Here is a 67,802-nt window from a genome sequence, read left to right on the forward strand (position 1 = left end):
CTTTTTTCTCCCAATCTCTCAGGTTTTGTAAGGTTTCCAATGTCTTCAGATCTTTTCTGTGTGATGTATGGGCGCGAGTGCAAGTACGGAGCTCCTTACTTCTCCGCCATCTTGCCCTCTCTCCTGTTCTTCTGGAATCTTTAAACCCAGTGACTATAAGTGATCCTATGTGGCAGAATGAGTTTGTCACTGACAGCTCCAGTTGTTTTTAATCCACGGATGCCAGGAATAAGTCCCCAGCCTTTGTTTTGACTTCTTTGTTTTGTGTTGTCGGTGTTGCTTTCTGAGGTGATCGTGGAACAGCCCCTCCTGAACAAAAAGCTGTAGTAAATGTTTGAGACCAGAAAACCAGGTGTTATTCAGTTTCCAGGCAGGACCTCGTCTGAAACCGAAGACATGCTTTGATAGAAAGATAAAGAGGTAGTTGACAAATAAATAAAAACCTGATGAACATAAAAGGCGAACCACCTTCTTTAAATAAACACAACATATATCTCGGTCTCCCAACCAAATTCCAAGTACCTGGCCAAAATTTGGAATCAGTGTGGTGGGGTGTGTGTGCACGCACGCGCATGCGAGTGCACGCATGCATGCCTGTGTATACACGCTTGCCTGTACAGTGCACTAGAACTCACCCTGACAGTTCCTCTTCCAACCACGCTGTCAGGCTCTCAATAGTTCCCTCCATTCAAAGGAAGAACCCCTCAAAACCAAGGAAGACATTGTCTTCTGGTGCCGCTTCCAAGGATTTAATACCAGGTGAGATCTTACAAACCTACGTAGTGCAAAATTCTAGATGTGAAAATCGAAAGTCAAAAACGTGAAGTGCCTACTTCCATCCCACGTGGCCAGAAAGAGGTAGGGCAATCTTTCCTAAGTCAAGGAGGATGCTGAACCAGATCCTCCTAGCCATGTGGCCCATGCGGAGAGATGGTGCACCCCTAATATTCCAAGAATCAGATTCTATTTTATGTCCTGGTGTGACACATGTGCTAGGCCCACAGTGTGACAAGGCAGCAGACGTGAAAGCCCAGCAGGGGCACGTGTTACAGAGTCTAATTACTCATCTACATCTCCACTGTTAACCTCCTGGCCCAATCAGTTAATTGTTGCTACTTGTTTATTCATCTGTAAAAAGAGGGAATAATATCACCGACTCGCTTCAAAGAGTCTAGAGATGGAATAATGAAGAGTGAGAATGGCGTAGTAATTGAACTATAAGCGAATAAATCATTATTTGACAATTGGGGATAACAAAAATATGTGCCATTTGGCTTATAATAACTCTGTTCTTAGCTTTAAAACCCTGACCTTCAAACCAAACAATATTGCATTTTAACACTAGAAAATATTAAATTTTTTGTTTTGTTTCTTATTAATAATATTTTGAGCACATACTTCTTATCTTTAACGCACATATACTAAGGAAATGCCTATTGAATTCCTAGTGGCTTACAGTAACACCATGCGAGGAGACCCTCTCAACCTCCCCATTAAGTAAATCCCCTTCAGATGATATGAACAAGATATTTCAGTAAATGTCTCCCCAAAATTACAGACCTGGGATAGCTTTGCAAACTCTGTGGTCTGAAGGTGTCTGATATGTATTCTCTCTGATATTTACATTACTTCCTCACAAGGTCACTGCCTCAAGCTACAGTGATAGTCTCGATCTCAGGGTTATAGTTCACTTGTAGATTTCCTATGACTCTACCAAATGCTAAAGTAGCATTTGAATGGTCCATTAGTATGAACAAATTCTTCAAAACATAACTTATGGTTTTAATTTCGGTAAATATATGTTAGCACCCACTGTATACCAGGCATCCTGTTAGGTAGATTGACTTTCAATTCATGAGACATCCCTAAATGAGAGAGGTTTTTAAAATAAGGGAACCATAATGTCTTTTCTATTTACACCACTATTATTATTCGATTATTCACATATTGTAATCTCCTCGAATGGATCATTAGCCACCTACAGTTTTACATTTGCTCTCGGGGAAAAATTTTATTAAAATGGATATTTTATAAATTGAAGTTAGTAGGAAAGTTGTAGGTCCTAAGTGGTTGAACTTATAGAATCCTGGCATAATTAGATATGAATAAAAGATTTGGTGGGTTACATTTTGATTTCTGACAGAAACCATGATACTGCTTTAAGAAAATATTGGCCAAAACCATGTCAAAGAGTGGCATGAGGGAAACTGACCCAGCTCAAGGACAATTTGGGGCATTGTGTCCAAAAGCCACTCCCCCCCCCCACCCACACACACACAAAAAAACAGGGCAGCATTATACTTCTATTCAATTGATCCATTCACAGGAGTCTATTTATCGCTGGGAGCATGTGGAACAGAATCAGCTACCTCTCCTGGAAATGTCACTCATAGTCCCAGAGGTGAGGGCTGGAATCAGGCTCTGAGCCCTAGGCAGGAAAAGGAAGACAAAATCGCCGCTCATGGATCATATCAAATGAGCAAGAGCTGAAGAGTAGGGGCAATGGTGAGCATTGGCTGATGGCCATCAGAGTGTCCAGAGCTTACCCTAATAACAGTAAGTGGGTTTTTGAGGCATCATGTGATAAGATTCCAGATCCTAATTATTTTTTTAGCAGAGTTCCTCTTTAGGCTCATCATGCAGTTCCTGGCCTACTTTTGCGGGATGTAGTACCAATGACAACTTATTTATTACAGCCTATGCATTCCTATTCTAGTCTGCTTTGTTTGTGGACTGCTCAGAGGCCCATATGAAAACTTGGGCAGTATTCTATACTGTATTTCTATCTCAAACTTTTTGTACTAATTCTGAGAATTTAAAAAAATTTTTTAACATTTATTCATTTTATTGAGAGACAGAGAGGGACAGTATGAGTGGGGGAAGGACACAGAGAGAGGGAGACACAGAATTCAAAGCAGGCTCCAGGCTCTGCACTGTCAGCACAGAGCCCGACGCAGGGCTTGAACTCACAAATAGTTAGACCATGCCTTGAGCCGAAGTCAGACGCTTAACCGACTGAGCCACCCCGGCGCCCCAGCACTGCTAATTCTCATCAGTTTTGTGCCCATAAAAAGGCAAGGAATTTCTTTCTCCAGTTCCCTCCTCTCTGAAATCCACCCTTCTCTCTGTAAATTGGTAGGGGAGGAAAGCAGCTTGGGGTAAGAATCTAGGAGGTCAGGTTTCCCCCCACCCCCAGTCTCTGCTGAGACCACCCTGGCTGTCAAGTGCTATTCCCAGGGGAAATTGGAAATCCAGGCTTTCCAGTCAGTCTCTTCCAGCACCGCAGGGGATATGTTCCCTTCCATCATGTTTGACGGTAGTAAGGTGGGCTTTGTCAAAAACATCGCCACCCTGCTGGACCACCCATTTTCTGGTTCTGTAGCTAGAGAGAGCAGCCTTTTGGGAGATTTTTTTGGCTTGTGTCTTTTGGGACTTCCAAATCCGGGCCTTCTCCAGCACCTGGCCTGGGATGTATGGGAGAAAAAAAAAAAAGTGTGGGGAACTCATCCCACATTGTTAAAGTCCCAAGGTCCTAGTTAGTAGGCCCTCTTCATTCCCCCTTTCAGAGTCTTCTTAGGCTTGTCTGTTGTATTATGTCCAAGGATGTTATAATTATACTTAACCAGAGATAGAGCAAGAAATGAGTCTTCTCTGTCTTATCCAAGACCAGCTGTCTCAGTTCAATAACATTATTTGTTATAATCATTAGCAAAACTGATTCTTGCCTGTGGCTGTACTCCTGGGAACCTGAACTAATGTAAGTTCAGACCAAGACCATTTGGCTGGCAGAATCTTAGGAATGTTACTGACTCCATGGGGGAAGCATACTGTCTTTGATGGCTAAAAGTTTTCTCAATTCCAAAGACAGTCATCTCCAAAATTCCTTCCCACTATTCCACTTGGCCACAAGGGACCTGCAACAGCATCCAAAATTTGGGAGCATGTCTGTTTCAAAGGGTGTTTTTCATGGAAAGAACAAAATACAGGCATTGTAATAACGTGTGCTGTTCAAAGTAGTCCTGCTTTGGAAAACAAAGATGGGAAGAAACACATCAGAATTGAACATCTCTGTCTCTTTCTGAGACTGATTATGATTAATATCAGGTTTCTGCGTGAATAATGGTAGTACAGCTTAATAGATAATAACACAGTAAAACCCACCATAATTCTCTAAGTGAGGCCCACAAAAGTCAAGGTCACACTGTAGTACCATGAATGAAATGACAAGGGTGTGCCTACTCTGAGAAACTGCCAATCTTGTATTCAAAATTTGCAAAATGAGCCTCATCACCCACTGCAGGGATTTCACCACAGCTACCACTTAATCTAACGCTGATCTCATGTCAAGATTTACACAATGGGCTTTACCCTCAATGGAAGATTTCATTATTTTCCTTCTGTAAATGAAGAAATTAGGATCCAAGGGAGTTAAGAAATTTTCCCAACATCAAAAGACTCAATATGGCAATGTAAGGAAAGGGAAGGAGAGAAACTGGTTTCCAAATACTTGCCTTTTGTCAGTATTCTACCTTTCCCTCAGGAACCGTAGTCTGAGGCCTAATTCCGGCTGCATGTCCTGGTGAGATTAGTTTGTAATATAGTCTCTGAGTTGGCTCATCCCGGATGAGTCTGATCCCATGAGTGGAAGTGATTCCAGCTTGGAGGATAAGGGAGAGAATGGGGCTTGGCAGACTCAGCAGCAGAAAAAGACCCTGGAATATTCTTCGTTGTGTGTAATGACTGCCATGAACTAGCTTACCTGAAATTCATCACGGCTTAATTTTTTTTTGAACAAACTAATGTTTATTAAAGTATGTGTGAGGCATTCTCAGAGAGGTAGGGCCCCACAACCCTCTTATAGATCTCAATGGAATCAAACAACTCTTGGTCATAAGGTAGGATAATGTTGTTAGGTCCTGGAATTCAATAAAATGTTTTTAACTTAATTTGGCATAGTTGCCTCTTATCCTGGCTCCCTTTCACACGGTGAGGCAAAACACAACAACTGGCTATAATCTGAATAAAGGCAGGCAAGCTGTTAGCACAGGGAGAAACACCGTGCTTTGGCAGGCTGTCTGCTCATGGCATAAGGAAAGTCTGTGGCAAGGAGTAGGCTGCCTGGTAGCAACAGAGCAATATAGAAGGAGCTGAGATTGGCACATCCAGTCACTGAAATCAGTGTGTTTGGATACAACAAGCAAGACCAGAGTCCAGAGACATGACTTGGGTCATTCTCTCAAGCCTCAAGACCCAAGCGTCTGTCGTGTGTGAGGTACCGAAATACTGTGCTTAGCACTGGGGATATGGTGATGACGAAGACTCTTTCACCAATCAAGCCAGTAGAAACTTTCCTTCCCTCAGTCTCTGGTAGTACCCTAAGAAGTCGTCATAGAGAATTTAGAATTTATCATGGTCAACTACATAGAGCAAGTATTTGTGTCCTTTTGCTGCTCTTCAGAGCTATAGGTTTATTGAAGGCAGGGATGGTCTACCATTTATCTTTGTTCCACCAACAAGGCACCAAAAATAATATTTTGTTCACAGTGAAAATAAAGTAAGTACTTGTTGAATTAAACTGTAGACACCAACGTGGTGTGATCATCATCTCTCTTCTGAGTCACTTGCAAACCAGCTCCTAACTGGTTGCTGGACTTGAATTCTTGGCCCATTCAATTCACACCCTTCATGGGGCCAGAGTTCTGCATAAAAGGCAAAAAACTATCATGGCTATTTTTGCCTTACATCCTTCAGTGGACTTACAATAAAATCAAAACTCTTTCACATGATCTATGAAGCCTTGTATTTTCCAATTCTTTCTTTATCTCCAACCACACTCCATGACTCTGTCCCCATTGCTGTCAAAGGTGCAGCCATTCATGTATGTATATGCCTGGGGTGTACATGTTTGTGTGCCTGTGCCTGTGATTTCTTCCTAGTTCCTTCAATTGTCCACCCACTTGCCACCTTCATACACCCTGTTTCTTGTATGAAATGCTTTTTCTATTTTCCCCTTCCACTCTTCCTTCTGGTCTCATCTCAAATGGCCTTTCCATTGACCTCTCCTAATATAAATTATGTCCCTTGTTCTCTCCATTGAACCCAGTCCTTTTGTTCATGGCACTTGGTGCTTTCGTAATTAGAGATTTACCTCTGTGTGTCCTTTTATTTGATGTCTCTCCAGCTCATCAAGATTTGTAATTGATACATGTCATTTTCAAAGACTATATCTTGACTGAATGAATGAATGATATTCTTCATTATCTGTTATTGAAAGACTAATCTTATTTCCACACTGCCTCATTACTAAAACCCAGATACACTTCTCTCCACCTTTTGCAAAGTGCATGCACTATACAGAATTGTAATGAAGAGCAACAATGCTTCTTGCCGCTGCTGTTCTGCATATCACTGCCATAATCCTCCTCCCAGGAGATTCTAAGTCAGAGGTGGGCAAACATTCTATAAAAGGCCAAATGCTATTTTTGACTTTGCTAGCCATTTGGTCTCTGTTGCAGCCACTCAACTCTGCTGTTGCAGGGGGAGATGAGCCATAGACAATATGTTAATAAATGAGCGTAACTGTGTTCCAATAACCTTTATTTCCAAAACAGGAGGCAAACTGATTTGGGCCCGCAAGCTGTAGCTTGCCAACCCCTGTGCTAAGTGATCAGAGTCACTGCTTTAGATAACACCTCTCTATTGCCTGGGTTATTCAAAAGCCTCCTAACTGGCACTTAACTTTTTTCACTTGCACCCCTTCCTTCTGTTCTTATCCCAGAAACCTAGGTGATCTTCTCAATGGTCCCCCATCTTGCTCCACATAAAAGCCAGTGTTTGCGCTGTGATCTACAAGGCTCTGTGTGTCCCTCACCATGATCCCTCTGAGTTTATCAATAATCAATCCTCCCTTCTTTCAGTCCACTCCGGCCACAATGGCCTTAAGCTGTTATCTTTGAACAAATCAGGCAGTTTCCTGCCTCAGTACCTTTGTACGCAAGGTTTCCTCTGCTTCAAATAGTCTTCTCCTGAAGGTAATACAGCCAGCCATCTTCACTTCTCTCTGGACATCTTTCAAAAGTCATGTTTATGGTAAGGTTTTTCTTAGCCACCCTATCTAAAATCTCCCACCCACCACACCTATGACCAACTCCTCTTTCCTGCTTAAGTTTTTCCTGATTCACCAATATATAGCATGTTATGTATAGTGCTTATTTGTTTTATTTACTACTTGTCTTCTTCACTAGAATATAAACCCCATGAGAACAGGGACTTCCTCTGCCTTGATCACTCTTATATCCTTAACGCCTGCAATAGTGCTTAATACATAGTATACCCTCAATGAATATGTACTGAATGAAACAATGAATGAATAAGCAAGCCCTCTTTCCTGATAGGTACCTCTGCGCCGAACCAAAACACCATCACAAGTAATTTTCTCTTTTCCTTTTGAATGTGTTGAAGAAAACTTGTCAACTTTCTAGCTGAAAAAGTTTGCATATATTGTGTTCATCTGCACTCAAATTAAGAATGCTTCATAGCTCATTTCAGCCCCTTCCTCTGAACTGTCTCTCTCTACTGGCTGGATGGGACTAGAGGAAGGGAAATTAGGTTGCAAAACTCAAAAAGCAGATGTATGTGATTTTTTTTTTCAATTAAATGCGTGCACAGAAATTGGCTATGGATGTGTTGCTTCAATTCTGTGGGTATTTGTGAATGCGCTGACCAGCCCCTTCTCCCGTGGATCATAAAACTGTCAGATAAACGCTTCTTAGAGCTCCAAGAAAACAATCCATTTCTGTAATTTTAAACAGAAAACACTATGTGAATATATGTTTCCTTTGTACTTTGGAACAAAGGAAAACACTGAGTTTTTTTAAGTTTCGAAAGTGTTTGTGGGTTACTTATGAGCATATGAAATTGGCTCAAGTTAAGACATATTTGACAATTACCCCATCAAAAGGCACAAAGATTAGAATTTGGATTTTTTTTAAATGTTTTATTTATTTCTAGGAGAGAGAGAGAGAGAGACAGCGCGAGCAGGGGAGGGTCAGAGAGAGAGGGAGTCACAGACTGAAACAGGCTCCAGGCTCTGAGCTGTCAGCACAGAGCCCGACGCGGGGCTCGAACCCAGGAACCGCAAGATCATGACCCAAGCGAAAGTCGGACGCTTAACCGACTAAGCCACCCAGGTGCCCCAGAATTCGGATTTATTTATATGTGATTAAAAGGAAATCAAAGCAGTTGACATTTTTTAAAATTGGCTGCCTTGTTTAAAATGGAAGGGAAAATGATTGCTAATTAATATTCAGGCTGAAATCATGAATGTCTCCCATTTCTTTGTCAGCCCATATTCTCATCATTTTCTGAGTTCTAAAATCATTTCCTTCATTTCAATTTTCCCATGTATGTGTTTCCCTGAGCTCCAATAGTTTCACCTCTAAATAATATACAGTGCCTTGAACACAATAGGTAAAAAGTAAATGCCTGTTTGCCTGGATTAAAGCATCTTGAATTCTGATTTAAGTATTTCTTAAATATATGCCTTCTCTCAATGAGACTTTAAACCCCTCAAAATAAAAAAGTATCTGAACCTACTTTCCTCTCTAATCACTCACTACCCAGAACATACAAGCTACTAAGTGATGTAAAGAACAAAAGCAAAAGAAATATAGAAGAAAAATTAAACTTCGTAAAAACTTACAGCCCAGTGACAAGTACCTGAAACAGGCAGATTCACTTCCTCAAGGAGTGTAGCTGCCTCCATGTTAATGCTCTGCTGGAGGCAAAAGGCAACCTCAGCTTGACTTAGCCCAGTCTCCAGGATCCTGAATATCTGTAAAAACTCCTCCCTTATCTCTACCCCCAAGACATATGTTAGCAACCATCCTCCAAACATATGACCCACTGATACACGTCTGAAGGGTCTCAAGACGAAGGTTTTACCAGACAGTATTAAATGACCTTTTCCTAACAACAGCTAGCCCCTCAAGGTCCTGGAAATCTTGTTTTCAAATTCCTTAGAGACTTACGCTATCCCTAACGCCATCCCAACTTGAGTTCCATTCTTACTGCCCATGGGTTCTGTCCTCATGCTTTAATAAAACCATTGAATATGTCACAAGAATTCTTTCTTGGCTGTTAGCTCCCGAACCCCATCATTTATCATCACTAAATACTTGTTAAACTTGATTTATTAAAAAGAAACATTGAGGTGCAGCAGATATTTAGGGATTAAAGGATAATAATTTTACAGCATTTAACATTAAGCATTTCAGTAAAAACGTACTGTCACAAGGAGAGCCAGAAGATGTTAATTCATCAATAATCAGACTGATTGTTGTGTTACTGATTTTGTTGTCATTGTTTTTAAAATCTTTAATTGCCCAGTGTCTTCACAGTAGTCAAGTCAGAAATATGAGCGAAGCTAAGGAAATGACACTTAATCTAACTGTAGTTCCTGACCTGCTCATATTATTATTATTATTATTATTATTACTTTTTAAAGTTTATTTATTTTGAGAGAAAGAGAGAGCAGGGGAGGGGCAGAGAGGGGAAGAGAAAGAATCCCAAACAGGCTCCACGCCTTCAGCACAGAGCCCAACACGGGGCTCGAACTCACAAACCGTGAGATTGTGACACGAGCCAAAACCAAGAAATGCTTAACTGAGCCACCTAGGCACCCCTCGTATTATTTTTAAGGCATCAGTGAGTTATCACCACTGAGTTTACATGAGTTCAGAAATGTAGTTGTAAGAAAAGACAGGAAGGAAGAAACAAAGGAAGGAAAGTGTCGAGGGAAGGAAGGAGGTGGGGGGATCCTCTGCTAGGAAGGAGGAAAATAAAAGCACAATTTCAAATCTTAACACGAAGATTCCTTTCAGAGAGTCTAAAAGGTAGGAAACAATATAATGTTAATAAATATGCAGAGTGATCTGTGAAATACTGAGATTTTATTCTCATCTAAGAACCTAGCTCTCTGCTTCTCAGAGGGTAAGTCTGATCCAGACATTTCTTTCTTCTGGGTGCTTAATGCTAACACATCTGTAATACACACCATTTCCATCTCTATCTCCCACCTGACTCCTCTCGTGGGAAAACTAAATTGGTTTAAATTATGTGGGAGCCTTATAAATACTGTTTGGTGATTAGAATAAATTGGTTCAAATCACATAGGTACTTTCGTACACACTGACTGATGAGGAAGTTTCGATATGCTTTAATTTATCAACAAAATGAAGGTGGTTACCCTGGCAAGATTTGAGAGGTAGGAGCAATTTTTCCATTTAAGAAATTGAAAGGGAAGAGAAAAGGGTACATTTCCCAAATCATTCCCCTGAGGCCAGTATTACCCTGATTCTAATGCCAGATATCACAAGGAAAGAACACTAACAGACCAGTGTCTCTTGTGATCATAAATGCAAAAATTCTCAACAAAATATTAGCAAATAAGACCCAACAACATATAGAAAGGATTGTACACCATGACTAAATGGAACTTATCCCATAAATGCAAGGGTGGTTTAACATCTAAAAACCAATTAATGTAAAATACCGTATCAATAGAATAGAAGTCAAAAACTACATGATCATCTCAATACACACAGAAAAGGCATTTGACAAACTCTGATACCCATTTATCATGAAAACACTCAACAAACTAAGAATAGAAAGAAACTTTCCCTAACATGATGAAAAGCATTTATGAAAAATCCAAAACTAACAGCATACTTAATGGTGACTGCTTTTCGCCTAAGATCAGGAACAAGACAAGAAAGTTTGCTCTCACCAATTCTATTCAACTTTGTGCTGGAAGTTACAGCTAGAATAATTAGGCAAGAAAAGGAAATAACGGTCATTCATATTGAAAGGATGAAGCAAAACTATCTCTATTTGGAGATAACATGATGTTATCATAGAAAATTCTAAAGAATCCACCAAAAAATGGCTGGGACTAATAATTGAGTTCAGCAAAATTGCAGGATACAAGATCAATATATAAAAATCACTTCTATTTCCATATACTACCAGTAAACGATCCAAAAAGTAAATCAAGAAAACAGTGCCATTTACAATAACATTAAAAAGAATAAAATAATTAGGAATTGAAGTGCAAAATTGTACTCTGAAAACTATACAACACTGTTGAAAACAAACTTCAAGAGACCTAAATAAATAGAAAGACATCCTATGTTCATAAATCAGGAAAATGACTATAACACAGCAGTAATGAAGACACAGAGTACTGGCATAAGGATAGACAAACCAATCAGTGGAATAGAATTGAGACTCAAGAGATAATTCTTATGTTTATGGTGGTTTGACTTTTGGCAGGTGCCCAGATAATCCAGTGGGGCAAGAACGGTCTTTCCAACCAATGGTACCAGAACAACTGGATATCCACATGAAAAATAGTGAAGTTGGACTTCTTCCTTACACTATCAGTAAAATTTAACTCAAATGGATCAGACATAAATGAAAGAGCTAAAGCTATAAATCTCTTAGAAGAAAACATAGGAGTAACTTCTGATGCCCTTGATTAAGCAGTCTTCTTAAATGATCTCAAAAGCAACAGAAAGAAGATAAATTGGGCTTTCTCAAAATTAAAAACTGTTGTGCTTCAAAAGACATCATGAAGAAAGTAAAAAGACATCGGACAGGATGGAAGAAAATATTCCCGAATCTCATATCTGATCTGACTTATATTCAGAATGTGCAAAGAACTATTATAACTTAATAATAAAAAGACAAACAACCCACTAAAATGTAAGCAAAGAATTTGAATAGATATTTATCCTAAGAAGATAAACAAATAGCCAAGAAGCATGAAATATGCTTGACATCGTTAGTCATTAGAGAAAGGCGAGGCAAAACCACAAAGAGCACATCATGTGTATTAGGATGGCCAAATAAATCAGTCAGACAGTAACAACACATTAACAAACGTTAATGAGGTTGTAAGGGATTGGAACCATTCATACATTGCTGGTGAAGATGTAAAGTGGTGCCTCTGCTTTGGAAAACAATCTGATAATTCCTGACAGGCTAAATGTAGAATTATCATATGATTCAGCAATGCTACTCGTAGGTATACATCCAAGAGAAATGAAAACATGTATCCACACTAAAACTTGTACACAAATGTTCATAGCACCATTACTCATATTAACAGATGGTCATCAACTGATGAACAGATAAATAAAATGTTGTTTAGCCATATAGTGGGAAAAAATTTGTCCATGAGAGGGAATGAAGTACTGATACATGCTACAATATGAATGAACCTTGAAAACATTATGCTAAGTAACAGAACCCAATTGCAAAAGACTAAATTATTGTATTATTTCATTTACATGAAATAGACAAATTTATAGAGACAGAAAGTGGATGAGCAGTTGCCGGGACTGGGAGTTCAGAGGGAGGAGACGGGGAATGAAGAGTGAGCACTAATGGGTATGGGGTTTCTTCTAGAGTGATGAAACATTTTCAAATTCATTGTGGTGATGGTTGCTCAACTCTTTGATATACTAAACATCATTAAATTATAGATTTTAAATAGGTGACTTGTACATCATGTATCTCAATAAGGTTGTTAAAAACAAAAGGAAGTGTTCACCTTCATTTCTTTTTTTTTCCCCATTTAATTTGGAACACCCTTTAGAACGTGCAAAGTAATTTCAGCAAATGTTTGATCCCAGACTAATTTTCTGTACCCGTTGGGATGGATTTGAATTCAGAAATCTTTAGTAGCTGTACATCCCCATGCCTACATTTACGGAGCTCAATAGATTACAGTGGTTTCCACAGCCATTTCACAAATACCATCCCATTTGGTGGCAGCCAGGCAAAGTAATTCATCAAATTTGTCAAAAATATTTCCTAAGTACCTGTAATGATCATAGTACAGTGAAAGCTTGGTGCTTAGGAGCAAAGAGACGTCAGCTATTGCTTCAGGAAGTTGGTAAAATGTGTAAGCTGATGAGAACAATAGAGGAGCAATAAAAAGTATTTAACTCTGTATTACACGGGAGAAACTCTGTGATAATCCCAGGATTTGTGTCATATATTGTATTATATAGCCCTGCTATAAAGAGGAAAGGCTCTTCTAGACCTGTGTCTACCACGATGTTTTGCCTTAGAATTTAATCTCTTGGCTCTTGTAGGAGCAAAAATTCTTCCACTTATGGATACTTCTGTCTTCTCCTGAAGAAAAATAAATCTAAGAGGAAATCTTTCCATTTACTTATTCAAACCCTTCACTGGATTTTCCTCCAAGAAAAAGAGTTACCTCTCTGATTGAAGAAATAGGGAGAATCTGATGTCCAATGGCCCCAATACCAGTAGGGACCTAAAAAGGAAACTTGTTTCTGTTCCCCTTCTTTCTTCTCTTCTTTCCTTTCATCCTTTCCTTGTTCCCATTCCTCTTTATTTTCCCCCTCAGTGGCATGCCCTCCTTCCTCTTGCAAGGGATGCATGTTTTCCTTAAGTGACTTTGCTTGTAACTGGAAGGATGTATCCATCGGCTTGAAAGGTAGAAGCCTCTGGTATCCTCCCCATTTAGCTTTACATAAGCAAGCTGATGAATTCATTGCTGTTTTGTGCTGGTCTTTGTTGTTTACTCTGTTTTAAACAGCCGTTGAAAAGAAATGTGAGTGGTAGCAAGTGCACATTAAACTGACCCTGAATCTCGAGCACTACTGTTGACATGTTCTGCTAAATGTAGAGTTAACCCCATGCTTCCCCATGCTTTCATTCTTATTCAATGAGGAAAATTGAATTCCTTAGACATATGTTTTACAGTTTTGCCTAATTACTGAATAGAGGAAATAATTGAATAACACAGGGTCAGGTCAAATAATGGGAATAGTATTATTTACACAGATATTTAAAAATTAATATTAGCCAAAGAGATTCTGTAACTTACTGAAAATTTTAGCTACAGGGAAATGATGGTTTAAAATGCAATGTAGGGGTGACTGGGTGACTCTGTTGGTTAAGAATCTGACTTTTGATTTCAGCTCAGGTCATTATCTCATGGTTTGTGGGATCAAGCCTCACATCAGTCTCTGCACTGACAGCACAGAGCCTGCTTGAGATTCTCTCTGTCTCGATCTCTCTCTCTGACCCTCCCCCACTCATTGAGTTTCCTGACTTTCTGTCAAAATAAATAAATAGCCATTAAAAAAGGAACCTATACTTAATTCACAATTGTCCTGCATTTAGTCCATGATTCTTTTTTTTTTTTTAACATTTATTTATTTTTGAGAGACAGAGAGTGAGCAGGGGAAGGGCAGAGAGAGAAAGAGACACAGAATCTGAAGCAGGCTCCAGGCTCTGAGCTGTCAGCACAGAGCCCAACACGGGGCTCGAACTCACTAACCATGAGATCATGACCTGAGCTGAAGTCAGCCGCTTAACCAACTGAACCACCCAGGCACCCAGTCCATGATTCTGAAAAGAAAAAAAAATTTTTAAATAAAAATGCAATTTAAAATATAAAATGCCATTTTGGAGGGATGAAATAACAAATAAAAAAGAAAACTGCAGTCTTGATATGAGTGTTTATGATATGCCTACTATATAACTAAGACCAGACTAGTAAAAGAAAGATATATTCTGTTACTGATCATGTCATGGATAATGTGTGGAAATCAGTCATTTCAATCAACCTTGCCCACTGTTGGGTTCCATGCAGTGGAGAATATATACCCTAGGAATGAAAGAAGAGTCAAATTTTTATCCTTATAAATAGAGGGATGGTATTTTCCAAAGTTCCCTGTAGAGCTGGAATGGAGACTTTATATGATACCAGAGGCTAATTTGGGGATCTCTACCTAACAAATCCTAAACCTAGATTTCCTGCTCCTTCCTATAAGGAGAATTGGGTCTTTAAGGCATTCCCCATTAAGATTTCCTTAGCTACCAGTTACATGGAAGACTATGGTTTTCCTCACAAATCCAGTTGCTGTCAGAAGAGTGTGCTGAAGACCAACGTTAAGAGATGGCCTTCTATTAGAACAACAGGGCCAGGAGTGCTTCCACATGGAAAGAGAAACTGAAGGCACACCCCCACCCCCCCTTATTGATTCATTAATATAAGTAGTGCAGGGTAGAGAAATTGGGTTCAGCTTATTTCTTGTTTTAGAGGAACCGCAGCCAACCTATTGATACAGTGTTATCAGGCTCCAGCCATCAGATCAGCTATTCCCAGTACTTGAAAGAATGATTAAAGAGTAAAAGGAAGAACTGGAATATACTAGTCAGCACTATCCCAGTGATATTGGATAGAAGCCACCTACTCATGGGAACATGAAAAGCAGGGAATGAGAAAGTTGAGGGCAAGTCCTGACCTCCCTTCTTCACTCATTAATACAAGTAGACTCTCCAGGACTGTCCAGTTAGCATGGATGGGAGCCACCTCTTCATGGAAGCATGAGGAATAAGTATCCCCTCCCCCAACACACTAGAACGCCAGAAATTTTGGAAGATCAGAGGTACCCATTCAGTCCCCAGTTTCATAATAAATATTTACGAAGTGCCAAGTGGTGCCTTGCGAAATGGCTATATAAGAATCAAAGCAGGACACAGTCACTATTCTCAATACATGGTTTGCTCACACTGGGGTGAGAGGCTAAAGATTTAGATTCTGGTCCTGACTACCCAAATAACTTTGTAAATGCTGTATATCATGGATTCTCCTGAAACTCTATTTCCTCATTATTAAGTGAGAAAATAATAAGATTCATATACAGTGATATTCCTCAGATTCCCCTCTGTGCACATCTGCTCATCAATGACTCCTTCCTTTGTACCCAGCCTATTCTGTCAACACACATCTGTTTTCAGAAAGGATATGACAAACTCATTCAGCCAAAAGAATGATGAACCACTATGTTTACAAGGTAAATCTTCCCAGAAGTATTTCTATTTTCAGGGAAGACTAACTCCTTAAGTTGAATACAGAAATAATTTCTACTTGTAGATTTTCACGTAGTTTAACTTCTTTTCCTAGTATAAATCTAAAGTGTCGGGCAACTCCACTGACAAATCAGGCCAGCCATGCCGCATGGTGAGCTAGTATGGAAAATCTATGTCTTTTTGGTTTTGTTTTGTTTTCACATGTATTAGTTTATTTACTGATCTTGTAAACCTATCCAAAAAGTATTCCTAGGATACTCTGTCTCATGAGACAGAAATAGATCTTGCCTTTGAGCACTTCCATAGTTGGTGAAAATAGGCTTTGTACAATGATGCCTTGACCACATCTGTTACAAAAAATTACCCTTGCCATCAACTTACTAGAATGTCATCACCCACTACAGTACAGAAGATGGAATGCATGTAGCAATTGATAACATGTAAATACCCATCCCTCTGCTGTGTTCCCTAACTGTAACTAAGAGATGGTCACAGGACTTATCATCCATCACTTCCTGTAATGCCTCAACCTGCCTTTGAACTTAGCATGTTTAGCTACAAAAACTTTAACAACACAAGACTCAAAAAATATTCTTTTAGTATTTGCTGCATTCATGACACTGCTAGGTACCAAGTTACAAACAAAACTGAAGATGTGGTCCTTGATTTCAAAGCACTTTTACTGCTATATAGTTCTTCAGATTGAATCCTCTGCAGACATCATCAGAGGAACAGTTAAAGTAATGGGATGATTGGCCCGGAGAAGATGGAAGGTGCCATGTTATCATCTCCAATATTTGAATTATTGGGTATGTGGCAGAATAACTGGCATATATTCCAAAGTATGTAATTAGCAGATTTTGGAAATTTGGGGATGACTAATATTGACTCTAAATATGGAAGAACTTTCCAAATTTCAAAAAGTATCTGGACAGGATGTTCACTTCTTGGGCTTGTAGAAAGAGTACGTTTATCAAGGTAAAGCTAAGTGTGACTTGAATATGGTAGGTTCTTCATTAATATCTGCTGATTAGTTGATCAATTTCTTTGAGAGCTGTGCTATTTTACTGAAGATTCCCTACCAGTGTTAATAGAGTCTACCCCTTGAGAAATCTAAGAAGGTGTCACAGAGATAGTACACTTTGCAAGCTGCTAATATTCTTTTATCAGCTCTTTATTTAATATTTCTGGGCCCTGAATTGTTGTCAGTTAATTATAAGTGAAAATGGTCTGAAAAAATAATGTGGGCCTGTTTTTTCTTATTTTTTATAAATGCTAAAATAGCCCTAGAGTTTTCCTATACCTCCAAGGGCTAGAAACCTTCAGATTATCTCCCTAAACTTTCTAATGGTCAAATGGCCAAAAATCATCGTAACCCTAGAGCCCAGTTAGCTGTTGTATAGTCATAGCAATCTGGAAGAGTTTTTATTTGTTTCTTATGATTTTTTCTTGATGAATCTTTGCCTAATAGAAATGGGGAGAACAAAGTCAATAGCAATTGTCAAGATGGAAAGGAGTAAGATTTATCACAAGAGCGCAATAAGAGTTTCCTACGATTTTCATTCACTGAAGTTATGTTTAGTGGCCTGCCTCGTTATCATGATTAACTCTCATTTCTATTGATAACTTCAAGAATGAAATAGTCGTGTTTGTAGTGAACAACGAACACAAGGCCTAAGCCCCACATGAACTTTTATCCATAAATAAGAAGTGATGGCTAATGTTTACTGAGTGTTTGATATGTGCCAACAACTTTTATGTGGGCTACCTTATTTGTTATTCTAAGCAACACTGTCAGGTAGCTGTTTCCATTCTCTGCCCTGAATGTGAGGAAGCCAACGTGGAGAGTACCCAGGAAGGTTTCCAGTTAGGGAGTAAGGCTGCTGAAGTTTGAACGTAGGCATGAACACAAAAGCCTGTACTCAAGACTCCCTCTGCCAGGCTCCCATCCACACGACCCACAATCCTCTATCCCCTGCCTTTGAGAATTAACACCTAACAAGAAATTGTTACAATAATAATCAGAAAAGATGTAACCTTGGTTTATAAATTCATGCTATGATAAAGCCAAGCTAAGCTGTGGACTGCTAAAAGTGGAGAAAGTACTAGAAAGTTCTAGAAAACTTCCTTCTCAACTGGAAAGGAAGGCTGAATTCATCAGGGATACATTCAAATAACATAAGCTCTGTCACTTCGAGGACCTTCTGCAAATGGTCTCCCTGCTCTCCGGACTGATGGAACACCTCCATCTGCCCAGCAGCTCTGCTGTGTTCTTCTGGAAGTGACTGGGGTTCCTCTGTGAGTCACAGAAATACACAGTGGCTGGAAAGCTCCCTTGCAGCTTCCCTCCTGCTAAATGAGAGCAACTCTATTAGCAACCTCGAATAAGAACACTCACACAAGGAACACCACATTTAGCTGAATTTAGTTAACTAAAACCCTTTATGAATCAGTGTTTTTCCACAATTAACATCTAAGGGCAAAAAAAAGGGCACATTTCAAAATAATAATAAGAGAAGAAAACTTTTAAACTCTTCTCTAGGCCTGGTACACATTCACCCAAACTCCCACACTTCTACAATTATATCATACTATTCAATAATAGCTAACATTTGTGGGAGCACTAACTGTGTGCCAGGCATTTGTACTAAGGGATTCATGGGTCTGCTTTTCCTTTAACATATCAATCCTTTGAAGCAGATACTGTTATTCTTTTGATTTTAGAGATTTGCCAAATCCTTCCATGGAGTTAATTTGCTCAAGGTCATACATGTATCTAGTTAATGGTAGTAAGGAAGCTTAAACCCACACAGCATGTAATGCTTTAACCAATATGCCATATTGCCTCCTGATTATTTGTGCATAGTAAAATGATGATCCTGAAGAATATTACTCAATAAATAATAATAGCTAATTCACTGAGTGCTTCCTATATGCCAGGCACTGCTGTAAGCACATTATAACTACTATTTCATTTAATTTGCATATTTGTCCTTTAAAATAGGTGCCATTTTTATCCCCATTTTCTAGACTAGGAAAGCGAGGCACATAGAAGTTAAACTAATTCATTCTCTCCACATCACACATCACATAGTAATAGAGCCAGAACTGGAACAAAAATGTGTTAATCTAGAGTACATCCTTCTAATCATTACACATGTTTTCTTTCCTGCTTTCCTTCCTTCTTTCCCTCCTTCCCTCCTCCCTCCCTCCCTCCCTCTCTCCCTCCCTCCTTCAATCCTTTCTTCCTGCTTTCCTTCCTTCTTTCTTTCTTTCCTTCCTTCCTTCCTTCCTTTAGGACAGGACACAGAAGAATAATACAAGTCTAATGCATTTTAGAAAGATCTTCTCCAATAAACTTAATCAACCAATAAAAGTTGAATCAAAAAGGAAGTTCTGGTTGATTTATTTAATGACTATTCAAATGATCCAATTCTTGGGCTTTCTGGTTAATTGAATTTCCACTGGCTTTGGGCCATTCTGTTTAGAGAGAAATTCCAACCCCTGGGCTGTTTTATTTCATCTTCATTGGTAAGAAAGATTGGAAAATACCCAAGGATGTTCCCAGACAACTTGCCCTTTGAAGCATTACCCTTTTTTCAAGTATTCATGCTACAACTTTGAAGACTTCTTTTGAATGGTATTTACTAGGAAACTAAAACTAAGCAGAATTTAGGTTTGGCCAAAGACCACCAGAAATACTACTACAGATGAACAAATTTGGATTAATTGACTCATTACACTGAGGAAGAACGCATACCATTGGGGACCATGGAGCAATTCTGGAATAAGGTATTAGAATGGTCTTATATGATTTCTGTGAGTGTAAGGTGATTTGGAAGAGTGTTCAAGGCAGCACGGTTGGTTACTGTCAAAAGAAAGGATGATTCTATGATCAGTTATCTTAATAATCCTTATTCCTAGAAGGCAAGAAGACCAGACGATCAAGACAAAACTGTGATTGGTAAAGAAATAGTAACAACTCCTACCATTCTTGACATTAGAAGATGTCTGGTCCATTTTATGTTTTTTTAATGTTTGGGGTACAGTCAGTCGTAATCATGGACTGGTCTCATTTTATCTCCGTCCATCCCAGTCACAGACTGCTCTTATCTGATACAGTTCTGCTAGTCTGTCTGTGGTCAACAGGACAACACTAAGCCCAGGTGTGGGTGCTGGACTAGCTCCTGGCAACACCGAAGTCCAACTTGACAGCTGCTTTTCTCTTTCTCAAAAATGATGTATGTTCATTTCATAGAACTTGAAAGACGTGGAAAGCATTGAGAAAAAAAAACCTAATAGCTTGCTCGTAGTCTCTTTTCTCCTGAATGGGAATACTGGAAAGAGGGAGAGGATAAGAAAGCAAACCATCATATGCGCTCTGGCTCTGCAGGATTGCTTCAGCTTCTGGCAGCACTGGAGGCCCCACAGCAAGAAAAGCTGAAAAGAGAGCAATGGGGATCACCCCCACAAAAGCCAACTCAGCTATGGTGGTAAAGATAGCAATTACTAAGCTGCATTCAGAAGGTGGCATTCCAAGTCAAATGATTTGGAATATTCTCGATGCAAACATACCACAGTTGCCAGCACTGAACTTTTCCATTCAATAGAGCGCTTACCGTGTGCCAGGCGCATACGTTAACTTCTCTAAAACTCATAACAATCCTATGATGTCACCTCCATTGTTATCTCATTGTATAGATGAGGAAACTGAAATATAGAGATGTTTAAAACAAAACAAAAGAACAACCTGTCCAAAGTCACAGAGCTAGGAAGAAAGGGTCCTGAGATTTCAGCTCTATCAATATGGCTGTGGTATGCGCTGGTGACCACATTATTTACCTAGTTTTGCCCACTTGGAGTATGAAAACCTTGACTCCAATTAGTCACCAGGTTTTAAAACAATTGCATCTCCTATCTTTCTATTGCTGGTTCCTTCCCCTTCTTTCTCTCTTTCTCTCATATGTATATTGAGATCTATATATACACATGTATATGTGAGGAAACACACACACATACTTACTAGATTCTTTACATTTAACTTTATGTAGAACTACAAAATAAATTAGCAAAAATGACGGAACGCAACACTGGAGTGAGACTACACACCCTTTTCAATACATTAGGATATGTATAAAATACACAACGGCTCTGACAAAAACGTGCAATAAGAATCCGTTACTAAATTCCATTTTTTTTCTTCTTAGGGACCTAATAAAATCCTCTAACCTCCTGCTAAGTGCTAAGAGATGAGTGGCTGTTCAGATTCCTTCTATTTCCTCCTTTCATTGCAATATGCTGCCTCTTTACCATGTGTTTTAGCCTATTTCATTCTGTATTGGGATGGGGACATTTCAAGAGAAGTCACTTTCTGCGGTAACAGGAATATGAAGCTAGACCCGCCCCCACTGCACGACACCCTCACAAGTCTCAGGTAAAACAATCAAATATGCCCGTGGCAACAACAGCTTATAAAATTCCTGTTGAGAGGCGCCTGGGTGGCTCAATCTGTTAAGCGTCTGACTCTTTATTTCAGCTCAGGTCATGATCTCACGGTTTGTCCGCTGAAGCGCCCCCCCACCCTCACCCCGCATCGGGATCCACGCTGGCAGTGCAGAGCCGGCTTGGGATTCTCTGTCTCCCTTTCTCTCTGCCCTTCCCCTGCCCACTTTCTATCTCTCTCTCTCCTCTCTCTCTCTCTCAAAATAAATAAATAATTTTTAAAAATACCCGTTTAATAACATCCTACCCTATGTCTTTTAGGATCTGTAGGTATCAAAAGGCAAGAGCCGTGGCCATCTTTTATGTACAGAGCTTGATAATCACCTATGTATTCTGATGAGCGTTGATTAAAAGTAGTCAGTCTACAAATACTGATCACCACCCCCAGGGGAGACACTGTGGGGATTAGAAAATGTCTAAAAGAAATCCACCTCTTAGGCAGCAGGAGTACCTTCAAATTCATTTCTACCCTGACAAATAACTTAAAGCAAACTTCTTAATTTGACATTCCATTTTTCATAGACATTTGTAATGCGGAACCAGCCAAATTAATGAATTTACCTGCTACTTTGCAATTGAATGACACTGATATCTATCATTGCCTCTGCCATAGAATCACCAAGGGAACACTCAAGTGCCCTTCTCAGTAAAATGAGGCAATTTCGATTTCACAGACATGTATGCTAAATATAGAGCTGTTAGTAATCATCACTGTAAGAACACTTAAAAATATACCTTTTTTAATGTTTATTTATTTTTGAAAGAGAGGCAGAGAGAGAGAGAGTGCTAGTGTGGGAGGGAGAGAATGAAACGCAGAATCCAAAGCAGGCTCCAGGCTCTGAGCAGTCAGCACAGAGACCGATGTGGGGCTTGAACTCATGACCTGAGCCGAAGTCAGATGCTTAACTGACTGAGCCTAGATGCCCCTTAAGAATATCTTTAAGACTAGACACAGATCATGGCCCATTCAATTTCACAAACGTTTATTGAAATAAGTGTCAAGTAATTGAAATACAAAAACGGAAAATACTGCCTAACCCAGACAGTGAGGGCCTTACAGATTTACATAAAAAACAGGCATACCAATGGATACTTTCATTAGTTGACACTACCATATGTGTTGGAACACAGAGAGGCTTCTAATCATGTGAGTTCGGGATGAAGAGGGCAAGTGGAAAGCATTAGAGATGAGATCATGTTTGAGTGGTATCTTTAAAATATAAGTAAAAACAGCCAACTAAACAGAACAATGGATAAGTATCCCGTATGATGTCGAACAGGTGAATGGTAACTCAAAATGTTGATTCAATATCCAGATTTTGTTGTTGTTGCTGTGTTGTTGTTATTGTTGTGTTGTTACTTGCTTTACTGGCTCAGTTGACTGGATTTTATTTTTTCATTCATTATTTATTCATTTGATTAGAATTGGGAAGTCACCTAGCCTAAGAGCCCAGGAGGAAATAAAAAAATCTTTTCCCTCTTAGCTTAAGGGTGATTTCCACAAACACAGTTACTGATAGTGTAGCTAATCAAGACAGAAATAAATGCTCAGAAAAAGTACAAAGATTTCTCTGGAGCAGGTGAGAAGGAAAATTATTTTTGCCTTTATTTCTTATGTCGTTGAAACAGGAGATATCAAGCTCTCACGACCTGTGGAAAGCTTGAAATCTTCAAATATAAAGGGAGGCCACTAGTACATCTCCTCAAGGCAAATGAAGAGAATTCTAATTCAACTGATTAGAAAGAATTAGAAGCCCATAGATGGTGCTTATTAAAGTAATATATCAAGAAAAGCCCAGTAGGGAGTACTAATAGAATCCGTTACAATTAGTTGTGATTGGATCGGATCCTTGTTACAAGTATTTTCTTTGGAATTCTGGCTTTGGGAGAAATTGGGTTTGGGATTAAAATGGCAGCTGTCAAATTTGTATTACATATACAGATGAACAATATCGCTTTGACAAGTCACTTTAGGCCTAGCCCTGTCACCAGAGTTTTCCTAGGGTGCTGTAGGTACACGGTATGGAAGTTTACACTGGAATCCAAGAGTTGAGAGAAATGTTGTTAAATGTGGGAAGGAATCTGTTCTCAGAGAAAAATCTATGTTACTTTAGAAGTCCTCTTTAGTGGTCTGTAAAGTGACTACTTCAGGCTCAAGGGACTTCCAACTAGTCCTGAATATCGTCCAGCTCTTTTAAGACTGAAATCAGTTTTGTTTCATAATAAAAGTATATGTTTTTCAATATTAATCATTTAAAATTTTCCCTATGGCTGACCTACAATGCCATGACCAAAAGAAGAATCCACATAAACTACATGTTTTCCATATTTGCCCATTGTAAATAGAAGAAATCGTTAAAGTATTGTTAAATAGAGTAGTATTCCCAGTATGAATCAAATGCTGATTCAATATCCAGATTTTGTTTTAGCCAGATTTCATGTAAGTTTCACTTGGTATTGCACAATGCTTCCATTTGCTTTCATTTGGAAAGAGGTCTCCAACAACATTGCTGAAGACTTTTGGAATATTCAATACACATACATGCACACAAATCTTTTATTTCAATTCATTTCCCTCTTTGAATTTTTCGCACAGTTCCAACCCTGTCCAAAGCATTTTGACTCCTAAGGGGTCTCTATTTTTCCTTGAAACTTTGCCAGGAGAAAGATTACTGATCCAATAACATCCCAGTTGAGCCACTTATTATGGTATTCTAATATAGTTTGCAAATATATACTAATATAATTGAAAGAAATCATGATCATAGCTTGGCAGTCATCTTCTGAAATATTAAATGCACTTTTCTTTCTATTTTTCTTAAAAAGTTTATTGTCAAGTTGGTTTCCGTATAAAACCCAGTGCTCATCCCAACAAGTGCCCATCACCCCCTTCCATTCCCCCCGACACCCATCAGCCCTCAGTTTGTTCTCAGCATTCAGGAGTCTCATGGTTTGCCTTCCTCCATCTCTCCCACCATTTCCCCCCTTCTTCTCCCTCATGGTCCCTGTTAGCTTCCTCCTAATCCACCTATATGTGCAAACATATGGTATCTGTCCTTCTCTGTCTGACTTATTTCGCTCAGCATAACACCCTCAAGTTCCATCCATGTTGCTACACATGGCCAGATTTCATTCTTTCTCATTGCCATGTAATATTCCATTGATAAATATACCGCATCTTCTTGATCCATTCATCAGTTGATGGAAACTTAGGTTCTTTCCATGTTTTGGCTATTGTTGAGAGTGCTGCTATAACATTGGGGTACATGTACCCCTCTGCATCGGTACTCCTGTATCCCTTGAGTAAATTCCTAGCTCTTACTGCTGGGTCATAGGGGAGTTCTATTGTTAATTTTTTGAGGAACCTCCATACTGTTTTCCAGAGGGGTTGCACCAGCTTACATTCCCACCAACAGTGTAGGAGGGTTCCCGTTTCTCTACATCCTCACCAGCATCGAGAGTCTCCTGATTTGTTCATTAAAATGAACACTCTGACTGGCTTGAGGTGGTATCTCAGTGTGGTTTTGATTTGTATTTCCCTGATGAGAAGGGATGCTGAGCATCGTTTCATGTGTCTGTTGGCCAACTGGATGTCCTCTTTGGAGAAGTGTCTGTTCATGTCTTCTGCCCATTTCTTCACTGGATTATTTGTTTTTCGGGTGTGGAGTTTGGTGAGTTCCTTATAGATTTTGGATACTAACCATTTAACTGAAATGTCATTTGAAACAATCTTTTCCCATTCCGTAAGTTGCCTATTAGTTTTATGGATTGTTTCCTTTGCTGTGCAGAAGCTTTTGATCTTGATGAGGTCCCAGTAGCTCATTTTTGCTCTTGACTCCCTTGCCTTTGGGGATGTGTCAAGTAAGAAATTGCTGCGGTTTGGGTCAAGGAGGTTTTTTCCTACTTTCTCTTTAGGGTTTTGACAGTTTCCTGTCTCACATTCAGGTCCTTTATCCATTTTGAGTTTATTTTTGTGTGAGAAAATGATCTAGTTTCATTCTTCTGCATGTTGTTGTCCAGTTCTCCCAGCACCATCTGTTAAAGAGGTTGTCTTTTTTCCGTTGGATACTCTTTTCCACTTTGTCAAAGATTAGCTGGCCATACATTTGTGGGTCCAATTCTGAGTCCTCATTTCTATTCCATTGGTCTATGTGTCTGTTTTTGTGCCAATACCATACTGCCTTGATGATTCCAGCTTTGTAATTGAGGCTAAAGGCTGGGATGGTGGTGCCTCCCATTTTGGTTTTCTTCTTCAATATTCCTTTGGCTATTCGGGGTCTTTTGTAGTTCTATACAAATTTTAGGATAGTTTGTTCTAGTTTGAGAAGAATGCTGGTGCAATTTTGGTTGGGAATGCATTGAATGTGTATATTGCTTTGGGTAGTAATGACATTTTAACTATATTTATTCTTCCGACCTATGAACATGTAATGTTTTTCCATTTCTTTGTGTCTTCTTCAATTTCCTTCATAAGTTTTCTATAGTTTTCATCATACAAATCTCCTATATTTTTGGTTAGGTTTATTCCTAGGTATTTTATGGATTTTTTTTGTGTGTGTGCAATTGTGAATGGGATCAGTTTCTTGATTTCTCTTTCTGTTGCTTCATTATTGGTGTATAAAAATGCAACTGATCTCTGTACATTGATTTTGTACCCTGCAACTTTGAAGAATTCATGGATCAGTTCTAGTAGGCTTCTGATGGAGTCTGTCGGGTTTTCTGCGTAGAGTATCATGTCATCTGCGTAAAGTGAAAGTTTGACTTCTTCTTTGCCAGTTCTGAGGCCTTTAATTCCTTTTGTTGTCTGATGGCTGATGCCAGGACTTCCAGCACTATGTTAAACAACAGTGATGAGAGTGGACAGCCCTGTCGTGTTCCTGATCTCCAGGGGAAAGTTATCAGTTTTTCCCCATTAAGGATGATGTTAGATGAGGGCTTCTCATAGATGGCTTTTTTGATGTTTAAATGCACTTTTTTTTAACAATGGCTTAACCTGCTATACCAACAAGCTAATCTCTGGTCGGAGGAAATAAACTCTATTACAGATATTAAAACCAGAACTCCTTCCTTTTAACTTACAGATATTTGTACCTTAATTCACGTTATTCCATCAGTCTAGACTGCATCATCCTCTGTGTATCAGAAACTTTTGGAGTGTTCCTTGATCCCTCAGAAAGAACCAGGTGTTTTTTCACAGTCCATAGCATTCATCTCTGCTTAGAAAGAATGCCAATTATTCTTTACACGTCAGTGAACTGCTCACATCTATGTCTCTCACCAGTCAGCAACTCGAATGGAGTGTTTCATAAACAAACTGAGGCCTTAGGTGGAGATGAAGGATTTGGGCAGGAATGGGAGAGAAACAAAGAACTGTCAAGACAAAGGCACCGAAAGGGAGTACAGTGGAATTAGTTCAGCTCATGGTTCACTGGGGCAAGTCACACTCACATGTGTCCTAGCACCATCATCTGAAATGGTGGGTCACTTTCTTTTGGGTAGATACCAATGTCCTGATTTCAGGTGTTTTATCTGAATTGAAATAGGACCCTTAGTCAGGGTGGAAAACTAGTGAATACACACTTTTAAAAAGCTGTGGGAGACAGTTGGGGCTTCTTTCAAATGAGCAGGTGTTTTCAAAAATGGTTTTAGCCTCAGAATAGAAACCAAATTAAGAAGTGAGAAACCAGGGGCGCCTGGGTGGCTTAGTCGGTTAAGCGTCCGACTTTCGCTTAGGTCATGATCTCGCGGTTCGTGGGTTCGAGCCCCGCGTCGGGCTCTGTGCTGACTGCCAGCTCAGAGCCCGGAGCCTGTTTCAGTCTGTGACTCCCTCTCTCTCTGACCCTCCCCTGCTCATGCTGTCTCTCTCTCTCTCTCTCCTAGAAATAAATAAAACATAAAAAAAAAAAAAAAAAAAAAAAAAAAAAAAAAAAAAAAAAAAAAAAGAAGTGAGAAACCAAGAGAGAAAATACTGCAGAGGTCATAAAACAGGCTTCCCATGGTTGGCAGGCCAACTGGACAGGGACAAGAGTAATCCCAAATTCTAATTTCTCCTTACAGGAGCGCTGTTCTAGGAAATAACTGAGTAGTTAGCAATCTGCATGGATGGAATGATGGATGGATGGATGGATGATGGATAAGTCTGATACATCGTTATACATGTACATAACTGGAAAAAATACACAAAATTATTAAGAGCAATTATCTGTATTGTAGGAATATAAAATAACTTTTAACCATTATTTTTTCATCTTTCCCAATTTTTTTGATGGAAGTATGTCCTATTTTTACAATCAGAAAAAGGTGATTAAAATACATATGTGTGTGCGTGTGTCTTATTTTTTGTTTTGTTTTGACTAAACCAGGAATTCTCAGTTGGGTGCAATTTTGTCCCCTGGTCAGCATTTAGCAATGTCTGGAGACATATTTGGTTGCCACAATTGTGGTATCTGGTACTGACATCTAGTTAGTGGAGGTCAGGAAATGCTTCTGACCATCTTACAGGACAGCTTGTGAAATTCATATGTATTACAAGCTATAATCTCTGTGTCAGAATTACCCAAGTGAAAATGACCTTCTGGTCTGACAGATATTGAAGAATATTGTGTTTCTTCTCTACTTTTATGTTTTATATGTTGACTAATATAGGCCCTCATGTGGAACAAGCCAAAATAAATACATATTGGGTTGAATTGAATTAAAAGTGTACAAACTTCTGGACACAGTGTAGATATAAAAGATGCATAATACATTTTAGAATAAGCGATGAAAAGATATATTTTTATTACCCATCTAGAACCAAGAATTGATTTCACTCAATAAGAAATTAGTGGACATCTTCTGGGCATATATCACTTTGCCAGATGTTCTGCAAAGTATAAAAGTAACATAAAATGCATTCCCTGACCTTGAAGAATTTGCAGTCTAACCAAAGGAATAGAACATATCCTAGGAAAACTATTTTGTTCCAGAAAAGAGCAGCCCACGGCTGTATGCCAAAATAAGTACCTAATTAGTGCAGTAAGACTTTAAGGAACAGAAAAAAATCAATATGTCTGGAATTGTCAGAGATGGCTTCCTGGCAAATAAGGGAACTGAGCTGACACTTCACAGATTGATGGACAAAATGTCCGTATGATCAGCAAGGAAGAGAAGGTATTGCAAGACAGAGAAAAAAAGCATGATTAAAACTAAGAAGTTAAGCCCATCATGGGCAGGTTCATGGGGGAAAGTAAAGACTACCCTAGCTGAAGCAGGTCATAGATTGGAACAGCTAGGAAATGGCCAGGCTATGGTGAGAATCAAATGATTCTTATCAGTAGGAATGGTCTGTAAATATCCAAACCTAGGAATGGGATAAAATGCCCTCTCCAACAAAGTTTGGAAATCATGTTTTCAGTCTTTATCAACACTTAAAGTGGTTACTTAACCTAATATGGGTTAGCATTATCTTCCCACACGTACAGACCTTTGTACTATATAAAGCAACAATCTGGCCTACATAGTGTACCTAATATTCCATAAAAGTGACCATTAGTAAAGGAAAGCCAAATTTAGCTGTACGCCATGTAGCCTTCTCCCCCTTATGACTACAAAGATAGCAAGAGTCCTCATTTCAGAAGAGAAGTGCTCTAATTAAAAGAAGTCTTTTAATTACTTCAGCTAATATTCTAATATTATGTTTTTATCAAGGGAATGAAAGGGCAAGTATTCTGTATTGTCAAGGAGTCTTGCAGAAGATAGAAATGAAGAATTAACGATGTTAAGAATTATTAGACTTGGGGCTCTTGGGTGGCTCAGTCGGTTAAGTGTCCAACTTCAGCTCTGGTCACGATCTCACAGTTAATGGGTTCGAGCCCTACGTCGGGCTCTGTGCTGACAGCTCAGAGCCTGGATCCTGCTTTGCATTCTGTGTCTCCCTCTCTTTCTGCCCCTCCCCCACTCACACTCTGTATCCCTCTCTCTCTCTCTCTCAAAAATAAATAAGCCTTAAAAAATTTGTAAATATTTATTAGACCTAATTCAATGCACATATATGTTGAGCTAGTAATTAAGTACAGTAACTAATAGATCACTGCCTCTGAAACAAAACAACAACAACAAAAAACTTACCTTATACATAAATACAATTTGCCTAATCTTTTTCTACTTGCTAGGGTACACTTATCTTTTCTGACTGGAAACTCAGAAGAAAGAATTTTGGAGAATAAATGGGCTTTATATTTAGGATAAGAACAACTCCAGGGGCACCTGGGTGGCCCAGTCGGTTGAGCGTCTCACTTCAGCTCAGGTCATGATCTCACGGTTCGTGAGTTTGAGCCCCACATCAGGCTCTGTGCTGCCAGCTCAGAGCCTGGAGCCTGCTTGGGATCCTGGGTCTCCCTCTCCCTCTCTGCCCCTCCCCCACTCCCCCAATCTGTCTCTCGGTCCCGTCTCTCGAAAATAAATAAACATTAAAAAAAATTTTAAAAAGAACAGCTCCAATGCAGTAACAATTAATAACTAATTTTTGAAACTCCCAAAAGAAATGAACCAATGTGTTTTTTAAATATATATTAGCATTATATATATCTTAACCTGTAAATACTAGAGTCAAATTAACTATAAAGCAAGAATTCTTAGCTCTTCATAAAAGAGGTTTAAATAAATGTTAGTTCGCCTATGGGGCACGTGGGTGACTCAGTCAGTTAGCCCTCCAACTTTGGCTCAGCTCATGATCTCTTAGCTCATGGGTTTGGGCCCCGCATCGGGCTTTGGGCTGACAGCTTAGAGCCTGGAGCCTGCTTTGGATTCTGTCCCTCTCTCTGCCCCTCCCTGGCTTGTGCTCTCTCTCTCTCTCAAAAATAAATCAAAATTTTTTAAAAATGTCAACTCACCTACGAAGCTTTGTTGGTTAGGAAAACGTTCAGCTGTATATGATAACCTTACTTACAGTGGTTTAAGAAAATGGAGATTGGGTTCTTTTTAAAGAGAATTAGAGGGGCGCCTGGATGGCTCAGTCAGTTAAGTGTCCTACTTGGCTCAGGTCATGATCTTGCAGTCCATGGGTTTGATCCCCATGTCAGGCTCTGTGCTGACAAGCTCAGAGTCTGGAGCCTGCTTTGTATTCTGTGTCTTCCTCTCCCTCTGCCCATCTCCCGCTTGCACTCTGTCTCTCTCTTTCTCTCAAAAATAAATAAACATTTTAAAAACTTTTTAAAAAATAAAAAGAATTAGAAAGGATGGTAGACCATGGCTCTTATTGGTGGCTCCATGGTGCGATTTAGGGTAAAGCTCTTTCGGGTTTTCTAATAAGCATCCTTAGGTGACCATCAGTTACATCCCAAAAATATATCACATGAACCACCTCTAGTTAAAAGGTAGGCTGAGAAATGGTTTTTACTTGTGCCCATTGCAATCCCAAATAAAAGTCACAAAGAATGGAAAAATTATGTAAGCCAATTAGCAACTCTATCAACAACACAAGATCCATGATTATACTAAGACTCAGCCATTATGTTTGTTAACGCATTGCTAAGTGAATTGCCCCAATATCTAGGTGTCACACAAAGTTCAGTTTCCAAGTTTTCTTGAACTAGGTCATTTTGTGCCTTTAAGCTATGTTTCCCTCTAATGGATTTCTTGGAGAAGAGCCCAAGCACAGCTTGTATCCATTCATAGAAAAGGTTTCTGTGTAGTATTGCTTTGCCTACAAGGGCAAGAGTGATGCAGGAAGATTTCCACCAGTCAGAAAGTTACCAACTGATACACTGTGGATGGTAATTGACAGAGCTAATTCAGGGAAGGGAAAAAGAGGGAAACTGAAGGTATGGCATAGTCCCTTTGCTTTCCCAGCTGCTTTCAGCTTTTGCTGGTAAGGAAGCAAGTGGTGGTATCTTAAGAGCTCTTAAATTCTTGGGGTGGGTAGAGAAGCAAGCAAGCAGGCGGGGTGGAAGGAGGGGGCAGTGTGGAGGGGGGTGAGGGATGACAGTTCAATATCTAACAGTATCTGGTACATAGTAGGTGCTCCAGCAATATATGTTGAATAAAGCTTTTGCTTATTTATCCTTATTAAAGAGTGAACAGAAGTTGACTTAAAAGAAGTATTCCTCATCCACTTTAAGGAAGTAAATGTTAGTCAGCATCCATACCATCTGAATACAAGCTCTGTGAGGAGCCCAAAGGCTCTCGCTCGGGAGGTCTTTCCCTGTCTTTTATGTGACCTGGCGGATTTTTTCAATTCATACCCAGTGTTAATTAATCAGATCTATAGGAATTGGTTTCTAAGCCATTTGGCCACCAAGCAGATTATTAAGCATTGCAAAATCAATTTAAAGTGATTTTTAAGTGTTTAAAATCATCTTATAATTTCCTAAATCAGCATGAAAGTCAGCTTGAAATGGAGGTTAAGGATTATTCGTCAATACATCGAGCACTCAAGTGTTGAGGGGCATTTGAAGATGTATGAATAACGGTCCCCACCATTTACAACTTATGACCCACTTGGGGAGACACCACGTGTGCAAGGGTGAGGGGGAATCACATAATAATGTCGATTATATTTACGACTTGTACAATTAATAAGACAGACAGCACATGTTTCATTTTACCCAGAATAACAACTAATTTGGACTTTGCTGAAGTGGACACACGGACTAACTATATCCTGCCACATAAATCTTGAGACCCTGATACAAGGATCATAGCATTTGAAGATTAGAGTATAAAGTACTGCTTAGAATAGATAATCTATCAGGAGTTCCATAGGAGGAAATAAAAACAATTATTCTTTTTCTTTTTTTAAAAAACTAGGTCATGGAACTAAAGGAGTATTTGAGCTTCTGTCTGGATGGCGCAGAACGAGAGAGAACTTGCCCTTCAAAGACAGGGTAGCAGATGCCTATTCTGATGTGATGGTCACCTATACCATGACCAGCTCCTTGTACTTCATTACCTTTGGCATGGGTGCCAGCCCATTCACAAACATAGAGGCTGTGAAGGTCTTCTGTCAGAACATGTGTGTCTCCATTCTATTGAACTACTTCTACATTTTCTCATTCTTTGGCTCCTGTCTGGTCTTCGCCGGCCAGCTGGAGCAAAACCGCTACCACAGCATCTTTTGCTGTAAGATCCCCTCTGCGGAGTACCTGGACCGCAAACCTGTGTGGTTCCAGACAGTGATGAGTGATGGGCATCAACAGACATCCCATCATGAGACGAACCCTTACCAGCACCATTTTATTCAGCACTTCCTGCGCGAACATTACAACGAATGGATTACCAATATCTACGTGAAGCCATTTGTTGTCATCCTCTATCTCATTTATGCTTCCTTCTCCTTCATGGGGTGCTTGCAGATCAGTGACAGAGCCGACATCATCAATCTCCTAGCCAGCGATTCCCCGAGCGTTTCCTACGCCATGATCCAGCAGAAATATTTCAGCAACTACAGCCCGGTGATAGGATTCTACATCTACGAGCCCCTGGAATACTGGAACGGCAGCGTCCAGGAGGACCTGAGGAGACTCTGTAGTGGGTTCACGGCAGTGTCCTGGGTGGAGCAGTATTACCAGTTCCTGAAAGTTAGCAACATCAGTGCCAATAACAAGAGTGACTTTATCAGTGTCCTACAAAGTTCATTTTTAAAAAAGCCAGAATTCCAACATTTTCGAAACGATATCATCTTCTCCAAGGCGGGGGATGAAAACAACATTATTGCCTCTCGCTTGTACCTGGTGGCCAGGACTAGCAAAGACAAGCAGAAGGAAGTCATAGAAGTGTTGGAAAAATTGAGGCCCCTGTCGCTCTCAAAGAGCATCCGATTCATCGTGTTCAACCCCTCCTTCGTGTTCACGGATCATTATGGCTTGTCTGTCACAGTGCCTGTTCTGATTGCAGGCTTTGGTATTCTCCTGGTGTTAATCCTGACCTTTTTCCTAGTGATCCACCCTCTGGGAAACTTCTGGCTAATTCTTAGCGTCACCTCAATCGAGCTGGGCGTTCTGGGCTTAATGACATTATGGAACGTCGACATGGATTGCATTTCTATCTTGTGCCTTATCTACACTTTAAATTTTGCCATTGACCACTGTGCACCACTGCTTTACACATTTGTATTAGCAACTGAGCACACCCGAACACAATGTATAAAAAGCTCCCTACAAGAGCATGGGACAGCCATTTTGCAAAACGTTACTTCTTTTCTTATTGGGTTGGTCCCCCTCCTATTTGTGCCTTCGAATCTGACCTTCACACTGTTCAAATGCTTGCTGCTCACTGGGGGTTGCACACTTCTGCACTGTTTTGTTATCTTACCTGTGTTCCTCACCTTTTTCCCCCCTTCCAAAAAACACCACAAGAAAAAGAAACGGGCCAAACGGAAGGAGAGAGAGGAAATTGAATGCATAGAAATTCAAGAGAACCCTGATCACGTCACCACAGTCTGAAGGGTGTAGACAAATGGATTATTTTTCTTTTCCAGTATTGCACAACGATGCAGGGAGAGCAAAGCTCACACCTCAGCTGCTTGGGCTGGCCAGGGGTAACAAGGAAAGTCAGATCAAGAGTGAATTGTTCATGACACATCAAGGTGTCCGCTTCCTGGGGGGAAGAGAGAATCAAAGAAGAGGGAAATGTTCTTTACAGCCTTGTTCTCCACTAAAGATAAGTTTGTGGATGTGATCTTAGAGCTCTTCCAAGGAATGGACGAATCAATGGAGCATTGGAAGGCCAAAAGATCTAACTGCTTTTAAAAATAATATGCATAAGAAAGATGGAGAGGAGAGGAAAGGGGGCCTCTAAATAGGGAAAAAGACAGTCAATGTCAAAATTGCCATGGCGTTTTTCTTATTTGTGTTTTGAACAGGTTGGTCAAAGGAAACCTATGCACTTGGGAAGTACATATTTAATCCCGTCTAAACCAAAGGACTTCCCAATCCATTTTACGTGTACATATATATGTATATATGCCATATATACATATACTTAGATTTGTCTTTAGTGTACATTGATGTTTGTGTAGAAGAAGTTGTACATTTGCAGATGGGCTGGCCTTTCTCTAGAAAGTCACATCAGCCTTAGCCAAATATAGATGCATTAATGGCAATTCAAAACAATTCAAGTGTTTCAGCAGCAAGAGTGTTATACAACTGTGTGATAAGCAAAATAAACAGAGATGTCAGTCCATTAGATTCTACATTTCATGTCAATCTTTGAGACTCTTGCTTTGGATGACTTGGCAAACACACACACACACACACACACACACACACACACACACGGCATTTAAACCAATTACCACATGGTTAAAATTTCACATTGGAACTAAATAGTTGATAAGGCTTTTCGTTGAGGTCTAATGGTTCTCTATATTTGAAAAGGCTGATTTGCCTGCTTTCAGAGAGCTTACCCACTGCAAATGAAGATTTTTACACATACTGTCCATACATGTGTGTATAGGGTGCACGTGTGTGTGTGTGTGTGTGTCTGTGTGTCTGTGTGCATGTGTGAGTACATTGAGGTATACCACAGGTATAGTGTTCTCATTTTAGATGACAAAAATATACTGCCATGGAATATAGATAATAAACATAGGAAAAAGGAGATCTAACTAGGAAATGTCGTAGAACGAACAGAGTAAATGGATCATCACCACTCATCCTGCGTCACCAACTGGTTCTTAGTGTAAGGAAAATATTCTAATCCTATAAAGTCTAGTGTGCTCCTTGTATTAATATTTGAAACACTAACCCAGGCCACGATCATGATAGTAGTGGTCACTATAACTACCACAATATCGTTTTGTAGCTTCTTGCCAATATCATTGTTCTTGTTACCTGGAAAGTGCTCGTCAGTTGGCCCACCACCTAGGGTGTCCGTAGCTCTCCACGGGTGGCATGTGAACTGTAACTGCTGCTGAATTCTCTCTCAGAAAAAGTACTGAGGTAAATGTTTTCATTGAGTTCACATTTAACACTGGTCCCCAGCAGATAGACTTAGTCTGTTGGGTGCTTACTTGGATTAATGCTGTGCTTCCTGTCACAGAAAATTCCTAGAAAATGCCTTTTCCCATGCCCAGCAGTAAAATAAATTAATTTTCAGGTAGGACTGAACAAATGTCCAGTGATTATAAAAGCATTTAGTAAGCTCTTGTACCTGGAAGAGAACTACCATTTCCCACCAACCTCAGTTGTATATTTTAATTGAATTTCAAATACTAAAATCTGGAAACAAAAAGAAAAAGAAAAGAAAAGAAAAAACTTCTTGGACTCAATTAAGTTCAGCAAAGAGATCAAACGGTTCCCTTTGGGTTGCAGTCTTCGGAAATGAAGTTGATAGATTAATGAATTACCAAAACAATAAAACAAGTATGCTTTTCCAATTAAGGAGTTTACCAGGATAGTAAGGGAGAGAAGAACTGTCTCTAAAATGAAAACCATTCAACCAAATTTTATTTTATTAAATGAAGTTTGTTTTGTCCTACCTTGAGGTTACTGAGTTTCTATGAGAAATGATTCATGTCTTCTCAATTGTGTTCATGTGGGCACAATATCAGTAGATCAAGTATGGAAAATAATTGCCATAAACATAAGTTATTGTTCTCATGTGGTTTGTTTTAAATTCATTTCACAGATAACCCTAGCCTTTGGCCTCCTGAACAGCTCTGCTAGGATGAACTGGTATTTGATACTTGTAGACCTGCAGACCATGATCTCATATCTGAAGCAGAAATTTCTGAAGAACTGGGTTTGGGGGGAACAGAGGGGGATTCTTCTGCTTAGTTCACTCATCATTTGTGAAGATTTGTTTTGCATCCCTTTCAAAAGATGGGAAATAATCATCTGAGATATTCCATTAATTAGTACTCCACTGTTTTCCCAAGGTGTACCATTCTCCATTCATATACCAATTTTTTTTAAAAGCTTGTCTATTTGGGTCATTTTTTTCTTGATTACCTTAGACAATTCCACATACAAAGAAGATTGGCAGTCTGATTTATAAAGAAAGAATGAAGCATGCCAGTTGCCAAATGCATGTGAGGATGGTGGCATATATTGCCAGACCACCAGGGCAATTCCAATATCACACCTGCATCTAGATAGTCTTTGTGTGGATGGAGTAAAACAGTTCTTTTTTAGATTATGTCTTCAAGGATCACAGCGAGTAAAATAAATGTGAATTTCTTATTGCTCAATAGACAAGAGGGGTTGGATTTTGGAAGGGACGTTATCTTTTCCAGGATTCCACGGTACTCATTAGTGAACTGTAGCAATAATTTATTGAAATGGAATTTCTTGCTCTGGAAGAGTTAATATACCACCAAAAATGCCCTAACTCAGTCCTACGAAGTAACTTAAGCACACAAAGAATCTAATCGAGCATCATCTGACCTCCAACCTCACTGTGCAACAGATGTTTCCAAATATTCCAATTACTCAATGCCAAGATACATCCTAGCATATGAGATCATGATTTGTAGGTAATGCCCAACCTCTACCTTTTTTGATAGCTTTTGTGTTCCTCCCTAGCTTTTCTAGTTTACTCCCATTGCTTTGTCCATTTGTGAAATACTCATGGTGTTCAAATTGGGAACCTATGTACTGCTAAAAGATGACCGATCAACCCTGGAAGAAAAGAAACTGTAGGAAATATCTCATATATTTAGAATGTTGTATTTTGCTGAAATGTGTTTTTCTGTTAAAGCAAGAAATTTTCAAGTTTGAAGAAAGAAAGAAAGAAAGAAAGAAAGAAAGAAAGAAAGAAAGAAAGAAAGAAAGAAAGAAAAGGGAGAGAAAGAGAAAGACAGAGAGAAAGAGAGAGAGAAATAGAAAGAAAGAAAAAGAAAGAGAGAGAGAGAAACACACCTTTTTTGAATTTAAACTGCAATGTGAATTTATTTTCTTCCAAATAAATTTGAATTAGAAAATACTTAAGAACTCCACTCCCCATGATGGTGAATAAGCTCCAAAAAGGTACTCACCTAAATTGTAGAAAGATTTGGTTAACCTAGACCATGCTTAATTTTTTTAATGAAAGGTGTACTTAAATGTCACCCCATGAATTCTTCCAGGGATTGTGAACCTCTCTGACTGATGTGCATGAAAATTCCATGAAAGAATTATTCTTCCCTATGGTTGAATAATGTGAGTGTTTCTTTCCCATTTGATTCCTATTTATTTCCAGAGAATTTGGGTTTTACCTTGTGAGGTTAGAAGAATTATGACAAATGAAGCTCCTATGAAGCTATAGTAGCCATTCTTGAATATTGAATTCGAGAGAGTGAGAGCTTTTTCCCATTTTGTAATTACCCATGCACTTTCCCATAATAATCCTCTAATCCTTTTAGGCTTGTGGTTAGAGCTAAGGATTAACTATTGCCATTCAGAATTACATGTATTTTTGTAAGTTGACTGTACATATCATAATTACAGTCACATATTTTTATAACCAAATAGTTATGAATGCCTGGCACTATGCATGCATTGTTACTAATAGTACGTAGATTTCTAAAAACACTATTTTCATGGTTATTTCAACTTTTATTAAAATTGTCATATCAGCTATTCATAAATGCCTTGTAGGTTTTAGTCCCAAGGGCCTAACGTCCACAGAAAGTTCCATCCCAAGGGGGACAATTTAAAAATTGCCTTCCCTAAAAAAAAAAAAAAAAAAAAAAAAAAATTGCCTTCCCTGGGTGTCAATGGTAGCGACCTCTTCTAGGATGTTCTCTGGAAAATCCTAGAGGCTAAATCGGACTTCCAGATAAACAGTATAGCAGATTGTGTGTTAGTCAATAATTACTCCAACTTCAATGTCTTGTGTTTGCTGATCTCATCGTGAACCAGAGAATACAATACCTTGCGACTGGAATTTAGATCTTGTCTCCTGTGACTTGGAGAACTCAATGGTTTGCTCAATCTCTTTTTAGAGATATCTCTCAGTTCTGTTGGTGTTTGCCAGTGGTACTGATAATCCTTTCAAATGTAAGCCTGAAAACTGTCACTTACTTCAAAGAGATTTAGAAGCACTTTTATTCCCTTTAAAAACAAAATGAAGGAACAAAAAATATGTCTTGCTCTTTCTGTGTTACAAAACAATTTTGTGACAAATTTTTTGACATTGACTCGAAACCTATCCATAGCTGAATTAGTATGCCCTTGGACTCTTCCCATCTTGAACCTAAAATAAAACTCAGCATCATCACTGTGGTGCAGGCATTTATACCAACCCTTTTAAGCAATGATCTGCCAATATATTGTATAGGGGAAATGAACTAGATTTTTTTTGTACTGATTTGTTTTCAGAATCATGACTGCAAATATATTTATTCAAATGAAAGCATCAAAATCATAATGAAAACAGCAAACATTCTTTGGGTCCAGCATGGGAGGAACTATATGTAGACTTAATAGCAGTAAATTGTTTCGATTGTAAACTAAATGGCCAAGGTTTGACCCACTATGTTTTAGTGAGAAGGGAAAGAGGTGGTGTTCTGGGCTTCAAATTTTGTGTAGCTGGTTTCAGGCAACGTTTGAAGTAAGTCTGAAGGAATGTTGGGAAATGAGCCCACATGCTCAGAAATCAAGGTGTCTATAAGTAGGTGTGATAGAAGAGGGGGAAATTCCACATATTTTAGAGTTTAGGATAATGCACAGAGAATTGCATGGTGCCTCAAAACTACAGAGTCTTAACTGATAGCAAAATGGATCGTTTGCCAATATATTTCACTTGAAGATTGTCTTCTTATTTGTCAAATTCATAACCTAATCTTTACAAGGAAATTGCTCCTGAATTCCTATGCATGAACCAGAGCCATAGATCATTTTGTGAGTGAAAAGTGGGGTTGTAGGGAATCTCTTTGAAAAGAAACTTCAAGTAAACACCCAGGCAAGCATGATTCACTCCTAAAGTTAGCTGTTGACATTCTTTGATTTTGTCCATCTTTGAGGCATAACAAATAATTTTTGATATTTTCTCCGTACTTAATGAGGCCCTCTCTGTTACTGATAGAGAACGCACTTGCTTTTCTTATAAAATGGAAAATTATTCAGAGAGAAATATATATAGTCAAAAATCACATAACTAGAATAAGTACAGATAACTGGTCTGTGGATAATCACATCTCTTCTCCACTTCTGAAGGTGTCATCAAAAATCAAATGGGCTTATATCCTAAACTGAGAACCTCTATAAGGTTGATATTTTTAATATAAAGGATTTATTAAAAATCATTGCTAATTTTTCACTTTTATAAGTTACAGAAAGTCAGTCACTACTATTTTTTCCCCCTTGAAGTTTGAGGAAAGTGTTCATAGGTCATGCTAATTATGAAGTCTTAAAAGTCAGAAAGAAACTTTAGAAACAGAAGAGTGAGAATATCTACTAGTTGTGTGTGATTCCTATGCCATGTCACCTGTTTATACTTACCTGAACTGGGGTTTTTGGAAGTTATTTCTCACTGTCTTCTGGATTCCCAAATGGTTAATGGCTTTGCCAGATAGAGGAATGGTATGGTTTCCTTTCCCTCTGTTTCCATAATTATTAGAGCAACCACATTACTCACAGTGTTCTTTCAAACCAGTGGAGAAATCAGAACTTTAGGAGTACCTAGGAGAGACTGCCATGGATAAAAGACAAGTGGGGTTTATGGCAAGTGTGTTGCTTTCCAGGCTTGTGTCTATTTATTAACTTGGACTTGGGTAAAGGCATTTCACACTATGTTGTGGGGAGCATTTGAGTTATCTAATATAAAATGCCAGTAGAACCTCCCCATGGAAACTGATCTTCCATCATTCTATTTAGTTGATTTACTGGGTTTTGGTAGCCACAGTGAGAAAACTAGAAAAAGACCAAACGGTTATATTCCCCCATGTCCTGATGCAATGTGCAGCATCTATTTTGAGGGAGAATCAGGAAATTCTGTCATCTTTTCTTCTCAAACATAAAAGTGCTAGGTACTGATAAATTATAACTTAAACTCACCAATGCAAATATCCCAAAGTTTTAGAAGACTTTACTCAACAACTTTATTAGACTTTCATGTTAATTATGCATATTTTTCAGCAATCGACTTTTTTGCTCTTAAATAGGAAATCTATCACAACTTGAAAAGGGCAGAGATCTCTCCAAGCTACCTCATAAGGGTATTTAAAGATGAAATGGCTTGCAACCTTTGATTAAATGGCAATACATTAAAGCCACAAAGCAATAGTATTACATCTCCTTCCCTTTCTAAGTCTAGAGGTAAAGGGAATACGCCCCTGGGCAGTCCTCTTTTGCACTCCAGTTAACACAATATTGTTTCATGTGAAATCCCTCAGGGCTGTTGTTTGGTTGTCTCTCTACAGACATCCTTGAACATGGAACTTGGTTCAGAAAGAGAATACCCTGACATTGACTTTGAGGCAGTGGTCTACGTAGGAAAGTGCACAATCAAACAATCTGTGAGTAACTCAGTAAAAATTCAAGTGCACTTCTTACCAATGGAGGAAAAATTCAATTTGTTTGTTTGCTCATTTACCCTAAGCAAATAGAAAGAGACAAAGTTACCAGTATTTGGCATTTTACTTAGGTTTTCTTTTCCACTGGGTACTATCACTATCATTTTTTATGAAATTGGGCTTCTGAAACACAAGTCATTTTGGGAGACATTAGAATCAGTGAGAAGAAAACTACTAGGAGGAAAAGATCTTCACCCATGCATAATTAAGTTGTAGGAATGAAAGTAGAAGTTGAGCATTTTGTGTCCTTTGCTATCCTAAAACAAAAGCCCACGTGCTCTCCTGGATAAACAGAATGCTAATTTCTATAACAAAGAAGAATGATAAAACATATGCTTTTATGAGACCCAGTGTCTTATCAGTACAAACCTCATAGCAAACCACCATTTTCATGTGTCTTTCCCTATAAGAACATTCTTTTTTAAATGTTCTATGTTATATGGTTTCTTAGCACATCTCATTCATAAAAACAGCCTCATTTTATCACTTATGAAATAGTGCAGATAACTTATTACACCATTAGACTCTCTGCTCTGTGATTCTGTACCCTGCACTGTAAAACTAAAGCTACTTATTAAGTAACACTTGAAAAATTTTTTTGAACACAAATGTCAATATAAAAAAAATTACTGAAGTTATAGTTTCATCCCAAAATATCTTCAAAGGAGGAAACTGCCAGAGTGGCCATTTTAGATCTTACTAACAGCAAATGTTCTTATGTGAATCCTTCAGAAATTTCCAAATTACCTGAATTTGGTCCATTATCCAAATTTGTCTCTATTCTCTATAAGCAAAAAAAAAAAAAAAAAAAAAATACTAGGTTTTTCCAACTATAGTAAAAATAGAGATATAAATTATTTCCCATAGATTTATACATGTAAACATACTTAATTAATCATTAATCTCATAACCTAATCAAGGAAATTATGTTGCTGATAGTTTCTTGTTAATTTCATTATATTTTTCATACTTTGGATACACAGTAATATAATAATTTTAGTTAAATTTCTCAGGATTATGTTATTTAAGCAATCTATGATCTAAAGCCTAAAGGTAAAAACCTCAAGAAAAATAGCAATAAAGTCTTGGTTGTTTGCAAAAAATGTCATCTCAGTTATATTTACTATAATGCCACTAAGTAAAATTATTTACAGTATTTCTGGCTATGCTGACCTTTTATTTTAACAACAACCAAAATCTCTGTCCATTAGACATAATAAGGTATAGTTAGCATATTAAAACAGTGATAGGTGGTACTGGTAGTTACCCTTTAGTTCCTAGGATCAAGATGACTTTGCTAGTTCTTTCTAGATTGCAAGCCCAAATGCTGCAAACTAGGATATTCACAGATTCGCTGTAGTTTCCTCTTAATATTAAATGCTTCACAGAATATCATAATATAAGGTTTCTTCATCTAATGTCACCGGGATCTTTGGGTTTCCTATCCTTTAAAGAAAGATTCTCCTGGGCTACAATTCAACCGCTTAATTCTAATATCTCATGTCATCACAATGTAACATAACAAGGGATACTTCTTTAGTCCATTACAGAATCACAAGTTCTAAAAATTATAAATTTTATCCTTTAAAAATTGATGAGTACATGCATTAAAAAAATACTATGATGATATATATAGCAGTTATATTTACATGATTAAGATAGGGCGTGCTGAAGCAAATACAAAATACCTGGGTATTTCTGAGACTGTTTTCATCTTTGAATTTACAAATATCTACAACATGTAAATTACTAATGTGTTACTACAATATTTAGATGGCCCTTTAAGACCTCCATGCTATTAACCTCATGTCTAATGCAATTTATAATCAGTTCAAAAAAAAAAAAAATCCTGCCCAAAACTTCTCACTGCGTTACATTGTATTACTGTAAGAACATGAATTGCAAAGGTGCTTGAACCAAAAATTTTCTCATCAGGTGAGGGCTAAAGAGATGAAGACAATAATAAATAAGCTGGTGGCACTTGCACAGTACACAGGCTGGCTCACAAAGCACATCCTTTATTGTCTATGACATGATACGGTTCCAAATGAGCCATCAGCACCCCATCTAAGTCCTTAAAACATAGAATGTTACATTTTTGAATACCTGAAGTCACTCTGTATTCTGCTAAATAATATGGTGTAATTACAAGGAATACATAGATAACCAACATTCACAGGACATAAGTGCACCAGCTGCCAAAATTATACTGAAACAATTCCATAATCCACAATCCACGTTAGAGACCCATCATTTCTGTGTCAATTCATTATTGACGTTATTTGCATGACTAAATAAAGATTTCTGTCTGGTAACATTTTATTGTACATAGTTTTTAAAATTTTTAAAAACCAAAGTGCCCAGAATTTTGTATGGAAATATTTGAGTTCATACCATAGCCATTTTCCTGTCTAAATTTAACATTTTAATCATTAATTTATTTTTGCTTTATTCCTTTATTTAATATGTTCAAACTTTATCATTTTAAACTAATGTTTAGAGTAACTAAAACATATTTTTCCTTTAGATAAGAATCAGCATTATTTAGATAATAGGAAGGGGTGAAATAAGAAAACTTAGCAAGATTAAGTGGGACAGGTGAACATATTTACAAGCATGGAAGTCTGGGAAAAGTATTACTCATTGTTTTCAATATGGGCAGTAAGCTGAAATTCTCTACTGCTTTTAATAATGTCAAATGCCTGGACAAACAGTATATAGTCTAGCTACTTCCACTTAGCAGACATTCACAAGTAGCTATTTAATGAAATAAATTAAGGAATCCTTCTGCCTCTGACTTGTCTGCCTGTGACCTATGTCTGTGAGTTTTTTAACAGTCTCAATCAGTGAGATGTATATTTGGCTGTTTTTGTTGCTGTTTTGTTTTATTTTATTTTCTGGGATTTTTTTTTATAACTGGCTATTACACAAGACAAAGGCCTCGATAAAGAATAAAATTCAGCTATGATGAAGCTAACTGTCCTTTCCAATAAATTGGAATGCTAGAATCTAGTACAATAACACTTCTTGACAGTGAGATAAAAGGTAATGTGATTTGACATGGAAAAAAAAATACCAAAGGACAGAGATGATTTAAAATAAGAGATCAATAAGAAAAAAAAATGAAAACCTTTTGAAGAGGAAAATAAACAACTGAACTAACTGCTTTTTGTTTTATTTGCTTTTTGTTCATTAGTTTAGTTAGTTTGGCTTTTTTTTTTAAATGTCTTTTTATTTTATTTTGAGCGACAGAGACAGAGAGAACGGGGGAGGGACAGAGTGAGAGAGGGACACAGAATCTGAAGCAGGCTTCAGGCTCTGAGCTGTCAGCACAGAGCCCGACGCGGGGCTTGAACCCACAGACTGTGAGATCATGACCTGAGCTGAAGTTGGATGCTTAACCGACTGAGCCACTCAGGCGTCCCAGTTTGGCTTTTTTTAAATGTATTTCTTTTCTTAATATTTATTTTTTTTGAGAGAGAGAGAGCATGAATGGGTGAGGGGCAGAGAGAGAGAGAGAGAGAGAATCTGAAGCAGGCTCTAGGCTCTGAGCTGTCCGCACAGAACCCCACGCAGAACTTGAACTCATGAACTGCGAGATCATGACCTGAGTTGAAGTCCGCAGCTTAACTGAGTTGCCCAGGCAGCATTAGGTTTTTTTAAAATAATAAACACATTGAAAGAGGTCAGAAAAAACGTTGACCTATCTAAATCTCCAAAAGTTTATTGGCTATTAAAGCCCTGAAGAAATAGAACCAGAAATTCAGTTGTATTTTAGGATCAAGCCTTACTGTGTATAGGTTTCTGGAGCACCCCTAGATTGCTTGGGATTATATTCATTTATCTTGTAGATACTTAGGAGCCCTTATATCAGTCCCTGTGCTAGGCTCAGGTAAAAATGCCAATATCCATACCCCTGTCTTTAAGGCACCTATAATCTGTTAAGGAAACTTCTGCCTGGGATGTTCAAGGAAGCTATTATGCAATATCCACATTGATGCTTGGATAGGATTGTAATAGATAAAGACAGAGAGTCTGGGAGAATACAGAATACACAAAAGGACACAGAGACTGCAAAGCAAAGTCGTCTGGTGAAGACTGCCACAGGTGAGGTCATTGGAACCCAGAGGAAAGTGGTCACCATTGGATATTAGAAAGTAAGGATCACTAGAATTGCATTTGGAATTGGGGTCATAAAGAGACAGCTTGTCCTGAGATATATTCTCTCGGGTTTGAATGCAGTGAAATGTTGACACAATATAAACACCACAGTCCCATTTTCTGTGTTTTTCCTCTTTACGTCAAGGATCCAAAAATTCAGCATCAACATGCAAATTTCTAAAGAGCCAGTTTAGGGCATGAGCTTGGTTCTCTTGATGGCAGACCATCCACATTCTGTCATAGATGCCTCTGACCACCTGGGCACCTCAGAAACACCCAGTGTCCTTCAGTGTGGAAGAGTAAGGGGCTGACATGGACCAGTTAGAATCCAAACCTTCCAGAAAAACAACTCCAACTAATACACTGAAACTAACCATCTCTGTCAAAATTATTAGTTTTAGTCACAATTGAAATATCTCTCTAGTAGGGTAGGTATTGCTATCTATCCCTGCTTTATAGATTATTTTATGAAATAAAACATTGTAAAGCACTATGTCCCCATGGTACAATATATCATCTTTTCATCCTAAATCAGGCATAAAAAAGTGCCTGTACAGAGTCACACACATGCAAATTATATGTGATAAGAACAGCTGCCTAGAAGATTTTTCTCCCCCTACCTGCCCTTTTCTAAATACAAAATGTAAGACAATGCTTTGGTTAACATGCTTAAAACTATTTTTAAGTCATATGCTTAAGATTCACGTCTACTTTGGAGATCACAGTAGAGTATAATATGTGTACATAGCTTAAAACTATTCAATTTATATACTAGCCTTTTCATTTTTTACAATTAGTGTCTTAATTATAATAATGATTGGTGCTCCCAAAAAACTAGCAAGTGGGATTAGAAGGAAGTTTGGAGGAATATATTTTAATCTTTATTTTTTAAAGTTTATTTATTTATTTTGAGGAGACAGAGACAGTGCGAGTGGAGGAGGGGCAGAGAGAAAGAGGGAGAGAGGGAGAGAACCCCAAACAGGCTTCGAACTGCCAGCACAGAATCCAGTACAGGGCTCAAACTCAAAACTGTGAGATCATGACCTGAGCTGAAACCAAGAGTCAGATGCCTAACTGACTGAGCCACCCAGGCACCCCAACCTTTAATCCTGAAATAAGCATTTCCCAATAACGTGGCTTAAAATTAAAGATAAGGTCAGACCTGGTCTGGGCAAGCCACATTGTGGAGCTGATTGAAGGTTTCATCTTTTCACAGAGTTTAGATGGACATAAATTTACCAATCAAGTAGACATAGGAGACAGTGGCCAACAGGCCACAAGACATACCTAAAAACACATTTTGGGTATTTCCAGGATCAGCAGAGCCATCGGTCCTCAAATTTTCTGCATATCAGAGTGACCTAGAGATACCTTTTTCTTTATTTCAATGCCCAGACCACTTGCCAGAGAAATTAAATCAATTTCTCTACCAGTGACTCAGGTCTCAGTATTTTTGTACATTCCCCTATTGATAGCTAAGTTTGATAGGCAATGGCTTAGACCACCAAGTCAACAAATTTAATCCAATAAATGCCAATAGAGCCTTACACTGAGTGAAGATACAAAAGTCATAAGACAAAGGTATCTATGGCATCCATAACTAAAATACAAGCAAGAACTTGTAAAGAAGCCCGCAGAGAGTACTTAGAAGGTAAAGACATTACCTCTAGTAGAGCCAAACCTGGTGGAAGTACATTCTATTTAAGACAGCACTTTTGTGGGGTTACATTTTTGGCCTGAGCGTCCTATGTGGTGTGCTCAGCCTAAGCAAAGCCATTAAGAAACAAAAGCACAGACTGTGTTCTTAGGTCAACAAACTCAATTTAGCTGGAGTGTATGTTTCCAGTAGAGGATTTGAATTTGTACAAGCAGAAGTTTGGTATAGGGACTACAAATGTCATATCGAAAAATTCATATTTGATGGACTTTTGCATTACTTTTTAACATTATTATTAGAGTCAGGATTTACTTATTCATTTTTTTCAATTTTTTTTAATGCTTTATTTATTTCTAGGAGAGAAAGAGAGAGAGAGAGAGACAGCGTGAGCAGGGGAGGGTCAGAGAGAGAGGGAGTCACAGACTGAAACAGGCTCCAGGCTCTGAGCTGGCAGTCAGCACAGAGCCCGACGCGGGGCTTGAACCCACGAACCATGAGATCATGACCTAAGCGAAAGTCGGACGCTTAACCGACTAAGCCACCCAGGCGCCCCTAGAGTCAGGATTTAGAAATATTAGTCTGTGATGATATAAGACAGATTGGAGATGAGAAACTTGGACCAAAGAAAGTGTCGGGAGGATGATATAGTCACCGAAGATAAAGGCAATAATGACATGAGAAAGGGTTGTAGCACTGAAGATAAAAAAGGAAGAAATGAATGTAATTAATTCTGTGGTATGCAAACCTGCATCCGTAATGTAGCCTGGACACCCAGGAACTTTCAAATTTCCAAAGCACCAACATATGTTACCCTATAATTGAATATGCTAGTGGGTTTGATAGAATGTCACAGTAACCAGTCACTCATCCTTTGTATGGTCTCTTCATTCTAATATTCTAATTCATATTTTAATAATCATATTCTGTGGTTCTTATATACAAAATTAGCCATTAACACCACAAAATGTCAGGAAATCACTCTTAACAGAATGGTTGATTTGGTTCTCCACATTTCTAGCCTGGGGAAAAAAATGGGTTCAATGGGTTCACATTATTGACATAATCAAAGATGTGTCAAAGAGGAAGAAACAGAAAATTTTAGAAAAATAAAGAGGTACCTCTGATCTTTTGTGCTTTTCTCTATGTTAGATTGCTGGATGCTCAAGTATATGACCTTTATCTATATGGATGCATCCTACCTAAAGAACCCATAACAATATCTAGATTAATCTACAGATGAAAACATCAATTTAATGAGTGGTTCTTGAAATTTGTTTGTATTTAAGGGAATTTAACATTTCAGGTGACTTACACCTAGAAAAAAGACCACTGTTCTTCCCATAATTAGAGAGCTGGTCTTCAATCATCTGCGCAGAGAGTTTTGTGTAGGTGCATATACTTATCTCATCATAAAGATAAACATTGTCATTTTAACCATCAGCATTGGTTCATGTTGGGTGTGTGTGTAAAATATAGTTTTCACAACATATCCTCATACATAGCACTTACATAATTTAGTAGCTGGCCTGTCTCTAACTCAATACTTTTTCTGTGGAATATTTGTCCCATCAAACATTTTGCATTTATCGATACATGTTTATTACTGTTAGCATATATCTATAAAATGACCCGAGATGGTGATTCATCTGAGCTTTTTGTATTCTTCCACAATTTATAGAACTGAAATGAGTAAAGGACCAAGGAGCAAATGGTGGCTTGAGAAAAAGTAAGAACGATTGGATCTTGGAGCCACAAGAGGATTCCAGAAAAGCTTTACCATCCACTTAGCTTTATGATGCATCCTGCAGGTTATGGCTTTTACTAGACAGCTTACTGAAAAACAAACAACAACAACAACAACAACAAAATCCCATAATTATCCATGGAGTCATTTACTCACCAGATCTCTCAGTCAAAAAAAATTGTAAATACTCTCCACGTGCCGGGCACTGAGAACAAATACAAAGAAAAGTCCAATCGGCTATTACCCATTGAGGAATTTAGACAAGCCAACTAGAAGCAAGATAGCTATATTTAACTATAAGAAAGTGAAGGGTGTTAACATAGAGTAATTATTCTCAAATGTAAGGGCACATCAAAATCGCTTGGAAGGCATGTTGGAACACTGATTGCCGGGCCCCACCTCCAGAGCTGCTGATTCAGTAGGTCTGGAATGAGGCCTCAAAATTTACATTTAAGTTCCCAGGTGGTGCTGATAAGACAGGTGTAGGGAACCACAGTTTCACTTTGAAAATTGCTACAATGGAAATCTGTACACAGCGGTAGGCATTTGAGAGGAGCTGGGTTAAGTCTGCCCAGGGAGGGGGGTGATGATAAGGGACACTGTCTTATCACTAGGCCTGAAAGTCTGGATGATTAGAGAGTGCAAACAACATTCCAGCCTGAGGAAACAAAACTACCCGAATTAAGGCCATGTTTGCCAAGGTCACCTATTGATAACATTTACCTGGAAACCTGTTGAACTCATTAGGGTTCGGGTCCCCCATGAGGGCCGCGTCCTGAAAAAACTTGAAGAGGCACTGAACCAAGTCATAGAATGTGGAAGACTGTATCATTTTCAGAAAAGTTCTGATGTAGAGTGTTTTGATTGAAAGGCATAGGTTGCCAGGTAAAATATAGGATATCAGTTAAGTTGGAATTTCAGATAAACAATGAATTTTTTTTTAGTGTTAGTACGTCCCATGCAACATTTGAAATATACTAAAAAAAATTATTGTTTATCTTAAACTTAAATGTAACTAGGCAATTCATGTTTTTATTTCTTAAATCTGTCAACTCTGAGAATGTAGGGTATGTGTCAGGTGGGCAGAAAGACTAGAGGGAATGAGGCTAAAACAATATTATATTATAAAGTATAATTTATTATATTATACTTTATAATATAGCTTTTCATGTGGGATGATGCAGATTTAGCACATAACTAATAAAACTTAAATTTCAAATTGCTTGCATGAGTCTTTTCCAAGTCCCTGGGGCGATCTCCAGCAGTGTGTTCACATCATGATAGGTTTATATAATGTTTGCAAAGGTAAGATAATTGTGTATTCTTTTTCTTACAAAGGGACTCCAAAATTGTATACACTTTAGGCCCCACAAAATTTGATCTTCCTCTGCATGTGGGACTATCCCAAGTATCAAATAAAATAGAATGATGGTGGCAAATACTAACTCCAAGGTAAAAACATTAAGTACAATCAAAGTCCAGACTATTAGAAGATCTTTTTATTCCTATCTCTCCAATAGGAGCTTCTCGAAGTCCAAATGACTTCACTTCTGCCAAATGAAGTACTTTTCAAATTACCCTAGATGCGGCAATTAATTTCCCAGTAGGGTGCAGAGAATATTACATTTCCCAAATATATTTGGCCATGGGACCCTATGTTCATGGAGCATCTTAAAAACTTGTATTCCATGGAGCAAACTTTGGGAACTGTCATATTAGAGAAGTTCATCTTTGCTAGCAATGTGCAGATGAATACTTATTAAAATTATAAAAGGAGGAATATTAATAGGTCTGTATACAAACCCGTTCTTTTTTGCTAAATAATATTACTATCTAGATAATTAAGTGATTTATATCCTCACAGAAGAATAGAATACTTCAGGAAAAATGACTCATCTACGTGAGTAACTGCATTCAGAGTCTGGGTCTTAGTTAAAACAATAGAGTTGACTTTGCCCTTTGGTTTTAGGATAAACCCAGAGAAGTCAAAGTAAATAAATGGAAACCAAGTTGAAATAGACCAAAAAGAGTGAAATATGAAGGAAAAACATTACCAAAATGGCCTAGAAGATTGGGTTATTTTATTTTTCATCCTTTTGGAAAACTCAATAAATAGCATTCTAGCATAGATGGGAAATTTGGGTTGTGAATAAAATATTTGAGAAAGGTTATTTCTTGAGAACTTTATAAAGTAAATGAGGGCAAATTTGTCAACCTTGTGTGTGTTGAAAATGGCTGTAAGCATTCTTTGTCCTCAATATCACAGCTTTTATACTGTGATGCATGCCCAACTGAAGACTATTTAAAAGAAAAATTTTTAAGCTGTAGTGTAGCAAAATCCATGGTTGACAAACACCAATTTGTTAAAAAAAAAAAATTCACTACCACCAGACTTTCAAAAAGCCACCCTGGTCATCCAGGTGGAATAAGGAATCATTGAAACTTATATTAGAGTCATATACAATATGCCTCTTGGGGTCATCAATCTCTTACCAAATATCACAATAGTTTTTCTTTCTGTGTTATATCTAAGTCCTTAGAGCAACCAGTTACTTTCTGGAATCAGAAGCCCCAACTAAGGGTTGACAATAGTAGAGAATAATTATTTACTGGAAGAAAATTTTCAGCAACTAGATATATGGGCAATTACCTAGGAAATAGGAAAATAAAAGGGCATAATGAACCAGCCATATCAGTCCTTCACTAATCCATCCCTCAAACATTTATTAAGCACTTATAATGTGCCAAGTAATGGAACAAGTCTTGTGCTAGGGACAAAGAAATGTTCAAATAATTCAGAAAAGGATCTTAATGCTCTATAAAAAGATGGAAGAAATTATTTATTTTAACTGAAAATAGAGCTGTTAATAACCTAATCTAAAAACTGTTCAAAAATTTTTAATTAATGTAAATAACTGTTACTCTTATTTTTTGTTTATTTACTGAAAATGAGTATCAATATGTTTTGATGTGTTCTGAACACAACGGTAAGGTATGAAGGCAAGGATAGGCAATTGATTAGTGTTATTAACAATGTAGAAGATAAAACCGTAAGGGCAGAAATCATTTTGCTTGATATTAATACACTAAAACAAGTTAGTGACTACATGTGGAAACAAGTGCCAAAACTCATCATTTGACCCAAGGGAGGAAATACTGATAAACAGGCCACTCAGACCAGAATTGAGACAGATTGGGGGGGGGGGGAGGAAAAATCATTTTATGAAAGAACATCAGAAAAGAATGTTAATAAGGAGTCATTTCCTGCCACGTTGCCACCTCCGCTCACTTTTATTTAGCATGGCAATGACTAAGGCATATTCAAAAGTATGGCTTAAAGGAAGGAAAACTCATGACTAATTTGGGAAAGAAAAAGAGTCATCTACGGATGGAAGAATACAATCTTCCTCCTTAACATTAGGTCCCCAAGTGTTTATCCAGTTTAAAATATAGCTCTGAATGTATTGTAAGATCTTACCCAATGGACTCAGATTGATACGTTTCACTAAAATAACAATTTGAGAGGCATCAGGTGGCATCTTCTGTTCTTGTTTGTTCAGTTTACCATGGAGCACATCAACATTTATTCCTTGGTTGGACTATACTGTCTTTCTGTCGAAAATAGATGAACAGTGTGTAAAAGATAATTTCGAGTCTAAAAATCATAAAGACTTTACCATAAAAGAAATAATTTTTATGAAAGTGTTCTATCACCACTATTCATCCATGACCACTTTTTTTTTTTTTAGTTTATTTATTTATTTAGAGCATGAGCAGGGGAGGGGCAGAGAGAATGAGACAGAGAGAATCCCAAGCAGACTCTGCACTGGAGGCAGAACTTGAACCCGTGAACCTGTGAGATCATGACCTGAGCTGAAATCCAGAGTTGGACACTTAACCAACTGAGACACCCAGGTGCCCGCACCATGACCACTTCTTAACTAGGTGAGCTGAGCAAATGGTTCCGATAAACTAGTGGCCCAGTAGACTCTTTCCTTGTAGTTTATGTCTCTGATATATTTGTAATACATCACTCCACTGATAGCCCTGACCTGCTAAATAACAGTATGCTGGGAAATTGGAGATATAAATTCAGAAAGAAATCTCATGAGTGAAGGCAGACATTAAGGGGAAAGTATAGTAGTACTATTATAATAACAGAAGTCTGCATCAATGGGGCCCCCATTTTCTACAGAACAGGAAGAAGAAGTCTACAAACATACAGAGATAATCTCTAAAGTAGAATGGACGATAACATAAATCATCAGACAAATCAGAAGATAATGTGTATTATTCACAGAGTTCTAACCTACCGGTTTAACAACATTCTTAACATCCCTTGAATTTTTTTTGAATTGTGTGGATTTCTCTGTTTCTCCTTAATTAACATAATTTTTATCTATTTCTTTTATTTAATTATTGTGAGTCTCAGTATTATGCACTGTAAGGGATGGAGAAAATGTATTACGTAGCTTCTACTCATAAGTTCCTTGGGATCTATTTGAAGATGCTAACAGAGGAAATGATCCTAAGTGATAAAACAAAGAAAATGGTTGATGATAACTTGCATGGTTCATCCTTTAGAGTTAAAAGAATCTGGTATCAGGGGAGCCCTGCAGGAAGGAAATACAGCTTCAAGTCATCCTTGAAGAATGCACGGGATCAGTTTATGTAAAGCATCCAGTGCACCACAACCATTACCTCTGGTGGGAGATGTGCAAAAGCAGAAGCCCTAGCAAATCTGGTCTCTTGTCTTCTTCTCTCATACCTCCTCTGCTGCCTGATCCCCATTGTCCTCCTGTCCTTGCCGTTCTCACCACCCTGAAGGCTCTTCTCACCCCACCCATAGCCATAAGTCTTCTTCATTTTTTTCATGACATTTCTTCTTGAATATCAGGTCATTAGAAAGGCCTTCCATAACCATACAGTAAGCCTCCTACCTCCTTCCTTCCTTCCATTGCTGCCTGTCTGTTGCCTCTCCTCAGGAGACTAAAAACTCTATGAGGACCGATCTTTTTTTCTGTTCTACAAACTACTAAAACCACATAGTCCAGAATAGTTCCAGGCACACATTAGGCACTCAATAGATATTTGAGGAAGGAAGGAAAGAAAAAGGGAAGGAATAACAAAATGGGGGCCAATTTCAGGAGAATTTTGAAAGTTTCAGGTATTTGGATTGTAAAGCCATTAGATGTATCTCATTTCTAGTAAATTCAGGGTAGACTTACTTTTAAATTGGAAGTTCCTTGTCTGTGAATGACTTGTCAGGCAATATTAACATCTACCCTTTCATTTTTTAAAAAAATATTTATCTATAACTTAAATTTTCACAAAAGCCATGATTTCCTTTCACACAGCAGAGACTGTCGTTGGTTGTCCTTACTTGTAAATGGAAAGAAAGAAAGAAAGAAAGAAAGAAAGAAAGAAAGAAAGAAAGAAAGAAAGAAAGAAAGAAAGAAAAAAAGAAAGAAAGACAGAAAGAAAGAAAAAGAAAGACAGAAAGACAGAAAGGAAGGAAGGAAGGAAGGAAGGAAGGAAGGAAGGAAGGAAGGAAGGAAGGGAGGAAGGGAGGAAGGAAGGAAGGAAGAAAGAGAAAGAAGAAAGGCAAGAAGGGAAGGAAGGGAGAAAAAGAAAAAAAAGAAAGAGAGAAACAACAAAGTAAGAAAAGAAAGAGAGAGAAAAGAGAGAGGATGGAAGGAAAGGAGGGAGGGAAGGAAGAAAGAGAAAGAAAGAAGAAATACAGCTCAAAATGTGAAAGACCATCATGGCAACCACAAATTTGAGCGGGGGCAATTGCTGTGCTATTTCTTCTTAGCTATGAAACTTGAACACACTGCCCCAAGCCATTTTCAGTTGGAGTTTTGGGATTACATGAGCACCCAAAGCCAGCCTGACATAAGCCTAAGTAAAATATATCATCCGATGCTTGGGAACATTTTATTCTTCTCCCCAAATGAATAATTTATTGGTATTCTACCTGCTGTTTCCAAGCTCACATTAATGATTCATCGATTAGTCTCCAAAACAGATGCTTGTAATTAAGTCACAGGTTTTGTAAGATCATTAACTAGTCCTCTAATGGCTGAAAGAATTAAGAAGAAATTTTGTAATTTAAATTAATCAATTCAGGAAGGAATATAGGAAGCGATTTCTGTACAGTTGTGATATTTGCTATACTGTTTTCCTTTCTGGTAGAAATTTCTCATCTTCTAAATTTTTGTTAGTTTAGAACTTGTTTTAGCTTCTTTAACATCAGCAGATTTATTGTGCAATCCCATCCACAGAAATTCTGACTCAGATGGCTTGTTGCTTGTTCAAGTTTCTTTTTGCTTTTTGTTTATGACTTAGTTTATCCTTGTTAGAATTGTTCTGAAGTAACATAATTTATGTTGGTGAAGCAACATTGCAGTATTTATGCCAGAAAATGCTTTATTAATTATACCACATAGGTTTCAGCATATACAATGTTTTCTTTAAATTTCATAGATGATAGGTGCTTGGGAGATGTGATAGCAGTTTCATTTCCATTAATGTTTCATCTCTGCCTTGTTCTCAGCTGAAATTGCCACTAATATTTTTATCCACTTGAACTTGACATTGAGGGGAGACAAATATACACAATTTGATTTCATCTACATCACTTTGTCCTCCATAAGGAAATTATTTTATGGAAGAAGGTGATGAATATTTATCAACTAAAATCAGGTTTTCTCATGTCTGCCTCTTAATGCAAAATGGGGCGGGGGGGTGCCTGCTATGAAATCAAGTATATTTCTACCTGAGAATACTTCCTCTCCTATAATTTCTAGGGCATTCATTCAGGGCTCTCACTTAGTATAACTTCTAGCAAAACACTTTCTAGGGAAGGAATAAGAGACTGGATGGACAGCACTCAAGTTTAAATGTCCATAGACAGTCTGGATCTGCCTCTCTTTAGCTTCCAAGCTAAATGACCTAATATGTTTCAGAAATCCTTGTGTTTGGATTTAAGTAGGAGATGCGAAACCAATAGCATCCTTAAATGCGTTATCCTCGGTCCTCAAGGTATCGATATCAAATTTTTTCTAATTACAGTTTGCTGCAAAACCGGTATCATTAAATTAGCTTTGGGATGTGCTAAAGTGCCAGGTTGTGAAAGAATACTTAATAGCAACTATTAGTGCGTTTAATATCTGTGTGCTCAGCATAGTGCCATCTTTCCCAGAGGATTTACTTCACAACTTTTCCATTGCTCTTCTCCAAATGAAACTCAGTTGTTTGTTGACCGTTTACAGCTCTTACGTTTGGACACTGTTGCAGAGACACAGACGCACTTTTCACTGACACGTGGTTAAAGCGGTTCGATGATGGTATAACATTGGGTCAGCATTGCAATGCAATATTGAAAACATTAGAATGCAATAAACAAGTGTAGATATTACATGTGACTACTTCATTCTACCCAGACTCCTCGTTTATCGTTTGGACACAAGAACTCTCCTTCTAACTTGCCGAAAGGCAATCTGAAGTCCATGTGATGCTGCCTTTGCTCCAGGACAGAAGTTTTAAGAAGCAAGAGATTTGGAAATGATGTAGTGTCGCAGAACACAGGTTAGCCCCTGCGGGAGCTACATATTCAGATAAAACTTTGTCTTGTCAGTGTGCATCTGTTCTTACTGATCTGGGGAAAAAAAAAGATTTACGGTTTACTGTTGATCAAACACTATTTCCTGTAGGCAGCGCAATACACCAGCACATGGTTAGCACCGCTCTGGTACAAAACTGTTGAGAGAAAAGAAAAAGTCATTGTCCTGAAAGCATATGAAGTGACGCTGATCATACGAAATATTTTTCAAGTGGGGCAATACTATAATAATACGAAGTCTTGTATCTAGGTTTTCTCCAAAAGCTCATTTTTGCTGGATCTAGGAGACTCAAAAGTTCCCTAAGCAACTTTGACCATGAATTTTGTCATGCTTCAGCTTTTGGCAGTTTTGATTCATTACCGATTACTAATATCATTATTTAAATATGAATATTGTCCCTTCTCATTATAAAAAAAAGCTATTACAAACATATATGGATTTATATAAAGGTTGATGACTATATGCTTTTTTATATTAGAAAAACAAGTGAAAACAAAATGAATCTGATGAATGCTGTTAATTATTTTAACTTTTTTATTAGGTATAAAATGTTCATAAAATTATTCTCTCTATAACTTACCAAGATTTATCAGCTTGTGTAATTTTTATAATCAGAGGAGTCTGGTTTTCTAATTAAAGTTTTGTCAAAGAAAATGAATTGTGTGGCTCTTTCCTTCCTTGGAGGCATATTATTAAAATGCCAAAAATATTGTCCAGGTTTTCTCTCCTCCTCTATGTGGTATGCAAATGAAACTGTATGCAGTCAACACACCCAGTTTAGGGCTATTTAAAATTCCCATTACAAGGAAAAACAAACCAAAGTACTCTTATGCATATTTAAGAAAAAATTAAAACAAGGAAGTCCATGCAATTCAAAGTTGATCGTATGGGAGGGCTAACAACATTAACTTACAAGTCACTTTTCCTATCTGTTCCTAATTTGGGGAAAGGGCTAGCATGTTTTTAAAAAATTTTTTTAATGTGTATTTACTTTTTGAGAGAGATGGAGAGACAGAGTGAGAGTGGAGTAGGGGCAGAGAGAGGAGATGCAAACTCCTAAACAGGCTTGAGGCCCTGAGCTGTCAGCACAGAGCCCAATGCGGGGCTCAAACCCATGGACCATGAGATCATGACCTGAGCCAAAGCTGGACACTTAGCCGACTGAGGGCTAGCATGTTATCTTAAACATTATCATCCTCTTCTCAAACAAAGTGGTCAAATCTCTACATTTTCAGCCTTAGTTACTCCATTCCAAATCCCAAATGAAGAAATTTACTGTTACCGGAAATATAATCACTGCATCTCAAATCCCTGCTATTCCAGGAAATAATAACAAGAGCAACTGTAAGAAAAGACAAGCTTGAAATCATACACATTAACACTGCCATTGCCAAATTTCCTATGAAACAGATAACTAAAAAGGAAAATATTATCAGATATAGCTTTTAGTTGAAATTTTTCCTCTCCAAGGAGACTGCCTTACTGATTCACTAGGAGCAAGTTGTATGAGATAAGTCATAGGAGAAACAATCAAGAAAATCATCTCCAAAATTATCAACTTCGGGACCAGGTAACATTGTAATTTTACTCCTTTGACTTTTGATCTTGAAAACTTAACCACTTTTAAGAGTTCCCCATCAAGATGCAAAAGTCTCCGGAAAAGGTGATATTGTATATCAATAGTGGCAAACCCTAACAAGTTAGTTATTTCTTTATTCATTAGCACCTTAGCAGGAGTTAGCAAAAATGGAAGTTCGTTTTTTTTTTTTTTTTTTTAATATCAGAGGGATGACGTGTTACAGTTCTAAAAGGAAAGCTTAGGGAGAGTTTCATTTCATCTTCCTCCTTTGTTTACCAAAGTCCAGAATTCATTTTTCTTTTTTTAATGTCAGTTAATTGTATTTATTTTAATTTTTATGTCTATTTCTGAGAGAGAGAGAGAGAGAAAGAGGGGGAGAGAGAGAGAGAGAGAGAGGAGAGAGACAGCATGAGCAGGGGAGGGTCAGAGAGAAAAGGAGACACAGAACCTGAAACAAGCTCCAGGCTCTGAGCCGTCAGCACAGAGCCCGACGCAGGGCTCAAACCCACGAACCGTGAGATCATGACCTGAGCCAAAGTCGGACGCCTAACCGACTGAGCCACCCAGGAGCCCTATTAACTGTATTTTCAACAGAAGTTATCTCTCTCTAAATAACCAGATCAGCTTGATTATACCCACCATGGGCTTGAGGTAGATATTTTAATATAGAAAACATTACTCAAGTTATAAGCCACTATCACCCACCATACATAAAAACTGATATTCTTCTGGGCTTCTACCCTCAGTTTATCACCTCTGGGTCTGTACATCATCCTTTGTACACGAAATAACCCATGCATCACCAACAGTGAGCACTTAGCTAGGTAAACTGAGCTCTCTGTCACCTACCATTCAAGACCAATGGAATTCTTCTTTGGCGAGCTGGTCGCACAGGGGGAAAAAGTGGCCAATTGGTCGAAAAAGATCTTGGTAACTGCTATTTGATAAAGTAGTGATTATAGCTTGGTGAAGTATAAATCTAGTAGTAAAGAGAAAATTAATAACTATGTAAGCCATCTCAAAAAAGAGCCAAAGAGCCATGAGGGTTGGGGGCTGTGCAAAATGAGTGAAAGAGAGTGAGAGATACAGGCTTCCAGTTATGGAATGAATAAGTCATGGGGATAAAAGGCACAGCATAGGGAATATAGTCAGTGGTACTGTAAGAGCATTGTATGGGTACAGATGGTAGCTACACTTGGGAGCACAGCATAATGTATAAACTTGTCAAATCACCATGCTGTATACCTGAAACTAATACAACACTGTGTGTCAACTAGACATCAATATTAATTACTTACCTAATTAATAATAAAATGGCAATCTATAAGGACCACACCTAGACAGAAATGATCAAAATCAGGATGAAAAGGAAAATGAACATAAAAGCAGTATGCCCCTACAGTCAGACTTGCAGCAAACCTCAAGATAATAGTGCCAAAATCGTACTTGCAAATTGCCTGGGCTCTGCACATTCTCATAGTTGGAAGCCTGACAGCGTCACCAAATCAACAGAAATGGATCTTGCCGAAGGGAGGTATCATCTGCAGCCCCTAAAGTCAAGCATCGTTTTACATCTTCATTATTGATTCAGAACACCTGATAAAAGCAATTGCAACTGATAATAAAGCAGTCAGTGTTCCTGAATCTCACGAGGGTAGAAAGTCAAGAAATACAGGTATAAAGATGTTAAGGATGCAAGCATTAAAGAACTCAAATGAATCTGGCTGAGAAACACACAGGGAAATTTACCAGAAACCTGGGTTGGGAGGTAGAGGTTGGCAGAAACATAAAAACAGTAGGTAAGTCAACAGAGCTCAACATGAGTATGAGAAAGCAAGTTGAGACTACACGTACAGCATTTATAAGAACTAAACAGGCCAGTGCTATTTGAGAGGACATGCAGTATGAAATTGAGAGATGAAAATAGTTTTTATATCCCACTGAAATGGGAGGATTGGCCATTTTCAATCCCCAAAAAGTTTAGGACCAATTGGAAGGATCAAGAATGAGAGGAAAGATTGGAAGCAATGAGATGAACACTTAGAGAAAGCAGCATCCGCGCCTCAGGAAAAATACAGCAGTGACACACAGTGGTGATGGAAATTAGGAGGAAAATAATAGCTCGGAGCCAGTAAGCCCAAAATATGTCCCACTCATTCACTCTCGGGCAGTTCTCGTGGTGATAGTTGCTTGAAAAAGGAACTGATGGCATTTCCAGAGGCAGAGAATGAGTTTCATTACCGCCGCCATGAAGACTGTGGGAGAAAGAAAGGGATGCTGTTGGCAGCTACCAAGGTTTCTGAATTTTTAGTTGTGCAAATCTTTCTTCAAAGATCAATGCAAATACCACGTTCATAGCATAAATGAGCACAGCAGCTCTTTACACCTACCATTCTGCTTCCAAGCCCTCAAGCCCCCTGGAAAAAAACTGAAAAACACTGGTATATGAAAACACAGAGAATCTCCTTTCTTTCTGCCCCTATGTGGCCGAATGACAATGGTCAGCCTTGTCTCAACAATGAGTGGATTATATTCATGATATCTGAGGCTCCTTCCTTCTTTGGTCCCTACAGGTATGGTCTCAGCAAATTTAGCAAACGAAAACTATCATATGCTACTTTAACTCTTTCTGACTGAACTATGTCAAAAAGAGAGACCTTTGTCTTTAGTCATTTTACACTCTGCACTATCCACTCCACACTATTGATTGCTCGACTTCCCACCCAAACTTGCAATCCTTTCTACAAACATCTAACCTCTGCTCACACACTTTTATAATGGCTCCCTTGTGAGCCAACACCTTCTATCATTAGATCATTGTTAGAAAGCTTCTCTTTACGTTGATCTGATATCTACGTCCACATTTGGGCCAAGCAGAATAAACCTACCCAGCCTTTCACATAACAGATCCTCAAATATTTGGAGAGATTTTTCTTGCTCCACTGAGGACTCTTACCTTCCAGAAAACTAAAATGAAACAACCAGCCCTTTCTAATACTGCTCAGATGACATTATTTGCTGATCTTGCATTATGCTGGTTTCCCTATTTGAACGTGTCCCTGCTCATCAATGTCTGGACACAGAATTCACCTGCAGTATGAGGAACCACTCATTACACAGTAAGAGGGGCCATTTATCACCTCTTTCCTGCAGACTAACATTACATCAGCCATCTCAGCAGCTGCATCACACTTTCAGCACAAGCACGGTACATTATCGCATGAGCAGAGGAGCATTGGTACTTCTCAGCAGCTCTTCAGCTACCTTCGTACTGATTAGACCCTGGGAACCCACTCGTCTGTGATTTGTTGACAGGAAATGAGACAGGGAAAGCCCTGGGTAGCTGTGCTGCAGTGAGCTCCTAATTTCTTGAGAAGCCAACACTAGCCACAGGAGAGAAGCTATTCCCTGCCAGCTTCCCTGACTCAGATCCTATGTAACATCCTTCAGAGATCGATCTGAGAGCAGTTTCAGTGCCCACAGCGCTATCAGGAGTGAGCCGTTCATTTGTTCGGGCAGCCAGTGTTTATTGGACATCCTCACCCATCCCTCCATATTTAGGGTGTAAATTCCCTGATTTGAACAAATGCTTCATAATTTCTAGGCTGTAGAAGAAAGTGGGCACTAGAGAAACCTCACCTTCTATTTCTATCATATGTTTACAAAATCACAGCACATTCAGCCAATTCTCTGTGAAGTGCTATTGTATGGTCCGCTTCCATCTTCTTCATGGGAATAGTTCTTACCCTTCATGCCTGCTGCATCTAAAACATAAAACATGGGCTCCGAAGTATTTGTTCTGAGATATTGAAAGAGGTCATCTCCTTTCTCACCTGTTAAAAGCTTCTCATTACAGGCCTTGCCCAAGTTGGCTTTCTGATTCTCCCAGACCTCAAGGCATATCCTGACCCTGCAACTTGCAAGTAAGGAGAAATTTGGCAAGTTGCCTAACCTTTCTGATTTTCTTGCTCCTCCCAAATAAAAATCGGTTTCTAATAATCATGTACCTCTAGCTCAGTATTCTTTTGCTTCTTTCTTCCTGTCTGCTACCTGGAAGTTTATTTCTCAGTGAAATTTAACTAGGTGATGTATATCTATCATTACAGGCTTCCTATCCTAAAGACAGTATATTGCACTTTCGGACATTTCCATCACAGCCCCTCTGCCACTTTCCTGGCCATGGTTGGGCTGTAGGATGCAGAGAAATACTACAACAACCAGTAGGCCAGCTTCTAGAACTGCTCCTTTCCCCCTGGTCCATGGAGTTACCACAGTGAAATGTTTGTCCAGTCCTTCATTCAACCATTTATACTCATTGATCATTAACTGAGCACCCATTTCATGATAGGCTCTGGGATAAGCACCGGGGTTATGACCACTCTTCCCTCAATAACATACATGTTAGCAGAGGGAGGCCAACATGCTTTCTTTCCAAAAGTGCAAAAAGGAATAATATATAATTGGCTGAAGTCTGCACAAAGTATGGAAGAGTACTAAGGGAAAAAAAAGGTTCAGCTGTACCTGCTTGGAGATGGGCAGTGAAAAAGATTTCATAGATAATGTTTCTGGACTAGACCATATATTCTGAGGAGAGAGACTTGTTTTGTCTCGTTTGCTATTCTTCTCCCTGGAGCATAGCAGAAGCTTCCATTACCAAAGGAGATTGAGATATAGAATTTGTGTAACAGTTCCAGATGAATTTATAAGAAGAAAGAGAAATTTACAAGAATACATGGAGTCTGTGACTCTTCTCATGGGGAAAGTCTGGACAATTGCCTGCAGTCAGGGTCCAGTTAGGGTAACCCTGGTATAGCCACTGACACTGATGCCCCTTCTCAACGCTCATCACCTTGCCCCCTGGCAGAGAGAGACACTTCCAGGAAAACAGTTGTCTTCAGTGAGCTTGGATTCAAAGGTAAGGAAATTTTTCCCTCAGGCTACCACAGAATCTAGTGCCATGGCCGTCATCTGTCACTCAAAGTAAAGCAAAGTATTTCCCGGATGTCAGCTGTCCCTGCATGTTTCTTTCGTTCCCTCTCAGACCAAGCTTGAAGTAGGACTCAGCACATTTTCCAGTCCTCAGAAGAAACAAAATCTACTCACATCCAAAATGTTAATGAGTAGCAAGATGGAGGGGAGATTTAGAAAAGGGGATCAGGATTGTCTGACATTCACACCGTCATAGCACATAACCCGGTGATGCCCTGACCAATATTAGAGCTGCTCGCCTGGAGTTTTCTTTCTCAGCCAGTCCCCAAGGAGGTCCCCATCCCAACTTTCAGTCTTCCCTCAAGTCTTTTCAATCCTTTGCTGCTTTTTCATAGAGAGCAATGATGTATCTCTATGCCACGTCCTCCAAACTCACCTGCTTTCACTCAAGCACAGATGTATGGAGAACTCCCTGGCTACCAGGGACCACCCACCTTGAAGGGCAATTGGAGGTTTATAAATAACACTCACAAGAAATGTGTGTTTACTTTATCATATGCTCTTGAATAACACTGAAAATTTGCTTGACAGAAGTTTCTTTTCTCAGCAGCTCTCACTTCCATATTTCCAATACTTACCCTCTTAAACCGCTGCAGTGTGTTGCTCTGAGGGAAAGCTTAGATATTAAGTGTATGAAGCTCGGAATTTGAAATACAGGTCTCCCCTACCATCTGAAAGTAGAACATTCTATGAAAGCTTTCATAAGCCAAAATGGCATAAAGTAAAGAAGCAATTACTACTAACATCTCATGGGCTTTTCTGATGCCTTAGGACACAACTTGCTAAAGCTGCAAAAAGTAAATGGAGATAAAGCCTAGAGGCTCACAGACACAGTTCAAGGCTATGATGCCTTGATGCCGAGAGCTGGGTGTAGTTCCCAGGGAAGGAGCTTGGCAATGTCATTCTCACTGCTCAGGGTACACACAGTCTCTGCAAAAGCTTGATGCAGAACAAATGCTAAATGCTTTTTTCACTTCTTGCACTTTTTTGTAAAAGCAAAAATCCTCTAAGAATCTTTTTCATAAAAGCAAAGTGGTATAAAGAAAAAAAAAGCAAAGTGGCATAACTCAAACACAACTTGTGTGGCATAACGCAAACTTTCAAAAAGTGGCCACACTTCTGTCTGGATTCATTTCAAATCTTAACATCTGCTATTCACCTAGTTGAGGGTAAACTTAGGAAAGATATTTAACCTCTCATTGCCTCAGTTTCCTAATCTCTGAAAATGTGAACACAACGTTTCAACAATATATAAGGAGAGATTATCTACTATTTGTTTATTCACTTGTTCATCAAATATATGTTCCATATATTCTTACTGAATGTCATAAGTTGGTTCAAAATAATTAATGTGAAAGTCTTTTTTTTAACTTTATTTATGTTTATGTTTTTATTTTGAGAGAGAGAGAGACAGAGAGAAAACACATGAGTGGGGCAAGGGCAGAGAGCGAGGGAGAAAGAGAATCCCAAACAGGCTCCATTCTGTCAGCACAGATCCAATGTGGGACTTGATTTCACAAACCATGAGGTCATCATAGCTAAAATCAAGAGTCAGATATTTAACTGGCTCACTGAGTCACCCAAGTGCCCCATAATGTGAAAATCTTAATACAGAGTATACATTATAAAACAGAGTAAACATTCAACATTATTGTTGAATAAGCCATTGTCATTATTACTATTATTACTTCTTATCTTGAGAGAGGGTTTATAAAAATTTCCATTCCTGTTGAGCTTTGAGCTTGTATGCATTCAATTGATTTTCTTTCTGTTTTTCCTCCTATGTTCATCCCAGCCTCAACCTTGAGAAAAGCAAGTATACTAAACTTCATTGCTGCTTGAATTTGTTAACTCTTCTCATATCTTCAAAGGGTTAGTACATAAGACCTTTATTTAATACCAACATTCTACTAATTATTGAACAATTTTTCCTCAGTACATTGAAGTCATAACCCAAACTCCAATTATCACTGTCTTGTGGAAATATGAGAGTTGCAACATCTCGTTGGTTAAATTACAGATTGTCTGATTTTATTGTCCATCAGTAAAAAAATAAAAAATATTTCATCAATTGTTGTGATGAGTAATAATTTAAGTAATTCCAAAAGTTCAGTTTGAATTATCCTTTCTTTCAACTTAATCGTTTCATTAAAACTGTCAAGCTGACCCAGATGATGCAGCTGGAGCCAAAAATAAGCTTTCTCCATGGATGCAAGCCCAGATGGCAAATTCCAGAAAAAATAAATTATTGTTTCTTAAACCACTAGGTTTTGGAGTGGTTGTTATGCAGTAATAAATAACTAGCACACCATTACACTGTAATAATATCTGAAATCATAAAAGGCATAATACCAGTATTTAAAAACACTCTGGATGCCATTAAGGTAGGCTTTTTAAAAAAATATTTATTTATTTTTGAGAGAAAGAGAGAGAGAGAAAGCATGAGCAGAGGAGGGGCAGAGAGAAAGAAGGAGACACAGAACCCAAAGCAGGCTCTAGGCTCTGAGCTGTCAGCACAGAGCCCAATGCGGGGCTCAAACTCACGAACCATGAGATTGACCTGAGCTGAGGTCAGACACTTGACCAACTGAGCCACCCAGGCGCCTGCCTTTTACTTTTTATAAATGGAATTACTTGGCTCAAATAAATTAAGTGTAGTATTTCCTTTCCATTATTTAGGATCTTTTCATTGGCGGTCTCCATTTTTTATCTCTCTTCTTGTTTTCTGGAACATTTTCCACTTACTCAAAATCTTCTCCTTCCCAAAATACTTCAAGACATGTTTTGAGTCTAGTTAAACATTTGTAAAAGGGATAATATTCTTTGTTTATATATTTTGGGTTTCTTTTTTGACCTCAATGATCCGTAGTTACAACCTGCTCTGTATCACCTACATCAAAGCCCAAACTGGCAAAAGTTATTTTCACATAGTTGCAAGTCAATACTTTTTCACCTTCAGGCAAAGCCTTGAAGCTTAATGTTCCCAAGAAAGAATTACGACAAAGAGGAAATACGCTGTCAGAAAGTGAGAAGCAGGGAAAGCCTGCTCTTTCAAGGCTAATTGGAGTGTGAAGAGAAGCAAAAGTTAAGGAAGGTCAGGGAAACATGTGTCTCTACTCCTCTTCTTTGTACCAGAATCCCAGTTGGGAAAAGCATTTTATATAGGCTTGGGGAAAACTGAAAGCAAAGGAGGTTTTTTTTTTTTTCTGTTCTGATTTAAAACCTTGGGAAGAGCTTGCTGGAGTTGTTGACTCAAAGCCAATATGAGGAATGATAGCACAGCAGAGCAGCTCAGGGAAATGACTAGAGAAATAAACTTCTTATTCCCCACAGCCTACCCAGAGCATGGGGAGACAGAGAAGCCCCTGAGCACCTTGAGGATGAGGTAAGGAGACACTGAGAGAGCCGGTGGCCTGATGGAACCTGGAAATGAGGCCCAAATGACATAGAGGATTCACTACTTGTAGCAAATGGCCAGGACCCCAGCCTTTGGCAGTCGGTATCAGATGGGACAATTTGTACCACAGCAATGACTAGTCCAAGAGCCAAACCAGACCAGTTGCTCCCTAGCAAGGATCCAAGAGGATTCAATGACACTGCATGAATCCAAAGTCCCTTGTCCCATCGTATACTCAGAGGCCACACTGCCAGGAAGGAGAGAGAGGAACATCTCAAGCACTGAGCACTTAACCAAAAGAAACCAATGATCCCAAAGAGATTATTCAAACGGACACTGACAAGGAGATATATTTAAATCTAGACATATTACCCCAATAGGCTGCTTTAATCAGAAAAGACTGACTTATTGAGTCAATGTATTCTGCTTTGTAGGGAAGCATGAACTCATAAAGAGGATCAGAGGCAATAAAAGATCACACTACAGATCAAACAAGGCATTTTTGTCATACTGGTTTATTAATTTTTCCTCGTGAAACCTAAAAACAAATAAAGAAGACATTTGAAGTATAAAGAAGGGATATGCCCACAAGGACAGACAGGCAACAGCAGCAGATAGGAATATCAACAAAATTTTGGAAGCTTAAAAACAGGTGGAAATGTGATAATTGATTTAGGAGACAAAATAAGATGGAAAATCAAGACTGAAAGACAACTAACGAGAAACACATTGATGTTTGCCACAGAATTCCAGAGAGTTTAAGGACTGAAGAAGCAGGTCCATGCAAGGCTGGTGGTGTGAGCGCCCACACCCAGTTGTTCTCTAACAGCCCAGGTCTTCCTTCCCCCAGCATGTGGTCAGCTGGAGTTGAAACAGATAAGAACTCAGTCTGCAGGACCCCTGACTGGATTGAGAGGCTTTGTGGTCTTATAAGAAAGTCATGGAAGATAGGAACAGATGGGAAGGTGGGAACAGAGATAAAAGAAAGAACTATAGGGAAGCCAGGAGGACTGGAGAGAGCACAGAGAGGGGGAAAGATGGATTATTCTTGTGGAACTCCCTCCAAAGACCTCAGTGGGAGAGGGGAGGAAAGAGTAAGTTAGATGTACAAGACACAATCCCCAGGCTTTTGATTTTGTAGTGTTTCAAGATATTGGCTTGAACCATTTGGTAAAATGATTTCTCAGACTCCTACTGGATCCAATGATGGGTCATTTTGCATAGATGGGAGCTGCTCATTAACCTCCAGCTCTGTAATTGATCCATCCACTGCAAATTAGTAGGAAAGCAGGAGGACTGGAAAACAAAAACATGAAGTTTGAGACCTTTAATTATTTAGACTGCCCTTACTCCAAAAAGTGGTAACAGCTTCCCCTGCAGATCAAAAAATTTCTCTGACCCAAAAATTACATTCTTAAAATTATTGTAGTTTAGTATTTCAAAGCAAGCATGGGAGTTGGAATACCTAAACCTAGATTTTGGGGAGTTTTTTTCATTTTCTTGAGAGAGAGAGAGTGTGTGTGTGAGAGAGTGTGAACAGGGGAGGGGTAAAGGTAGAGGAAGAGGGAGAGAATCTTAAACAGGCTCCATGCTCAGCACAGAGCCGAACACAGGGCTCCATTTCATGACCATGAGATCATGACCTGAGCCATGACTTGAGCCAAAATCAAGCAAGAGTTGATTTGACACTTAACCAACCGAGCCACCCAGGCACCCTCATTTTTCTCCTAAACCTACTTTTAATATCAGTTCTGCTACC

General features: G+C 38.6%; 1 protein-coding gene across 1 annotated transcript; it reads left to right on the forward strand.

The window, feature by feature from the left end:
* The first annotated feature begins 572 nt into the window (after positions 1 to 572).
* PTCHD4 (patched domain containing 4) lies at positions 573 to 33,839 on the forward strand. Its single transcript, XM_039231121.1, has 3 exons — positions 573 to 759; positions 2,327 to 2,401; positions 32,206 to 33,839. The coding sequence occupies exons 1-3, from the start codon at positions 573 to 575 to the stop codon at positions 33,837 to 33,839; spliced, it is 1,896 nt and encodes a 631-aa protein (XP_039087052.1).
* The last annotated feature ends 33,963 nt before the right edge of the window (positions 33,840 to 67,802 follow it).

The sequence above is a fragment of the Hyaena hyaena genome, unplaced genomic scaffold (genome assembly GCF_003009895.1).
Source record: "Hyaena hyaena isolate Hyena2069 unplaced genomic scaffold, ASM300989v1 scaffold_55, whole genome shotgun sequence".
Taxonomy (NCBI): Eukaryota; Metazoa; Chordata; class Mammalia; order Carnivora; family Hyaenidae; genus Hyaena; species Hyaena hyaena.

Bases quoted from the DNA above. Each gene is read 5' to 3' on its own strand.
- PTCHD4 (XM_039231121.1), top strand. From the start codon at position 573: ATGCGAGTGCACGCATGCATGCCTGTGTATACACGCTTGCCTGTACAG. The intron at 760-2,326 runs GTGAGATCTTAC...ATCCATTCACAG, and splicing joins TTCCAAGGATTTAATACCAG to GAGTCTATTTATCGCTGGGA. The intron at 2,402-32,205 runs GTGAGGGCTGGA...TTAAAAAACTAG, and splicing joins TGTCACTCATAGTCCCAGAG to GTCATGGAACTAAAGGAGTA.